The sequence below is a fragment of the Mercenaria mercenaria genome, chromosome 16 (assembly GCF_021730395.1).
Source record: "Mercenaria mercenaria strain notata chromosome 16, MADL_Memer_1, whole genome shotgun sequence".
Classification (NCBI taxonomy): Eukaryota; Metazoa; Mollusca; class Bivalvia; order Venerida; family Veneridae; genus Mercenaria; species Mercenaria mercenaria.
In genome coordinates, this window is record NC_069376.1 from 835611 (window position 1) to 907699 (window position 72089).

Genomic DNA, 72089 nt, shown 5'->3' on the forward strand with positions numbered 1-72089 from the left:
ACTTTTTGGTTGAATCATAATATAACAGTTTTTGGAAAGAACTGAATATTCTTTGGTTTTCTGTTATTCGCCGGAAATTCAAAAAGTGACATCACCTTAATGTGAATGTTACAAAATGACATAATTGTATTAGAAAATAATATTTTCTAAGTTTTAATTCAATTTAAATGTATCAGACAGTTTTGATCTGTTCTAAAAGTCTCTCAGTGGTTTCTTAAACAGTATTTTGTAACACTGATGGTAAATATTTTACTCCAAAATAGGTATGTTTAGCTAATTTGCATAAAATTAACCATTACCACAACCAACGTCTCAGGAAACAAGATACCACTAAAATTTAATAAAATGATAGAAGTAGCATTATAGAAATCTTCAGTATTTCTATGGTGCATATATCATCCGAAGGGAGCCAAGTCCTTCGTCCTTACTTTACCAATTAACGATTATCTATCCTTCCCCCGTCACTTATGGAACATTGTGGATTCAGGTACATTTTCAATTCTTAATTGTGGTACATCATTCATCAAAATTCACAAGAAAGGAAAATTTTATTTGTAAAAATTATATTGCATGAATATCTATGTCAACTTATCATTCTATTTTAATGACAGATTAGATGCAGATTTTACAATAATCTGATGGATTTTCTTGCATTCCATCCGTCGTCTTTGCATAACATAAAGAAAATGGCCGATATAATAATTTAAGTTTATCTGTAATCTTCGTTAGTATTATTGAGCTGTTAATGTATAAATATTGATATGAATCCTATTTTCAGTCGGTAAATTCAGGGGCGGCAAAATCTGATTTTGACGTGCTTGTCCGTTTTTTGTCATTTGCTATTTTTTACTTGTCCGTATGATAATTATATAGTAAATTCTGGTCAAATTTCACTTGCCCGTACAAGCTTTTGTACAACCTGGGGAATACGGACAATTGAATTTGCCGCCCCTGCTGAGTAAATGCATTTAATTCAGGTATCTAGATTCGATAAATTGATCTAATTTAGGGCATTTTGAAATCACAGTAGGCTTACACAGTCGTGTAAAGTTAACCAGTACAGTCCAGTGAATCACTTGCGCATATTGGCGTGTATGTCTACACGGCAAACATTAATCGTGTACAGCACATACGCAGGTTTAAATCAAATGAACATTCATAATTTTAGATATTATTTGATATTATTACATAAATGAGTGAGGCATTGAATCCCCTTTCAATACATGTAAGTTTTATCTGAATTTATAGCCAATACATGACTGAGACATAATCGACATTTAATTAAACTTGCAGCATGTTAAGCGTCGGCAGGGATAAAATTACATTGGAAATTGTCACCTCTGTTTTAGTTTTTCGTGTATTTGGTGTTTGTCTCGAGTGGAGATATTGCCGAAAATATTTCCAAAGATGGCGTCATACTTTTTGTACTACATTTTAGGTGAATCATGAATGTCATGTACAGTAGGCCTATAATAGATAGATTGACCATATCGATATTAAAGATAAATCCCGTTTTCCGGTATTTCCGTAAATAGGGTCAGTGGAGCTGGCGTGATTAACCGATATAAAGACCGTGTACAATATCAGCGATTATTTTTGCCAGAAGATAAGGATTTAGGAAAGTTCTTACTTTCTCACAATGCAAATACTATTCTACGACCTCGGCAACATCTTTTTGCAACAATAATCTGTTTACCTTGAAAAATGCGAATAATTTCACGCCTTCAGTATCGAGCCACGGAAGCGGCAGTGTCGAATAAAAGATAAAATTTCAAAAATAAAGTAAACTTTGATGAAATTTTATGTTTTGCTACATCTTTACAACAATGTTTAATGATATTCTGCAATACCTTTTTATTCATTTTCTTTGTTTAAAACTTGAAAAAAAAGGATAATCTAAACACTACCGCCATGTAGCGTAATGACCGATACACCCCTCACCGTAAAACTGGGAACGGGCGTTTATTGGTGGTTAATACCGGGAAACGGGATTTTATCCATAATGTCGATATCGGGTGTATTGATGTATATTGATGTTTAACATATCTCGGCATAGTTTGGAGCATTATGAATCCTAATGAGCCAATGGACACTTGTTGTTGTCGAGTCATTAATATTATCTAGAGATGCTTTGCTTGTAAAAGTGATAAATGATAGCAATAATAATTAAAAAATAGATACATTGATAAATAAATTATTGATAAATAGATCTAGATAAACATCAGTAGGCTGAAAGTATGGTAGATCTATATATGATAGAATCTGGATAAATAGATCTACATATATTTAAAAAAAAACATTTTAATGTATAATGTATTTTTATTATATATATAAAAATAATGCACAGTACTAAAATAGGCTTTTATCTGGCTATTGGTCAAAATAATTCATCGTTCGGATTGTTTTATATCTGTGACGGGCAATCTAATTATAAACTTCAATACTTTTAAGGACCAAAATAATGGAGGATAAATCATAGTACAGAGTCATGTTAGTTATCAGGTTTTATTGACTGCGCATGCCAATTGTAAATGTTAATCTTATGCAGTACATAGAACTACATACATAGGTTTAAATCAATAGAAAATCCGTGAACTGTATTATTTGATATTTTACATAAATTAATGATGAATTCCTCTTTCGGTGCATGAAAGCTTTGTGTCCAGTTTGAGTTTGTGGCCAGTTCGTGAATAACCTATAGCATGTAAAGAGTCGGCAGCAAAGAAGAAAAAGAGAAGAAGAGAAAAAGCGTTGGAAATTTGGTGTTTAACAGTGGTGATATAAAAAAAAATCTCAGTATTGTTGGGATCATTGCCGCGTCAAATTTGTTGGGCTAATCTGGCCGTTGAACCTAATTTGTTTATATCTGATATACATCTAAATGACATACTTCTGATTATTACATTGGTCATTATTGTTCGATCATCTGTTTTGGCGCCCATATACCTAATGTTAAACATTAATTTATTTTTGACAGTCTGAGCCCCTAATAAAAATAGCTAGACTGTATCCCTGCTTTGTAATCGCTTATTGTCCTCGGAATACCAAAACCTATGTTTAGAACGTGATATTGAAAGTACACTAATTTTTCCGGAATTTCCATTACGTCAAAAATGTTAACAATCGACAATTTCGAGCAGTAGTTCGGAGATTTCGGTAAGATAAATATACCGTAACATGTATGGTTTGTTTTAAGTAGCATAATTTATATTTCCATAGTGTGTGCAAAGTCTGTAATATGATACTGACACTGCCGAATGGTGAATTATGTAAGTGCATCCGCCGAGGTCAACAGTGCTATTTTTTATAATTGCATTACCATTTTTATCATTCCTAAGTGTCGTTGCCGACAGATAGTAGTATACCATTTAAATCTTTGGAAGTACGGCAATTTTAACAATTATCAGTGTTTCACTATTGAAACCAATATTATTTGACAACGTACAAGTAGAATTATTTCTTTATTTATTTAAGACTATGGAAAGTAGCTTTAAAAACATGATTCTGATTGTTATCAATAAAAAACAATTATGTGAGCTATATTCTTTGGAAATGTAGTTTAAACACCTTTTCGAAGGAGGAATCAGTATATAACATACTTTACACATGTTACGTTACCATTTCAATAACCTTGTTTCATTACATCAATTATTTAGAAAATATAGATCAGACAGTTTTAATCTGGTCTTTATGTCTCTCAGTGTTTTCTAGAATAGTATTTTGTTACTCTGAAGGTAAATAATTTTTATACATTAGATAATTTAGCTAATTTGCATAAATTAATCTATGCTTAAACAGACATCTCTGGAATCTAGATATAACTAAAACTGAACAACATGATGAAATAAACTGTAATCAATAAACTTATGCTATATGAGCTATATCATATGAAAATATAGAGTAAATACTTATTTGAAGGAGGAATCCGTTTGTTATATACTTTACACTTGTTACGTTACCACTCCAGTGATCTTGCTGTATTGTATCGTTATTTTCTCAGAAAAATAGTAGAGGAATATTTAGTTATCAAGTTATTAAATTCTCTTACAAAATAGTATAGTTCCATACTTCTCATGCAATGAGATGTTTTTCCGTAACGGCGCTTTAAAATACGTTACCATTGTATTTTGCTGCATTTAGAAATACGTAGGAAAAAATTGAATCATTGTTATCAATATTATGATATCATTGATTTGTTAAAACTTTAAAGTATTAATTCTCACATTTTTTCTTTGCTTTTGTTAACCAAGAAATCATCTGAAACATTCATTACACATTCAATGTTCCTTTTTTATTTTGAATTAATGTATCTATCAGATAAATTATACTTATACCAGTTTCCTAACTACGATGTTTTTCATTTGATGGTTTCAACATTTTTGTCAATAATTACATTTTACATTGATAATGTATTTTTATGTATATATTCTGTATACAAATGTATATGAATTATGTATAAATCCCTGCTAACATCCATACACTGATAATATGGTTACAATTTGGGGCTGCCTTTCATGGAAACTGTTTTTATAATGGAATATTTATCTTGTTTTGTGTGATTGTGAAGTGTATCTATGCAGTTATTTACGTGAGAAATAAAGCATTTTGTTTTTGAGTTTGAGAAAAACATGCATTGTATTGAGATATTTATGAGCTTATTAATAAATTTTTCACTGTTGAAAAGCAGCACTGAACAAAAACTAAAAAACAAAATGAAATATTCAGGTACTTTAAGTAGTCTTTAGATTTAAACTTATGAAACTGCAAAAAGCTGTCAAGAATGTGAACAATATTAAGTGTTTGAAAACCAAAATTGTTAAGAAAACCATTACATAATGTTATTCAAAACTTCTGGGAAGATACTGACTGCCTTCTGAACGACACTTCAGAGTTGCTGAAAACATGTTTCAATTGACTTTACGAAGATCCTTTAGAAGCAAAGAACGCAATCAAGCAAATAAATAGCAAACTCAGTTGAATCAATGAGAAGTAATGAAGTGTGAAACACACCTTACGCCCCCTAGCACTGGCTTAAGAGGAGTTATGTTCTATTAGTAAACATGGTCCAAAATTTTAAAGGGCCAGAAAATCTAACAACACTGAAACCGAGTACGAGGAGAATTTTTATAAACATCACATGGCACTTAAAGACTTTTTTGTGATGGCAAATATTTTTTAAAATGATCCTTTGGAAGCATAACACAACCAAGCAAAATAACAGCTGAGTTGATTTGATTGTGTCTGTTCGTTAGATGTAATGAAATGTGAAATTGCCCTCACACCCCTAGCTCTAGCTTAAACAGTGTTCTGTAATAGTAAAAGTGTATGGATTAGTGAAAATCTTAATTTGAAATTAAACGAAATGTCCGAAAAATATGAACTGCACACAATTTGAGGCAGCAGTGTTACAAGAAAATCACATTCTGCACGTCTTGATTAAGATGTGACTTACAATATTTTCACTTTAATGTTACCTAATATAGCATTTTTGCTCTCTTGTTGGTTAGCTGTTATGAATAATATGTTGCTTTTATAACATATTGTTTATAAAATAGAAAGCAAAAGAAGATCATAGGCTCTCAAACATCACTTTATTTATAAGAATGACATTTGATTACACTTTGATTCTGAAGCAATTTTTATCATGCTGTCGAGTTACTTGCTGTAGTTTTGATAAAGACAGGTCATGCCTTTGTCATAACCTTTGGTACGTAACTTAATTGATAATCAAACTTTATTTGTTATAATTGATGCATAGCTTCTCTTAGTGGTCTTTCTCTTAATGTTCCGGTATATCCAGGAATATTCCATCACATAATACAATTTAGTCCTTGTATGTACAATTTAAAATATCAAAAAAAAAAAAAAAAATATTTTATACATTTTGTCATTCTTGTATATGTTTCAAAATGACAACAATAGTTTTCTTTATTTCATATCTATGAAGTTTTATACATTTCTTATATCTTGATTTGGTATCACTAAAACAGTTTGCCAACCTGGTTAAAGTTTTAAATCTGAAGTGTTTACTTAAATACCTGTATATGTTCTTTTGTTTGTTAGTTTTGGTTTAGCACCGCTTTGCAACAGAAATTCAATCATGTAATGTTAAGCAGTTAACCTAACAAGTGTCCCTGGATTCTGTACCTGAACTGCTCAGTTCTCAACAGGCAAGTGCTAAGTTCTCCGTATTATACAGGTGTAAGTCTATTGACTTCAGACACAATATCTTTATTGAATCGTCAAGGAGAGCAAAGGCCTCATCCAGATATCTGAATCAAGACCATATGATTCGTCCTATCGAGTTTGGGTTGGTTTTGGATTTGTTCTTATAATGCTACAATTTCTAAAATTAAAAAAAAAAACAAAAACAAAAATCCTTTTTATAAAACTTGATTTTTACTCACAGGACGACTGCACATATCAGCTGTATGATCATAATATAATGAACACATAGATGGATATTATTGTATATTTTATTGAAATTCCATCTAAAATTATAGTTACATGGATATTGCAATATATATTTTAGGCAATTTCTGAAATAACAGAAGAAAACCTTCTTAAAACTTACCACTAACAGTTTAAATAAATCAGTATGTGACCATTTGGGCTTCAGTTTCTTCTTAAATATCTTTTTAAAAAGCAATGGTAGTTGTAACATATTTTAAAGTGTGTTACGGGAGAAAATCACACTGTTTGACAAATAAAAAAGCATATTGTATTATTATAGTACAAAATAAGCAATATTAATTACGTTTCTGGAATATTTTTTAAATAATTGGTGCAATACAAATGGTAATGTAACCTGTGTAATGTATGTTACATTTGTATTCTTCCATCAATAATGAGTTAACGCGACGTCTGCGAACATTATAGACCATATAGAAAATGTTATTTCATTGATAACAATTAATCATATCATTTTTATCAATTTTAGTGGTCTCAGAATTTTATTCGTTGTTTGTGACACTGGTTCATTTTATGCAAACTAGCTGAGCACATCCAGTTTTGAGTGAAAAAATAGTACCATATGAGTAACAGAATATATTAAAACACACCGAGATACTTTAAGACCAGATCAAAGCTGTTTGGTTTATTTAAATTGATTTGAAACTTAGAAAATGTTATTTTTAACAAAATTTTGTCATTTTATAACATTCTCATTAATATTCATGAGTATGCAAATTAGTTAATTAACATAAAAAATAATGCAATTTTAAGACCAATGTCTTAGTTCAATTTTGACACCAATTTTATTGTTTTATCACCTAAACTGATCAAAATATTCCTGTTTATCATCTTTATGGTTGTCATTTTCAAAAATGAATGGTTGCCATGGAAACAGTGAAATCATATATAGTTCAAAGGAGTTTTTTCATGGGAACATTATTTTATTTTGAAAGAGTTGGTCCTGAGGAACAATTTGGTACCTATGAAAAAAAGTCTAGGGGGGGGGGGGGAGAGGGGTGCATGGTAGACCTTATTGGCCTCCGTACTAACTTTAATGCAACTAAATCGAAGTGTCCTCCTATATTATAGACGCATGTATTATTTGTGATTAAATTACCTTATAGAACAATCTGGGACTGGAATTAGAAGCATTAGTGCACTGTTACGTCCATAAAAAGTTAGCGCACCAAAAACTTTTGCCTTGATTTTTTTCAATGGGGCGAGCGCAGGGCAAAAAAAAAAATGTGTTTCTGAAAATATACAAGCGGCAAATCCGACGAACAACTTTTTAATCTGGTGTGGCCTAAGGCTGAACTTTAATAATCAAGGCATGAAATATCATCATTTTTAAACTCTGAAATGAGATTTAATCTTTTGGAACTAGAATCATTTTGGTCCAAATGTTACAAAACATACATGGATAAACAAAGTTATAAACTGTATCTTTTTTTTCTGATTTTAAAGCATGTCTTTTTCCAGGCCTATGTAGGTCTGTTCAACAATACATAAAACATTTCACACCCACATTGTCAACATGGTCTAAGTAATAATGTGAGAATGTTCATTTCTACAATGATTTTAAGGGTTTTGATTTTTCGTTTACAGTTTAACTTGTATATCAATGACATGCATAATAACACTTCCACATGTGAAAGGGCGATTTCAACTTTTGAGAGGAAGTCAGCCAGCAAACACATATTCATATTTAAAGCTCGACAACTTTCGTGAGATGATGTATTCTCTTAAGGTTATATTGAAGTAATTCGGTCAAAATATTGCTTCCGTGGTGTAAAGTAGTCCATATCAAATAGATCATATTTTTTCCATTTCCACGTAAACCGCCAGCGAAATGTGCATTATTTCACTGTATGGTAACTACACCGGTAGCCGTGTGTTTGGATCTGTCAAATATGGCCGCTCAAATAAAAAAAACAATGGAACTTCATGTAAGTTCTTGAAGATATTTACTATGCCTTGCTATGTTTCGTTACCAAACTTTGTACAGTAATCGCGGTAATGTCTAAAGAAGTAATCGCCGGACTGATATGGCGGTCGGAATCATATTTAGCATAGATACATCTTATTAACTCATGGAAATTGTCCAGTTTTCGGTCAGATGTTCCAAAATTTCATTCTTATTACCTGTTAAATTGAAATATTTGAACTAAACGGATGTAAATATACTTTAGGATAATCTGTAGTATAAGTATGCATAAACTGTGATATGTACAAAACACCTAACTATTTAAAGATTCAAAAGGACACAAAACGTATTTTGTACTAAAAACATGAATGTTACGGTTTGGATAACAAGTGTACACCGGTTTGGATGACTTAATCTCCTTGGATTTTTGCGGTTTGGACTAACTGCTAATTTTGAATTTTAGATTATTTTAAACATATATTCTTATAAAATAGGGATGCATACTTTAAAGAAATACACTCATATGTTGATCAATATGAAGGCTGTTACTGTTAACAATTTTAAAACCAATAATTTTTGACATATCCTTGCAGATGACCATGAAAAAAATGTGTTAAAATTGAGTAAATGATCAATGCATGCTGAAGACTGCTTCAGTTCAGTGATATATGCGTTAGCACTTGCCCAAATGAACATCCTCGTGGAAGCCGTACTCCATGATCTGCCGGAAATACGTTAAGTGACAGGTTTAATATATAGTGTTTATATAACACACGACTTGTACATCTTATCACATTCCTGTATGTACTAACAAGTTTATACCCTAGTGGTGATTTTGTCAATGACAGTTCCAAGGTGACGCCCAGATGATTGTTTGTTTCTTTCTTCTATTTACAAATCTTATACATAATAGTATGTCTTTATATTTTGAAAATAGTTTAAATAATGCACACATCCATACATACACTGCCGTATGGTTCAGTTTCAAGAGGTTTTGATCTTACGAGCACATCGTGGTATTTCCTATTAAAAATGTTTCCCATTGTAAAATTTCTTTTCTCAAGCGTAGCAGTGAAATTTTCAAGTCTTAAACACCAGTGGGAGAGGAATGGCCACAAAAAGCAATGGTCAACACCAATCTTCGTTGGAAATTCAAACGCACATGCCTAGTTCTACATAAGATAGGCTGCAAGTGCATGCATACATAATATTAATAATTAAGCAAGATAGTTAGTTAAATAGTTAGGTCCCATTAAAAATTTGTTTTTTTCCTGTCTTCTGATCTTACATTTCAAAACAGAGCTTTTAAAAGGAATGATTCATTTATTTGGTTACTAATATACTGACTTCTGTTCTAATTTCACGACTGTTTATATGCAACTCGATGAGAAAAGGCAAATATCAAGTTTGCTAGTGCAAACAAAGATCAGCTATTCAAATGCTATGTCACTAAACAAAGCTAACTGAATGAATAAATGACATAAACAGGTACAAAAGGACCAACAATTTTGGTAAGACGTATGATTTAATTATAGAATTTTCCCATCTTCTGATGCTAAATAAGATACCTGCTTACATACATGAACTTAACCATAAGTTCTAATGAATATAGCGGCACAATGAATTAGCAGGAAATTCTTGGAGCCTGTGCGATGCATGTCAGATCATTAGAGTAAATAAGTGTTTGAAGTTTCATTTCATTCTTAAAAGTGATAAATGAAGTTCTTGCTTACATACCAAATAGTACTCGAGTACCAAAGCTAAACCAATATTTCTTAGCTAAAGGAAGAATGAATTTAATGTGTGAAGTTTTGATTCACTGTAACTTTTGATTATTGAGATACCTGCGTATGTACAAAAAAGTTACAAAACTCAATTTTGTAAATCGGGAAAAGGGTCATACCTTTGTACAAAGCAAACTAGAATAATGGAACATATATATTGCATATCAGATCGTCACATTGAACAACTTAGTTTCAATAAACTCCCAGTAGTCAGTACTGATATAACATCTTAGAAATAATTAACAAAGAGCATTCCGAAGCTGATGAACGGATGTGAACATAGCCTTTCGTATTCTTCAAGTAGTCGAGATAAATAATCTTTTGGAATGATGAAACAAAACTAATGTTTTATGGGGTTGCTTGTTAGTTGGTAGAGGAAATGGCAAACAAACGTTATGTTTAGTATTATTATTATTTTGAGCCTTTTTTCTAAGCATTTACTAATTTCTATTCTTAACAAGCAGTTGACAAATAAGATAAACAAATGAGTATATTTTGCTCGGAAGAGGCCATATTGGACAGATCCAAACACACGGCTACCGGTGTAGTTACCATACAGTGTATTCACTCGTGGAATAAATTTTACATAAAATAAGACACTATTCATGCTGATATTCGCATGTTTTCGTGTTGTTTACGTAAAAACGAAAGTAGGGTGTTTATTCTTCGGACCGCTTTCTGAAATGCGGCAAAATGAGGGTATCTAACTTCAGTTGACTTGCACTTCACTGCAAACTTCAACACCCCTTTCCTTTCCGTTTTCTTGAAGCAAATGTAAGGACATCTTGTGGAAAATAGGTCTACGACGGATTGAAAATCTAGAAACTGTACCAAAATTGATCTGAAGTATCTGAATTTTCAATAAAAAAGAACAATTTATCTTATTGGTATACAGCCTTTAGGCCAATCGGCATTCTTTGAACATATCTAGGTCAACGCATAAATAGCTTTCCGTGGCAACCCGTAAACGTCGACATCACAAACAGAGAAAATGAAAACATACGGAAACTGTCGATTGTAATACTGTCATACAGAAAAAATTAAAGAAAAAACAAGTTCGTATAAAAGAATCTAGGAATCTTGCTGTGGCTGAAGAGCTGATAGTGACATTTTTCTCGAGGGTAACTTTTAAGGCGGTAAAAAGTCTTTGCCGAGTAAACGAAAATAGTTACCCCGTGAGTCAGATATTCTCGTCCGCACCTTCAACTGCCGACAGATACTTTATCTTGCATATCGCATGCTTCAATTAATAGAAAACGAAATTCTTGATGATTTTTCTTTTAATCACTATTTTATTACAGTATTGAACGAATTTACGCATTCATTCATACATTACTGCACGAGAGAAATCTTACACCCAGATATCATATAATAATACAGGATGCAATTGAAGGTCAAAGCTTAACTCACAGTCAAGTAGAATGCTTCTGGAATTGTTTTAATGAACCGCCGACCTCAAAGCACTTGTTACTTGCCACTGTGTATTAGAGATTCGTTTATTACGAAAAGTTTTAACTTTTTTGCAATGTGGCACAAAATTGTCAACTCGACATATACTATCAAACAAGGAGATGTAATATCGTTTTCATCATTGTTTATTGAATGCTTTTGTTACTTAAATATTAGATAACAACCGAAACCACAATTATGGTGAAAAGTCGAAAAAACAAAACTACGAAGTTGCAAAGTCGAAACAACGAAATTGCGATGATGAAGAGTCATCCGCGGAGATTTAAAAAAAATATAATACATAGTTTCGTTGTTTCGAGTTCTCACTACCGCAGTTTCGACTTTTCGCCATCGTTGTTTTGATTTTTCAGCATCGTGTTTCGTTGTATCGACTTTTCATCATCGTAGTATCGTGCTTTGTGTGTAATTTTACGCGTTGATGACCCTAATGGGAAACCGTAGAAGACGAATATGAAGCGGATTTGCTTACAAAAAGCATACAAAATTGTAGATATGTATGCTCCTGATTACAATGAAATATTAGTTCAAGCACGCGATGAAAATAGTCCTATAATCAAAAGGAGATAATCCTGTTATAACTTAGAAGAGATAGCATCATCGCTACCTCCCTTTAAACACCTAAACATGTTTGTCACCGAGTAATGATAAAACCTTGATATGTTTATTGTTTTTAACTACTTTTTTTTTGCAAATAGAGGAAGATTTGTCTGTATGTTACAGGTGTTATGGGATTTCGAATCCTGAAAGTATTAAAAAGGTAGAATATTTCATTTGATTTCAATATAATTTCGAGTTTTACATTTGCATTTGACAGATACATGTACTGAGGTATCTCAATGGTCTTGATCAAAATGTAAGTTTTAAAATAACGTGTAACTTACTAAGTCTTTTATTCATTTAAACTGTATCCGATTGGCGCATCAAATATAAGTAGAGGAAAGTTTACAAACTTTCATCTAAAACTAGTTTAGGCTAAATATATATTCCTAAAGGCCTCAACAGACGGTAGATTCTAGTTGTACAACACTAATTATCTCAAACATGTACAATTTTAAAATTGTACATTGTTCACATTCAGACAGTATTCAACTCCCATATAAATCACAGAGATTTACACAGTAAACATAGTACATCAGGTATTGAAAAGAATGCAACCATTAATAATAAAAATAATATTCACCTTTTTATGTCTCATGAATTTGATTATGCATGACAAAAATGAGCCACACCATGAGTAACCAACATAGTGGCTTTGCGGCCAGCATGGATCCTGACTAGCCTGTGCATCCGCGCAGTCAGGATCCATGATGTTTTCTTTCAAAGCCTATTGCAATTAGAGAAAACGTTAACGAACAGTATGGACCGGACAGCGCGGTTGCTGGTCCGAAACGCATTTTGTTGGCTTTCTCATAGCGCGGCTCAAATCATTTAATTTTTCAGTGTCATCCTTTTTCCATTATTTATTTAGATTTGCGTTTATTTTTTGGGCAGTAATTTCTGGAATTTCATTTCCTTGCCTCTTATCAACTAATTATTACCGATTTGTTGCTTGTCAACGTTGGTGGTACGTAAGGCAAAACTTACGAAATAGAACATGTCCTAAGCTGTATGTCAAGACTTAAGATTTACGAAATCAGGAAATAGCATCGTACACATGATAATATTTGGCTGTACATCTTACATTTAATTGGTGTTGTTCAACAAAAACTTACCGTCTGTTGAGGGCTTAATGTAAATTTTTGACAGAAATGATACAAATGTTCTATTTTCAAATAATTCCTTAGTCTAAGTATGTTTATTCATCTACACATATGCTTAAAGAACTTAATGTCTGCCGGGTTGATTTAGTGTATGCTGTTTTACAATCTGGTTCATCATTTGACAATTTGAAATGTAATTAAGATGACATTGCTAAGATTTGGAAGAATGAATAAATATACAACTTAATTATCTAAACAAACGAAAAAAACTGTTGATAAACATCTTTTTTTTCTCATAACTTTAAGTTTGACATTTTATTTGAACACGAAGGTATATAGGCATTACACATTTAAACATTGAAAAAAGTAAAAAGTATACTACATATGCTCCTTCCTTTACAGTCACCGATATTATTTGCCATCTGCTTATTTCGGTCTTAACGCCGTTTTTATTTTTTTAAATATTTAAGTTATGTTACAGAGGGCAGCTAACCTAACCGGTTTTCCTGTATTCTGTACCAGTAAAAACCTGTTATCCGCAAGAAAGTGTCAACTTCCCCACATGAATCAGAGGCTGAGGACGAATGATGTCAGACACAATGTCTGTTATCAGATCAAAATGGAAAACATAAGCCCCGCCCGGGGATCGAACTCGCAACACCGCATCACCGAGTTCCGTAGATCTCTGTGCTCTTCATATTGAGCTAAGCGGGCGGGTCTTTAGTTCTTATTTCAACATGTATTTTGTTTGAAGAAAGGTCAGTTTCTGACTATATGTTATCATTTAAATCAACTTTCTCAACCATATCCCGATTTTTGTTTATCTTGCATAACACTAAAATGCACTTGACTTTTAACCCTTATCATGCTGAACACGGCTGATTATGTCTTTGAGAAGAGTGTAGATTATGATCAGACTGCCCGGAACTACACTGTTGCCATTCAATCAGTATCTTTTTTTTGTATGCACCCCTTTTAACTGTATATGGGTGTACCCAAACTGAAAGACGGACAAGTTCATAATAGAAATTTAACACGTGCAAGGGATAATTCTCGACGCAGCCCACGACTAAAGTTGATTCTTGTTACTTTACAATTTATGGCCATGACTGTGTTTGTTGTGCGCTGCCCTTACCTTGTAATTGTAAAATAATCACCTGCCTGAAGCAGTCTTATTTTATTGCCTGCTATACAGGTTTAACTGTATGTTATTTCAATACACATTATGATCCGTCTCTAACGACATATACAGGTTTGACTGTATGTTTACAATTAGTCTCTAACAACATATGCAAGTTTGTCTGTATGTTATGTCAATACACATGTGGTCCGTCTGTAACTACTTTTATTATATACCTATATAAATTCTGTAAAAATCTGCTTGTATTTCACAATTAGATATGAACAAACCGACAAAATTCCGTATTGTAACTTATAAATTCCGTATTGTACCTTCCGTATTGTATGCTGCCGGACTATTTTCATTAATATGCATGATCCGACACATTTCTTTAAAAATCGCACATAAAAACTTAACTATTTAATTCCATTTAATATCGATAAACATTGAAGATTTCGTTCAAGAACAAAACAAGAATCAAAGTGGTAAAGGTATATAATAAAAGGGTCATTATAACAGTAGCTAGATCTGGGACTTTGTATTCGGCTCTTGTGCGCCTCGTGAGATCCAATCTTGCAAAATCCACTCGAGCCGAATACTGCATCCCAGATCAAGCTACTGCTATAAAAACCCTGTTACACAGGTCTGACCGTACGTTATTTCAATATTTGGTAGCCCCACTTTAATTATTTATTTATCTATCAAAATTTGAGTTGGTCCTACTTGAAATACAAAAATGCACAAAATGTATGAGCGGTTTAAAATGCAACAGACATCTTAAATTCTACTTAAAAGGTGACCAGTGCAGCGATTGGTTGTTAGTGATCGCGTGCGTACGTTGTATATAGGTTCACTTATAGGATTCATATTGGAAGATTATTGACTTATTTCTCTTAGATTGAAAAAGAAAGCTTTGGAACTATGGAACACCATAATTGTCATACGTTTGACAAAGAACAATTAAAAACAACGGAGTATTATTGGCATATCATTTTATTTCACTCTATGGCAAATACACATTTGATCCGTCTCTAACTACTTAATATATACGTTTGACTGTATGTTATTTCAATACACATAAAACCGATCTATAGCGACTTGTACGTGTATGTTTTCTTTTTCAATACACATGCTAAGTGGCTTATACAGGTTTCACTGTATGCTATTTTTAAAACACATAAATTATGATCCGTCTGTAGCTGCTTATACAGGTCTGACTGTATGTTATTTCAATACACATGTGGTCCTCTATAACGACTTATACATGTTTGTCTGTATATTTTTTCAATACACATTATCATTGGCTTATACAGTTTGACTGTATGCTATTTCATTACATATATGATCCGTCTATTACGGCATATACAGGTTAGAATGTATGCTTTAAATGTACATGATCATTTTATTTTGATAGTATTATAATGGCATAGTTATAATTCAGCTGATATAAACAAAGAGATTATTTAGGCAGTCAACTGCAAGATATATTTCTTATATTTCTTTTTAAAAGGTGTTAGAGAACATGCGGAGCAAATTTCATTTGGTATTGTATTCCAAACATTTGCGCCATTGTAACGAAAGGGAGTTTCCCCCATAATTTGTATATGTACATGTATTTATATTTGCCATAATATGAATCGGGTCGTGTAATTCATGTAAAGTGTTTGAGACTGCCCCTCGAGTGAATTTTTGTTTCTTGTTTTGAGACCTCATAGGCCTTTGTTTTTCATACATTTTATACCAAACTGTTCAGAAAGAGTAGATGTGTCATTCAAGAGAGGTTGTTTTGTTTAGTACAATAATATTTCTCTTATATGACATGTACTTTGCTTGTCTACATTCTGTTTTGTAAAAAAATATCAAACTTCTTTTTCAAAAATATTTTGACATTAGGTTTGTACTTATTGTGTGCCTAACATATTTCTCCAGGTACTCCTAGTTTTAAAATTGCTACAATACATTCTACATTTCAAAAAGTTACCAAAATTGCAAAACGAAAGTGAAAGTAAAGCTGTCAAAATGACAAAATACTCCTATTTTTCAGAAAATATGTATGTTTACTGTATTTCAAAACTAAGAGTACCTAGATAAATATGTTACAGACACAAACAAAACGTATTTAAAGAAAAAATACTTTTGAAAAAAAAGTCTGATATTTTCTACAAAATAGAACCGTGACGTTTGAAGTACGTGTAATTTTAGACAAAATACTTATTCTCAAAGAAGCTTACCTTTGTATAATGTATTCCCTACTTCCTCTAAACAATTTAGAATATTTATAATAAATAGAAACGGTCTTCGAAGAATAAATTTCCAAAATCAAAATTCACCTGAGGGGTGGTCTCCAAACACTTTACATGAACCTTAAGGTACTTCCGCCATCTTGAATTTAGAGTGACCTTCATTTGAAGTGTGAAAATATAGTGAACAAAAGCCTTCAAATGCAGCTGTTCCAGAATACAAAAATAGCTCAGTTTGCAAGACCTGAACTTAAAGTAGCTGTATAGAAAGTAAAACTAAAATTTGGAAATAAACAAAAAAGATATTTTACCTGTATTTTTCCAAATTTTTGGTTAGATTTATAAATCCTTTCAAAATACTTTATTAAAAAATTCATGAATGGCAAAAGTTAGTTCAAAGTTTCAATTAGTGCATAGGAGAATTTTCTTACTGAATAGAACTAAACTTATTACAAAATCTGTTTTCAAATCTGACCACCTCATGTATTAAAACGAAAAACCAAAATCTGTACATATTGCTATTTTCAGCATATATAAAAGTAGTGCAATGTGCGGACAATGATTTTTGTACGTATGGTGTACCAAACTGCCTAAAATTGTAAGACTAGTCTCAGACTTAATGTGAACAAGATTTAGCAACGATCCATAATTCTTTTCAAGGATTGTGCAAGTATAAGAAAGGTTTAATTTATTATAGTGGAATTTATGTACTTACGCGCTGCTTATCTAACGGAAAATTTGGTGAAAATGGAATTTTCGGCACTTCCTGCGGTAACTTTCTCACTCATACGTGATTGCATATTTATAAATCATAAAAACAATCGAAATATTTGCTTTATCACGATATATGCAAATATTTTTAGACAATCTTGAAATATTAGGCCACAGTATTTCCGCATACTGGTCCGGGACAAGTTCGATGTGTATAATGATTCCTTATTAGATGTTTCATGCGTCGTAAACTAACCAGTTTTGATCTATCGACTTTTTAAACAATATGAGAATAATGCAGCATGTTTTTGAAAACACAGTGAGAATAAATCGCAGAAAAAAACGACAGCCAAATATGGTAGGAGGTAATACAATTTGTATACAGTTGTAGATAACTACGAAACATTTTACAAAATGCAGTCAGTTGAACTTCTCACGTGTAAACCTGATGATTAAAATCAGCAATATCTCAAAAGTAACTTTTCTGCATCTTGGTTCTTCGTTAAACAATGATATTTTTTCACACTTTCATAGATTTAAACTGATAATAAATGTGCATTGAAATTCCGGCATAGAAATGGACATTGACTTTACATAACTGCGGTGTTGACAGCGGAAACAGCGGTCCAGTACTAAGACTGTCTACGAAACCAAGGATATCGAGTTCTTTATCTGAAAATTACGAACATTGGGATCAGTGTTCAGTATACACCTGAAAATGATAGACTTGCTATTTGCCGAGTGCACACTTGTTTTCTATCGTCGTTAATATAAAGTAGACTAGTAAATATTCGTACACATGCATAATCTCATAAACACTTCTTTAATGTATGTTCTCTGAAATGAACAAATAACTGGCTCAACTGAGACACCATACTTTAAAGTAAATTCAGTTTATTCACCACGAGGTTCAAAATGCACGAGAGTCTCGTGATAATACATGCCTTTAATTTCACATGGTTGAAGTGTAAACAAATAGATAAATTTGCTTCGTTTTATTTCTCACGGAAAAGATCGGACGGTTTTTTATATTGGAAAAATTATAGAACATCTATACATTTAAAGTTGAAAGTTGATTGTTTTCTACAGGACGTAAAACTGAAACAAGTAAGCACTTTTACTTTTTCAGCAATGTTCCTCAGGTGAACTTTGACATTGTTTACGAAGAGAAATCAGTTTTGTGTCATCTTGAAATGCGTTGTTCGGCTGAAACGTATAGTTCCCGGAAAAGATCTAAAATGGTTTATTTTGGGGATTTTTTTGTTTGTTTTATTTATATATTCAACACAATGTGCAATATTTCCAGTTTTTGAAAATGATTGAAATTCAACTTTATTTAAGAAAAAGTTTCGATCTTTCATAATATTTTGTCAGCGGATGCTTACAGTTTTTACGTGAAACGGCTTTCTTGTCCAAGGGAGGTGTGTAAAGCGAAAAACTATCATTACACATTGCGTTTATTTTTTAAATGTGAAGGATCGGTAACAGATTAAGGAGATCGGACAGTGAAAAGCTATACTAAATGGATATCTGTAACCATGAATAAGGAGACATACATATTTCAGTAAGGAAATCTCAGGTAAAAGAACAATCATATATTTTATTCCTTGAAATAAACATGGCGGCGAATTATTCTAGAAAAACTGTACACGTGTTTTACGCATTAGAATGTTTAACGACATTTTCTTGAAAAAGTAACGCTCGTGTGCACTATTTTGGCATTTCTTTGACTTGAAAATAAATATTTTATAGCAATTCGGGTTGCATACGATACCAAAATTTTGCACCAAAAATGTTCACTCATTTTCTTCCAAAGCACCGTGGAGATAGGGTTCAGCGTAGCTTTTATGCTCGCAAATTTACCTACAGATATATCTTTTCAACTTTTATCATATATTTTTTGTGTCCTTGCATTTCGAAAGCTGTTTCGAGGGTTCTGATTTTTCAAACGAATTTCTAATTTCAATTTGCGGAAATACCTTAAGGCATCGCCTACAGTGGCGGCTATTTGACTCAAAATTTTACATGCAAATTTTCATAAAAATAAAAGATGACTACTTGGTTACAATAAAGTCAGTAAATTTGTCATAATTGTGTTTTAAATATCTATGTGAACATATGCAAGTAGAAGGATGTGCATTTCACTACCTGTATTATGCCTTTATTCGATATTTTTCTATGACAAAATTCTGCAATTTTACGTGCAGTCAAACTCAATATATATTCAACACATTTCAAAGATAATTACAGCCAATTGTAAAGCAGACCGTGAAGAATAAAGTCTTCAGAAATTATTTTTGAAATTTTACCTGATTACTGAATTATACAAAAAAATCCCAACACCATTAATTTATCCAATTTGTGTTATCTGTTCACACATAATTTACATGTATATAAACAGGTGATATTATAGGATTATGTATAGGTTTACCTGGCTACCTGTGGTCAGTAATGCATGTACAAACAACATTTTAAATTAAATTTACATGGGGTTGTCTTTTTGTGTCTTAAATGCAATAACCAGGAACAATTTCGACAAAAATCTATAAGTTTGCAGTATACATATTGAACTATGAAATTAACTAAATTTTGTCTTTGTAATATTTTTTATTTAGTAATATTGGAGTTTGATTGCACATAAAATTTCAATATTCTGGGGTAAACTTTCGGTCTAAACGAGACTCAAACATTTTACAAGCAGCATATGTACTATAAATCATCATATGCTTCTTATGTTGTTGATAATTTGACCAGCTGTTAAGGCTTTAGTGCAATTTTCAAGAGAAAAATACTCCGCCTGAAAATATGAACTGATACTGAGCTGTGACTGTGGCGATGCCTTAATAAAGTTTACTTGTATTCTCTATAGAAAGCTTCATTTATAACTTATACAAATATTATGGTCGTATATATCATATGTCATTTTATAGTCTCTTTCCAAATCTTAAGTCTGTATATTTATCGAAAGTATGAAAAATATGTTTAATCTAATTGTCTTTGCCACGTACCTTGGGTACTTACAATAAATGTATCATCTGTAAAAGATAATTTCAAATCAAATTCACAGACACCCCAGGAGGAAAGGCAAGTGATTCGAAGACAGTGGACACGCTGGCCTCTTGATATTTCTTCACTTTTAAGTCAAAGAGAAAACAACAAAGTCATCTTATTTATGTAACTTGGTGAAATACTGATAATTATCACTTGGTTATTTCTCTAAATCACTCACAGTCTTGGACTTTTTATTGCAAGAAAAAATATTCTGCTTGAAATTATATTCTCTAATTAGCTTCCTTTTTGCCTTTATAGTTACTGGTACCCTATGGTTATCTTTATTTTCAGGCCATACATCATTCGTGTACAGCAGACATTCCTCCTCTGTAGAACAAACTAGCTATACAGTTTTCAAAATAGAAACTTATTCTATTGATATGCTTTTGTAACACGTCAGTTGTTGATGTGAAAAGTACTTTTTAAAAACCTCGATAAAGAAATGTCTTTCGTCTTATATTTTTAGCTGAGTTATCGTGATCGCTCCATATCCGGCGCCCATCGTCTGTCTGTGGTCTGTTGTCTGTCAATATTTAGCTTGAGGCTGTATCTATAAATTGATCTTCATGAAATTCGGTCAAAATAATTGCATTTATGAAATCTAGGACAAGTTTGAATATGGGTCATCTGGTGTTAAAATAAGCCACTAGGTCAAATCAAAGAAAAACCTTGTGTATGCGATAAAGGCTATATTTTTCAAATAATCTTCATGCGGTTTGGTCAGAATGATTGCCTTGATAAAATCTAGGCCAAGTCTGAACATGGGTTATCTGAGGTTTAAACGTAGGTCACTAGATCAATTAAAAAATCTTGGGTATGCATAGAGGCTGTATTTTTCAATTGATCATCAAGAAATTTAGACAGAATAGTTGCCTTGATTTAATCTAGGCCAGGTTCAAATATTGGTTATCTAAGGTCAAACACTAGGTCACCCGGTCAAAATAAAAAAAAAACATTGTGTACGCGACTGAGGCTGTATTTTTCTATTGATCTTCATGAAATTTAGTCAGAATGATTGCCTTGATCAAATCTATGTCATGTTTGAATATTGGTTATCACTGGATATACACAATTTGGTCAGAAAGATTGCTTTTATCAAATCTAGTTCAAGCTGAATATGGGTCATCTTGGGTCTAAAACTAGGTCACTAGGTAAAATCAAAGAGGAACCTTATGTATGCGATAGAGTCTGTATTTTTCGATTGATCTTCACAGAATTTAGACAGAATGATTGTTTAAATCAAATCTAGGTAAAGTTTGAATATTGGTCATCTGTGGCAAAAAAACTAGATCATTAGGTCAAATCAAAGAAGAAATACTGTAAGTATGCATTAGGGACTGCATTTTACACCAACCAGAACTTCAAGAAATTTAAACAGAATGTTTGCCTGGATATAATCTAGGTCAAGTTTGAACATGGGTCATCTAGGGTCAAAAACTAGGTTACCCGATCAAATTACATATAAACATTGTGTACGCAATAAGGGCTGCATTTTACACTAGATATTCCTAAAATTTAGTCAGAATGATTGCTTTGATAAATTATGGGCCGAATTAGAATATGGGTCATCTGGGGTTTAAAATAAGGTCACTAGGTCAAATCAAAGAAAAACCTTGAATTTGCGATTGAGGCTGTTTTTTCAATTGATCTTCATGAAATTTAGCCAGAATGATTGTCTTGGTCAAATCTAGGTCATCCTTGAATATTGGTTATCTGGAGTCAAAAACTAGGTCACTTGGTTAAATCAAATAAGAAATATGTGTATGCAACAGGGAGTGCATTTTACACTTGATCATTATGAAACTTGATCAGAATATTTGTCTGGATATAATCTAGGTTAAGTTAAAATATGGGTTATCTGGATTCAAAAACTAGGCCACCTGGTCAAATAAAAGAAAATCATTTTATATTCAATAGGGGCTGCATTTTAAACTGGATATTCATAAAATTTAGTCAGAATTGCTGCCTTTATGAAATCTAGAACAAGTTAGAATATGGGTAATCTGGGGTCAAAATCTAGGTCGCAAGACAAATCAAAGAAAAACATTGTGTATGCAATAGGGACAGCATTTACACTTGATCTTCATGAAATTTTATCACAATGTTTGTATTGATGATCTCTAGGTAAAGTTTGAATCTTCGTCATGTTGGGTCTAAAACTAGTTCATCCAGTCAAAGCAAAGGAAAAGCTTGATAATTAGAAGCCGCGTTTATGACCATATCTTCATGACATTAGGTCAAAATGTTTATCTTGATCATCTCTGGCCAAATTTTCAATCTGAGTCATTCGGGGTAAAAAATAAGGTAACCTGTTAAAATAACAAAAAAAACAACAACATTGTTTATGCAATAGGGGTGGCATTTTTCATTTCAAGTGCATAAAACTTTTTAAAATGTTTGTCTGCATGTAATCTCGGATTAATTTTCATCTGAATCACATGGGGTTAAAAACAAGGTAACCCGGCAAATCAAAGAATAAGCATTTTTTATTCTATCTTCATAAAACTTGGCCAGAATGGGGTTTTTTTTTCATAAAGTCTTGAATGATTTCGAATCTTGGTCACATTGGGCAAAAAACTAGGTCACTAGTTCAAATAAAAAAAAAAATACTTGTTTATTGTTATTATTAGTATTATTATTATTATTATGCCAGATTTATATAGCGCCCTTTTCATGATAAACACGTTCAAAAGCGCTTTACATATAGCAGACTCAGCCACAAAGGGAGCGAAATTCATCCTCTACTAGTACAGACACAGAGCGATCTGACCAGAGGGACAGAGTGAGACAAACAGACAGAGAGAACGTTCTTTTAGATACAGACGAGTCCGGCTAACTTAGCCTAACTCTTTGCGAATAGACAGACTGGTTCTTTAACATGCCCGGTGTATAGCACCGATACACGCGAAGCCGTCTTTCTTCAGAAGAACCAGTACAGGCCTCTAATTAGGTGGGAGACACTCAAGAGCATCTCAGATATTTCCAGTTCCTGGACCGGTATTTGAACCCCGGACCTCTGGATTGACAGTCAAGCGTGTTACCACTAGACCATCGGCCCAAATTGTTTACACTCAAGAGACCACATTTTTGGTCCAATCTTCATGAAAATTGGTCAGAATACTCATTTTTATAAAATCACTAGGTCAAACATGTTAACACTGATATGTTGTGTTTCTCAGGTGAGCGACGTAGTGCCATCTTGGTACTCTTGTTGTTACTTTTGTCTGATTTCTGATGTTTCACAAGGCATATGTGTACAATTGTTCATTCTGTCTAAGTCATTTGAAAACTTTTGTCATTCATTTATGCTGTCTTAATCGAGATATATTGCATTTTGTCTGATTAAATATCTGACTTGTAAATGATTATATTTGTCACCCGATTTGGAAAACAAATATTTTATGATACTATATTTATATATTACATATTATGTACATTTATATACGTGTATATCGGTTTTCCGTTCGTTAACAGTTGATAATTATTGCGAGCATAAAAACCCTTCTGATTAGATGAGTATGGTCCCAAAAGATCTTCTTAGAGATTTTAGTTACTACCAAATAGAATATACAAGTCTTTAAGCACCATGTTTAACAGTAAGAGTTTCCCCGTATAAGGAATGGGTGATATTATATTGAAGGTTCTATTCAATGCATATTGATAATGTTCCTCTGAAGTCGGTATTATGTCTTGGAATGTGTTTTCATCAAACTCATTCAAAATAACTTTTCATCAGATTCATTCAAACTATCTTTTCATCAGACTCACTTAAACTTACTTTTCATAAGACTCATTTAAACAAACTTTTCATCAGATTTACTAAAACTTTCTTTTCATCAGACTCATTCAGAAAAGCTTTTCTTTAGACTCATTCAAACTTACGTTTCACCAGACTCATTCAAACTTTCTTTACTTTAGACTCATTCAAACTTTCTTTTTATCAGATTCATTCAAAACAACTTTTCATCAGACTCATTCAAACTTTTTATTCATCAGACTCATTAAAAAAACTTCACTTCAGACTCACTCAAACTTACTTTTCATCAGACTCATTCAAAAAAACACTTTTCGTCAGACTCATTTTTTAGCTCATATGAGCACGAAGTGCTCAAGGGTGAGCTTTTGTGGTAAGTGATTGTCCGGCGTCCGTCGTCGTCCATCCCCCGTCAACAACTCCCATCCTTAATCACAAGTTTAATTTTGATGAAACTTCCTTGCATGATCCTCATTGAAAAAAGTCAATGAAATGAATTCAAAACAGAACTCTGGTTGACATGGCAATCGAAAGGAGACACTTTAAAAATCTCCCCGTCCAAATCCACAGGGCTTTGATATTTAGTATGTGGAATCATCTAATGGTTCTCTGCCAAGTTTTTTCAAATTATCCGCCTAGGTCAAATATGGCCCAGCCTTTAAAGCGTCACTTGGTTTACATAGATTTATATAGTGAAAAACTTTGAAAGTCTTCTTGTCCAAAACTACTTGGTCTAGGGCTTTGCTATTTGATATGTAACATTATCTAGAAGTCCTCTAATAAGATTTTCCAAATTATCCTCATAGGGTCAAATATGGCCCCGCCCATGGGTCACTTGTTTTATATCGATTAATAAAGGGAAAAAACTTTGAAAATCTTCTTGTCAAAAGCCACAGGACATAGGTCTTTGATATTAGTTATGTGACATCATCTGGCAGTCCTCTACCAAGATTGTTCAAAATATGCCTTTGGGTGAAAAGAGGCCCCGACCCGGGGATCTCAATTTTAACATAGACTTGTGTAGGAAAAAATCTTCTTGTCTTAAACCACAGAACCTAGGCCTTTGATATTTGGTAAGTAGCATTGCCTGGTAGCCCTACCAAGATTGCTCAAAATTTTACCCTGGGTCCAAATTATATATAAATTAATATACATTTTTTAAAAAAAAATTCTTCTTGTCTGAAACCACAAGACATAGGTTTTTGATATCTGGTGTGAAGCATTGCCTTATAGTCATCTACAAAAATTGTTCAATTTAAATGAATGTGGTAAAAAGAGGTCCAACCCCAGGGACACCAAGTTTTACATAGACTTATATAGGAAAAAGCTTAAAAACTCTTCTTGTCTGAAACCACAAGACCTAGGCCTTTGATATTGGTATGCAGCATTACCTTGTGATCCTCTGCTAAGTTTGTTCAAATTATGTCTCTTGGGTGAAAAGAGGCCTCGCACCGGGGGTCCAAAATTTTACATAGACTTATATCAGAAAACAACTTTAAAAAATATTTTGTTCTGATACTCCAAGGCCTAGGCTTTTAATATTAGGTATGCTGCATAGTGGTCCTTTACCAAGACTATTCAAATTATGCCCCTGAGGTGAAAAGAGGTCCCGCCCCGGGGGTCACTTGTATATGAATTTTATAGGAGAAAATACTTAAAAATTTATCTGATCATATTTCCTGGATTGTTTAATTATAACTTCCTGATGACCCCAAATAACTGGGGGTCACTTGACTGTGACATTGACCTTCTGACCTACTTTCTTGTTCCATTTTTTAGATACAACCTTTTTGATCACATGTACAGTTTTTACACCGATCATAACTGCATAGAAATTTGGACCACGCCAGTAACTTTCGATAAAGATTTCAATACTCAAATGTTCTTAGCCCAGACCTACTCATCTACTTTCATGTTTTTTAAGTAACAGCAAAGAGATTTGTATAATTTTTAACAGATTTCATTACTTATCTGGAAGAATAATTACCATGACCTTCTCACCTCTTTTTTAAGCTTTAACAAACAAAATGTTCAAGCAAGCATTTAAACTCAGGTGAGCGATGTAGTGCCTGCATGGCCGTTATGTCTTCAGACTCATTCAAAAATTCAAAATAACTTTTCATCAGACTCATTCAAACTTACTTTTCATCAGCCCCATTCAAACTTACTTTTCATCAGGCTCATTCAAACCAACTTTTCACCAGACTCATTCAAACATGCTTCTCATCAGACATCATTTGAACTAAGTCGGCTATCATTTTGATGCTTAATGGGGATTTTATACATTTTATTAGAGACAATATAAAGCATTTAGAATATTTTCAGTTGTAAAGATCCCAAAATGCTGTACCCTACTAGTCAATTCATCTGATTTTTGTAAAAAAAAACATAATTGGCTAAAAGACAAAAGCGCCATGACAAATATTGCATAACAGAATAATGAATTAAACCGTGCAATGACAAATATAGATTGAACAATGTAATGGCAAAAACAAAACAAAAATGATTCGACCAATGCTACAATAATTGTTTCATTTCAACAGATTTGAACCAACAATTGATTTATGAGATGAAATAGAGATTGGAGACTAGTAAACATGGCTACAGCAGCGCCAACAGACAACCGAGTTTACCTTTACCGCTTACTAACACTTAATATAGATTACGGCACTGCAATCGTTAGAAATGTAATTGACGATAAATGCTCAAATACTGCACTTACGACCGTTTTGACTCGAGAGAGAAGAGCAATAAACAACCTAAGGGCAAACAAAGCGATAACGAAGGTCCAGTTTGATTTGTTGTATCCACAGAGTGGCATCCCTCCTACAACGTCAGACTTCGATCTTACTCTTGCTCTGTGCCTGTTAAGGAATCTTAAACATTTTGGTTTAAATCCAAAGTATACATGGAATATTACCCCTCAGCCAGGAGATACTTCACTTGAAGCAGATCTATGCCGCTTGCGGATGTATCGCAATGAAGTAAGTAAAGTTTCTTTCATTTCATCAAGAACTAGTCTTGCATGTTCTGGTAAGAACACGAGAAATGTTGCTGATAAAAATCTGACAATTTTGCTACATGCTGTTCAACGTAGTACAAAAGGAGTATTTTTATTCTTAAATGAGCCTTCATGTAAAGCAAACAGTTTTGCCCAAGTTGATGAAATATGCTTGTCTTATCTCAGTGCTTGTGTTATTCGAATTATTCACATTTACAAAAGCAAACTCATGTAGTTTGTACAAAATAAAAGGTACCGTGTCGGTTACGCAGTAAATGATTGCTGTAAAATAGTAGATGTCAAGCTATACATTAATGGCCACACTTGAAACAATTGTTTTGTATTGTTAATATTTTTTAGACGTTAGTCGTTGATACACATCAAGAGTACGATAGGAGATATTTAGTTTCACTTTACTGGCCTCATTCTAAACACTGCAAATGTATTTTAATATAGCTTTACATTCGTTGCATATTTACTTAACGGGTTTTACATTTTATGTCTGCTTTAATGAATATTGATATTACTGTACTTACACATTCTTTTATTTCTTTCAGTTGGCGCATATATCCTCGACAAAAGGAATTCAAGAGACAGATTTCATAGCTAAATGGGCTGATATCGAAGGGGTATGTTCTTCTTAACATAAATTATACTGTTAATGTAAATTATACTGTTAGATACTTTAAACATTCCCATTTTATAGCTAACTGACAGTTTGCCAGCCGACCACATTAGAACGGATCACTGTTGGGGGCTTTAACATTAAACAATCATATATTGTGCTAAAACATTATCGAGAAAAGTTAACTTCATTTTCGAAAACCACTAAGAAGTGAAACAAATTTGAAAACCCGTTAGTTAGAGAATTTTGAAGATTTAAGTTAATTAAAGTTAAGAAAGAAATTACCTATATCGCCCACTACAACCAACATTTATGACAAGATTTAAAATACGAGAAACAGAATGTTACGATAATAAAAGCTAGATACGTTACTGAATGATTGCAGTACAATTACATAATCAATAAGCCGAAGTGTTTTTCTCCTCTCACAAAACTGGGCATTTATCACAATGCTTTTTACTAGCATTTAAGGTTATTTTGTTAAGAACAGATACTGAAATTTCAGTTGTGACTTCAGATTCGAGATAACTAGATACGTTATCAATAATTTTTAAATGAAGAGCATATTGTGTTTGGTAAATGCATATGTGATATGTATGTCATAAGATATTCATTGAAGAGCCTGAGAGGTGCAATAAATGTGTTAGAGAAGTGTGTGTAGATACTCTGTACCTCTTGATTTTACAGACTCTACTTCCACAGAGTAACAACTACCGATTTTATAGCCATTCAATATGATATCTCTTAACTGTAAACTCTACATTACGCCAATAAACAAAACAAAAGTGCAAAATGAACATACTTTTAAACTTATATGATGATGCAGACATGCAGAATGGACGTTGAATAAACTGACTTTTTCACTGAATTATTTAGATATTTGAGTGCAACACGCCTGAGAATTCACTGGTAAGAAATCATGAAATGGGTAAATTTAGTCGAAGCATTAAATGAATATAATTCTTTTTGTTGTATATGCAAGGTCATATTTCACTCGTGAACACCATAGGTATCTTACACTTTTACTCGTAGCTATACCACTCGTGAAAGTATCGCCGTTTACTCATGAAAGATCTTACATTGAAACAAACAAATGTCTTTGAAACTCAGAAGAGTGTTCCAACGATGTACTAGAAGAAGGTACATAGAAAATTTCAGGACAAGCCTTTCGTACCATAATTCGTTCGTATTTATACGAAATACATATTTATCAATCAAGGATATGTCTGTGTAAATTAACTCAGCGTTCTTTTCCGACGAAACCGTCGTTAAATTGCCTAACACATATTACACGTGCACCATTATTTTATAAAAAAATCCAAACATGTTTCCTTCAGTCAACGAAATAAAAGTAATATTTAATCTTAATTTCCTTATTCATTTTTATTTTTTTTATAATTTTTCACTGACCGATCTTTCTGATCTATTAACGATCTCTCACAATTACAAAATAAAACCAGAGTGTAATCACAATCATCACTTTACACAGCTTCATGGACATCACGGCTCTCTAACATCAAAACTGTAAATATGCGCTGACCAAACAAGTGATGAAAGATCGGGACTTCTTCAAAGGTATTTTTCATTTCTTTAATTTTTTGATACTGTGAACGTTAAACAACCCAAAGAAGAAACAAAGGATTTATGCAATACAACTGTTAATAGAACTTTTGGACCTATTTTTATCCAGCCCTACAGCATACATCCATGTGTCACAATTCCTACTTGTCCTCGAAATCATTGTCAAAGTTTACGTCTAGAACTTTGGCCTATAAAACTGATTTTGAACATGTCTGAATTATATTGAATCAGCTCGTTACTTGTTACTTATTCAGCCGCGAATAAGTAACAGATTAGTTGAAGTCGCAAGTCGACCAAAATTATGTTCATTATGCATAAGCAAGCTATGAAACGTCGTATAAATCTGATCTTGACAAGGCAGTCTGAAAGACAGCTAAATCCCCCGCCACTGCTATGGATAGTGAAAGGGTAAACCTTTGATTTTAGCTGTGACATTGACCTTAAACTGACATGGCTGACTCATAAATTCTGCACAACGTCTTGATGAGGTGATCATTTGACCCAAGTTTCATGAAAATCCTTCAAGGGGTTTAGGAGATACAGAGCAGAAACCTTTGACCTTCAGTTGTGACCTTGACCTTGAGTTGACATGGCTGACTCATGAGTTCTTGATGAGGTGATCATTTGACCCAAGTTTGATGAAAATCCTTCAAGGGGTTTAGGAGATACAGAGTGGACACCAAATGGAAGGCTCAAACCTTTGACCTTTAGTTGTGACCTTGACCTTGAGCTGGCATGGTTGACTCATAATTTCTGCATATCGTTCTGATGAGGTAATTATTTGACCCAAGTTTTATAAAATTCCTACAAGGGATTTAGGAGATATAGAGCGGACACGAAATGGAAGGCTCAAACCTTTGACCTTCACTTGTGACCTTGACATTGAGCCGACATGACTGACTCATAAGTTCTGCACATCGCCTTGATGAGGTGATCGTTTGACCCAAGTTTGATGAAACTCCTTCAAGGGGTTTAGGAGATATAGAGCGGACACAAAATGGAAGGCTCAAACCTTTGACCCTAAGTTATGACCTTGACCTAGAGCCGGCATAACTGACTCATGGTTCTGCACATTGTCTTGATGAGGTGATCAAGTAAATTTGTATATTTTTTTTTTGACATCACAATTATTACATCACAGCGTCAAACAGCATAGGGGTTTTGCACTTGAAAATAAACTCATCAAAACGGACAAATATTTAATGAATGTCATCAAGGATGTACATTAAAATCCTACATTAAACCAACATAGTGTGCCCGCGACCAGCATGGATCCAGACCGGCCTGCGCATCCACGCGGTCTGATCAGGATCCATGCTGTTCACTTTCAAAGCCTATTGCAATTAGAGAAACTGTTAGCAAACAGCATGCACCCTGCGCAGGCTGGACTGGATTTATGCTGCTAACAAAGCCATTATGTTGGTTTTCCCATGGTCCGCTCATTATGGCATTACTGGAATATGAATGTCTTGATACAACATGTGAAATAAAATACTACTGAACATTTACTTCCCAAACCCTGCATTCTCAGTTGACAGAACCTAACAAATAGAAAACAAATTTCATTAAATTTATGTTATCTTTGAAAAATAAAACAACACATTAATCATTTCATTCCAAACATAAACATTACAGTGATATCATACAAAACTTAAACAGAAATATCCACAATTGACTTTATAAGTTCTATTTGTTAAACTGAAGGTGGTCAATCACATAAAAAGTTTTGATGCAATTTTCACTTTTCACATAGTCTGTCAGACACTTTTCAAGGATCAAACAGATTCATAACTTAAGAAAAGAAATTCCCATAAGTCTACCTTGGTTAGGCAAGCAGAATAGGAAAATCACATTCTAAAGGTTAAAGAGCCATAAGCATCAAATAGAAATATAACTTTAAACAGGAATGTTAAACTTCCTTAAATCTTACTTTAACAATTACCTGGAGCAGCTCTTCCTTTTCAAACCCAACAGTTCTTCAAGAACACAGGCCTGAAACTGAAGAAGATATAGGTAATATATCAATCTCATGCCAATACATATAAATATATAATATGTAATATTGTACTGTTAAGTCTTTATCCATTAGTGGAGTTTTTACAGTAACATCCAGTATATATGTGGGAGACATTGGTGTGGTGCCTTGCAAGTTATTGCCAGTCTACAAGCAGTTCAAATGCAACAGATCAAACAGCATTTTCATGTTGTCACTTTGTGGGTATGTTTCAAGGATGATAACAAATACTGTAAACAACATTGGTATATATATTTCACCTTACTTATATTATAATCAATTGTGAATTGTTTCAAAAACTCAGTAACATCACTTGAGCCTGAAATTCTATTCAAAAGCCATTATATAAAAGTCTGTATATGAAAATAGACCTCCCCTTTCTATAGAAGAGGGAGGGGTGTGTGTCTTTTTTCATATACAAACTTCCATGGCTTTTACATAGAATTTCAGGCTCCTCTGGTAATATAATCATTGATTAATAAGTAATTATCAATGTTTTCAATTTAGTACCAGTTACAGATCAGATAACTGGATTACTTTCGAGATGTATCACTTCATCAGGCAAATGGCACACTAAGGATACAAAATATATAATTATCTACTGGCTCAATTTCTTACCAATTCTCACCATGTCCTTGCGTTGTATTTTATTTATAACATAACGTAAAGATACATGTATATGTATACTTTTGAAACTTTGAACTTAGTTCTTCTGTGATTATTAACTAGTGTACTACATACCAGTATGTAGCATTATACATATTTTGAAAACTCACAGGAAAAGCTATCTCCTTCACACAACCAACCAAACAAATCTGAAACAAGACAATAACTCAATAAGACTCAAATTTTTTACTCTCTATACACCTGTCAAATTCTGTTAGATGACATATTAATTAAACATCTGAGTGTGAATCTACTGTTTTTTTACTTTCTTTGGAAAGTGTAAAGAAATGTATACTAACAGCCTTAACTTTCTTACATCCACCTGCAAATTAACAATTGACACAAAGGGAAGTAAATTGCACTGTCAGGACCCATAGTGTATGCATTTCGGACAAACATAATTAAATTTTCCTAAATATTTGGTGGAAAAAATTTACCCTACTTTTGAAACACATCATGTTCACCTTAGATATCATTCCAGTTCTCACATTTAGAAGGTTAAATTATGTCACAAAATTACAGGTGTTAATTAACATTTAAATTATATGGGTTCAAAGACCAATTAATCAGGTCATCACTATAAATACATCAAGTAATCAATTGCAATACCAAGTTTTTCTTACAAAAATTACCTAACTGTTTGAATTTTTCCCCCAGTTATTGTAATACAGTAGATGGTAGAGTTCATTTGTATTGTGAGATGCATGCCTTGCTGACACAAATTATAGGTAATATGTCTACTTTCCATCTCTGATGGTGGAGGAAAAGAGGCAATTAAGGAGCCCTTCAGAGCATATTCTTTCGTCATAAGCATGCAAATGTTTAGAACTAACCCATCCCTCAATTGCTTATTTGTAGTTGCTAAGTTGCTAGCATGAGGGGGGTGGGGGGGGGGGGGGGGGGGGGGGCTAGGGTTTTATACTTGGTTGCGTCGTACCAGTGGTGAAAAATGGTACTGGTAGTTCTAGTCTTCCTGACAGGCCTTAATCAGTAAGGTCAGTGATGGTTGTACCAAAGATGTACATTAAGGCCAGGGGGGTGGGGGGGGGGGGAGCGCAGGGGGGAATTTGGCAGGGGGGAATTAGGCAGGGAGGGGGGGGGGGGTAAATTAAGCATGGAAGAGGGGAGTAAATAAAGCCAGGAGGGGGTAAAATTAAGCACAGGAGGAGGGGGTGGGGATTAAGCACGGGGGGGGGGGTAAATTAATCCCAAATACAGCAACATTTCATTTCTTATGAATGTTTTGACAGATACTTGAAAGAATGCAACATCAATTTACACAGAAGACTACGTCTATATTTTACATACAATTGCGTTAGTATACTTATAAGATCAAATCAAACATATAAACATATATACACAAAATTAATCATTAAAACTATCACCAGAAAACAGAAAAATACGTTTCCGCACAAAGAATACATTTTTGCGCCCTTTGCAGCCGCCATTTTGATCAGCTACTGGTCATGTGACCACAGCGCGTGCAATCTCCCGCAATGAACATTACGGCTACAAACTGCAACTCCCTTGTTATACAACAGTTCACTGTTCTGACGTCACAATTATTACGTCATAGCGTCACACGGCATGGCGGCACGCTGGAAAAGAAACCGATTGAAAAGGGGCAAATATTTAATGAATGCCGTCAAGAATGTACTTTCATTTCTTTAGTTACATGTTAGAATCGAAATAATATATTTCATTTAGTGATTTGCTCTTGAATAAAATCATTGTCGTTCAGATGCGTATTATTATACACTCGGGCTGCGAGCTCGTGATATAAGTCCTCGCGATATAAATGCCGTCATACCGTCGTACTGTCAATCTCGTCACCACAACAACCTAAATTCTTTAGTGCGGCACTGCCTGCCAATTTCGATTTTTGCGTTGTTTTGTTGTTACATCCTGTTGTCTTGCTATCACATCGTGTTATAGTGCTATAACATACCGCTATCGCACTGTAACATCGTGCTATCGCGCTGTAACATCATCTTATCGCGTTGTAAAATCCTTCTATTGCGCTGTTACATCGTACTATCGCGCTGTAACATCGTGCTATCGCGCTGTAACATCGTTCTGTTGCTCTGTAACATCGTGTTATCGTGCTGTAACATCGTTCTGTCGCGCTGTAACATCGTGTTATCGTGCTGTAACATCGTTCTGTCGCGCTGTAACCATATGGGAAAATTAGACCCATCGATTTTTCACACGAGTGAAAATATTTTATATAGCGCAAAGAAGGAGCCCTTTACTTTATTTAAATTCATGGAAAAAGTATTATAGGTATTTTAGCTTTGCAAACGATGTGATAATATTCAATGCATTGTCTTTCTTATGAATATTTTATTTTAAAAATGAATTTTAAAGAAAATGGTCTTTTTTGCGTATACTTTATGTCTGTCTATCTGCAGTTAGAAATATAGTAAAATATGGATAATTTGCTGAAATTTCTTCTGTTTAACAAAGAAAAATAGATTCTTATGTGTGCTTAAGACCTTTGCAAACGACTTAGTAATCTATGTTCATTTAGCTATTGTTTCATACTAATTTCAGTTTTCTAGGTGAAGAAGAAATGGTCTTTTTTTAAGCATTTTGCAGATGAGTAAAGGTTTTTTTTTCCTTATCGGAAAGACTCGAACATTCCCGTATGTTTCCGTCAATTCTTACGGAATTTAAGCTCCTTAACGGTAAAGACTGATATCATCTCACCCGCTAAACAGCACACACGTACGGATTTATAAATTAGTGGACGCTCCATAATATGATTTGTTTACAGCCAATAGTCAATTTTAAACAGCTTGAGGATCGAAGTTCAAAATTTTAAACAGAAACGTTTGAAAATTTAAAGCGGCATATTTTGGGCCAAGTTAGAAGCAGAAAATAAAAATTCAAATTTTGAAAAGGATGATGTGAATTTCGCTTATATTGAATTTCGCACTCGGAAATCGAAATAAAATAAAAAGAATTCGTCGAATTGCGAGGCAGAATTGAAATTAGATCCAGCAGGATGACCGAAATTCAAATATTTTGAGGGAGCGGTCGTCCAGTGAATAATGTGTCGGCCCGCTCAACCCAGGGGTCGTGGGTTCGAGCATCTGTGAAAGGGGTCACGACCATGACTTCTCATATGACACCAGTACTGAGTTTTCCCGGAAGCTGGATGTTTAAAAGATAGTTTCATATTCAATACAGTTTTAAATTCGATTGCTTTGAAAATTCGAGCATGCTTGAATATAATACCGAGAATAATCTATTTAGATTTTTAACAAGGAGCTGTGTTCAATAAACGCTTGATGCCCCCCCCCCCCCCCCCCCCCCCCCCCCCCCCCCCCCCCCCCCCCCCCCCCCCCCCCCCCCCCCCCCCCCCCCCCCCCCCCCCCCCCCCCCCCCCCCCCCCCCCCCCCCCCCCCCCCCCCCCCCCCCCCCCCAAGTGGCATCCTTGTCGATACAAAGCAACCTAAGTCCAAAACGAGGTCAAGTTCAAGGTCAATGTCAAACTGAGGTCAGGTGATGTCTGAAGATGAGAATTGTCACGGTATAGGACTTAATATTAAAACGGGAGAAAATGTGTAGGTGGCCGGGTAGCTCAGTCGGTAGAGCATCGGAACGGTATTCTGAGGCCCCGGGTTCTAGTCCGGTCTGGCTGCACATTTTTCTCACCCTGTGACATTTGGCGTGCGCCAACATGGGACCGTGACAGCATTACACTGGTTAGTCTCCGACGCCTGTAATTGCTTATATATAAAGTACTCGCTGAAATTCGAGGACGAATTTCAAAATGGTGGGGAAATATGTCACGGTATAGGACTTGAATATTAAAACGGGGAGAGAATGTGTAGGCGGCCGGGTAGCTGAGTCGGTAGAGCATCGGAACGGTATTCTGAGGCCCCGGGTTCGAGTCCCGGTCTGGCTGCACATTTTTCTCACCCTGTGACAGAATGGTCACAGGTTACATCAGCATTAGTATCAAGTCATTCTAGTAAGGGGTATTGATGCTGGACGAAAGGGTCCCATTTGGTTAACCTCGTACGGATGGACGGACGGACGAACGAACGGACGGATGAACAATCACTATATGCTCCCGCATCAGTAGATGCCGGGGGCATAAAAACATTGAATTTCGATATATCCGATCTTGCACGATTTTTAATCTTTTAATCTTGAGCAGATCGCAGTTTCAGTATTACTGAAATTCAGCTTTTCAAAATTTGAAGTACGATTTTCGAGATGGCTCGACACTAATTGCTTGCTCGATATTGACTTTTTCATTTCAATATCAATCTTGGAACAGGCTGTTCATTCAATACGAGATCGAAATTTGGCTTTTGGAATATTATAAATTTCGATCATTGAGCTGGCCCGAAATTAAAAGCTATTTTGCAATTGACGTTTTTCGATCTTCAGGTGTAGCTTAGGATCAAAATCGATAAGTTATGAAGTTGAATTTCGATCTTCGAGCTGGCATAAGATTCTAAGCTAGTTGGACACCGCTCACGACATATAATAAATGTGCAGTTATATTTGATTACATAAAAAACTACTTAAATCTTTATTCATAATCATGAACATCAAAGAAAGTATTATAAAAGCGAGTTTCCATCTGATTGTAAGAAAGAAGAAATTACTTTTGAAAAGATCATTTTTGGTTTTATAATAATGTGTTTGTTGAGAAACCGTTATAAATGTTATTATGATAAACCACCAACAGCCATTTAGGTTTCTATTTTCTAATCTATCTTTGCAATCACTGTAAATTAGACTTAACAATATCCCTAAATCCATATGATCAAAAGTATTAATGTAACGGTACATTGGCGAAGAAGGGTTAGACATCGGCCTGAAATACGGAGTAGGCCGAAAACTAGCGAACGGTCTCGACAGCCGATTTACCTGGCCAAACGTATTATCGGCTTTTGTGGTGATTTTCACGATGGGTCTAATTTTCCCATATGATCGTGTTATCGTGCTGTAACATCGTCCTGTCGTGCTGTAACATCGTTCTGTCGCGCTGTAACATCGTGTTATCGTGCTATAACATCGTCCTATCGCGCTTTTACATCGTTTTGTCGCGCTATAACATCGTGTTATCGTGCTGTAACATCGTCCTATCGCGCTGTAACATCGTCCTATCGCGCTGTAACATCGTGTTATCGTGCTGTAACATCGTCCTATCGCGCTGTAACATCGTCCTATCGTGCTGTAACATCGTTCTGTCGCTCTGTAACATCGTATCTAGTCTGGCTACCGACTAGATAATCTTTTTTTTCAGAAAAAAATAATTCTTTTATATATTTTGACTTCATCTCTTGGCTCTGATTATCTATGTTTTGAGAATAAAAGGGACATAATGATACAAAATTTGTATTGCCTCAGGAGTTATCTCCTGTGAACAAAACATAAGGTCTGAACACAGACTACATCGTATCGTGTTATCGCGCAATTGCATCGTCTTGTTGTGATGTCGCATCCCGTTGTCGTGGATCCGGAAAACGAATATCACCCGGCATGATGTATCCTGGCTCCCTGACTTCGTGGTTATTTATCATAAATAATGCAAACATTTAATGAGAAAGTTCAAGCCTCTAAAATAACACATTTTATCTGATGGCTTTGTTCGGAGCCAGGGGCAATATTACTGTCGGTATAGTAAGAACCTACTCTGTAATAAAACATTATTGCGTATGACAGTTATATAAGGACGGGAGCCGGTCTAGGCCGGGTGATATTCATGTCAATTATCTCACCTTGATGGTATTCGAAATGCAGTGTGCAAAATAATTCCCTGCTTGGTCTATGGAAATCTTACATCGGGTATTAACTTGAGACATAATAAATATAAATTTAAAACACGATTGTTTATATTCAAGTTCATCAGACGCTAAATACTTAGCTAGATGTACCTTTACCCCGGCAGGCGTTACGTTAGACCAACATATTACGTTTCCCGCTATTTCGTACATGGTACACACTACAGCTTGTGTATGCCGGGATCCAGTTAAATATTTTCAAAATATCCACTCGAGTTTGTTGTTTTGAGCGCCTTTCCAGTCTAAGTCTTAGTAATTTGGCTGATGCTAAACGCACCAGGCCACAGCCACATTTGCTTCTCAATAACTCAGAAACAAGACAAAAGAGATCATGTTACGTAAACTGCCGTCTGCAACACCCAAGAAATGGCGGGAAGCGTAACAAACAGGTCAAACGTAACGGTATTATACTAACATCTGCTACAGTAATTGTGTACGAATTGTAGCTCCTGGGAAAATATTTGATATCATTATAGCCGTTAAAATGGTCATTAAGTTTGCCGTTGACGGACCAATAATGGTGTAGTGTGCATCAATCACCGTTATCATAATGGTTCCGGATGTTCGGAGCGTTCCGAAGTTGATGTCTTGTAGTAACCTCATTATGGCTGGTGAAAGGTTTATAATTATTTTTTTTTTCCAGATCAATTCTAAAATAATGACAGCATTGTTCATGAAAAGGCGATACAAATGATAACATTTTTTGGAAAGTATGAAAACAACAAGAAAAATATTAGGAGAAGGTATATAAGAAAAAGGTCAATAAACGCACTAGCCGCGATGACACATCTACTTTTATAATGACCCTATAGGGCAATTATTACTCTTGGTGTTTCATTATGGTATAAAAATTATCAAGACATCTATAAACCCCTTATTATGCGAGAGTCTTTTCATCTTGCATTTTTTAGATGATTTGAATTTGTAATATAATCCGAGGTTCTGTCCATCATAATATATGAATTCAATAAACAAAGACACGAATATACTATTAGGTTATTTAACATTGTTCTGTACAATACGGAGATATATTTGGACGAGTACCCAGCTGAGAAAACCATATTGGACGAGCCGCTAGGCGAGTTCAATATGGTTTTCTCAGCTGAGTACGAGTCCAAATATATCTCGTATTGTACAGTACAATGTTAAATAACCTTTTTATTCTATATCTATTTTATCTTACTATAATAATAGTTTAAATTAAAATTGTCTCACTGAATATTGTATTCCTGCCTTTTCTAGTTTTTCCCAGCTTGGTATGAGTGCAAAAATATATTATACAGAACAATGTTAGACCTTAAATAACCTTTTTATTCTATATTTATTTCACTTCATACGTAATATACGTAATTCATTGAATGTTGTTTTTTCTGCGTATCATTAAAAAAGTATATGGTGCAATCTCCCTACAACAGCCATTTGGCGATTTGGGTGGTAATAATACTTGGCTTAGATATTATTCCTATAAACATTGTCAGCAAGTTTGGTGAAGATCGGATGAAAACTGTTCGACTTAAAAGAGCGGACAAAGCTAAATTCCCCGTTTTTCGAGTAATTCAAGGACTATAATCAAAGAGTGCCTGGTACAATTTGGCTGGTTATCGAAATTGGCCGAGATGTAATGCCCACAAACAATGTTAGCAAGTTTGGTGAAGATCCGACGAAAACTGAATTATAGAGCAGACATGTTTTGGATGCTGACCGCCCGTCCGCTGCCATTCATAATCTTCTCCATTTTGTTTCTTAACCGTTAATATAAAAACTGCTGAGGTAGCTATTCAGACAGTCAGGGCTGATACCAATTTTCTAGGTTTCGTCCGGAACGGCTTCTTTTAGCGACTTTTCAAATATTTCCAACATCTGATGATCCTTTTTACTGTACTTTAAAGTTTTTGATTATTAACGAACGTTTTAATATCTAAATCAGATAGCATTGTTATCCCATGAATCGTTTTTGTGTTTTGTAAACAAAAAAATCTCAAATTAAATCCAGATTTCAAGACGCATAATCAAACTCTGTACATAGAGCGCCTACTTCATCCAATTTACATTCGGAACATTTTCACGCGTTTCGGGCTTTATCGTATGTTTAACATGGGACTGTTGAACTGTCCAAATACAGAAAATACAGGATTTTTTGTACGCGCGTGCGTCCAAATACAGAAAATACAGGATTTTTGTACGCACGTGCATCCAAATACCGTAATATATTGTACGGTCACGTGTTGCAAATGAACGTTCGCGATTGGATAGATATAATAGGTATAGAATAACATTTTTTATCACACGTGAACTTTTCTGCTGACACATCAAATTTGTGTTTCTTTGTTATAGACACATCACGTCGACCAACGTTTTCTATACCCGAAATGAGGCCGGCTTAAAAAGTTCCCGTGCCGCAGAAGTCAAAATAGATCCCGCCTATGGACTGGTTTGTTTTATATCAATTTGTATAGTAAAATCGTTTTTTCCTAACACCTGAGGAGCAAGAGCTCAGCGATGTGACATATACAATCCTGTAAGATTCCTCTATCTGTTTCTGACTGTTTTGGGTTCAAGGCCGTTTTTAACAGTATTTCGGTCATGTTACGGCTGGCAGTTAACCTAACCAGTGTTCCCAGATTCTGTACCACTCCACGCCGTACACCACAAGTAACTGCCAACTTCCCCACATGAAAAAGAGGTGGAGGATAAATGATTTCAGAGACATTGTCTTTTATCAAATCGTCACGGAGAACATACTCCCCGCCCAGGAACTCTCGACTCTGCGATTTGAAGACCAACGCTCTCTCTATTGAGCGAACCCGGGGGTGGGGGTCTTCTGTTTCTGAGGATAAGATGTATGAGTCAAATGTTTAAAGTTGCATGAATGACGACAGACGTAAGTCGATAGACGCCGAACAATCCACATAATATACAAAGTTTAGGTGAGATTAAAATGATGCGGATTGTCACGAAATAATTCTCTATTTATCTGTAGTTACACAATGACGAACGTTTATGCATTGGTATTGTCACAACACCACATGTGTTCTCAAGAGAAACTTAGTACGTGAAAGACTTACTGCCATGATAAAAATCACCTTATTTGCCGGATCTCAATTTTTACATCTGACGGATTCTGGACAAACAAGTGTCCTCTGGTGAAACATTAAAATGGTGTCCTCGCTGGATATATACAGATACAATAAAGTAATAACACAAGTCAAAACTCAATGACATCTATTTATTTTTTTTTCTATATATAAGTCCATGGATTTCTAATAAAGAACTTAGACACTTTTGATATATAATTTGGCAAAATATTAAATTTTGTCTGACATAGAACCTTTACAAGGTCATGTATCAAAATGGCCATAACAATGAAACAAAATATGTTAGCACATCACAATGTGACAAAAATCAAAACTGTGATTGTGTAAAATCATTATACATTTCATGAAATATTATCACAACACTGATACAGCACAGCCGTGCATATATCATGCTTATGATCTGAAACATTGAAATTGTGTTCATACACGGTCGGCAAAAAAGGAATAGAAATGATTTGTCATGATAAAGATAATGTATATTCATTAAGTGTATAAAAATGTGCATTATCTATTAGCTGAGAATTCAACTCGTTCAAAAACTCCAGTATTGAACCCGCGCTGATTTGATATCCTCTATTTGAATATGTTCATCATAAATGTAGACATCAGATAAATGTTGTGATAACATTTTGCATGGAAATAGTGTAATAGGCATAAGACACCAATTCAACATAAATTCCTTTACATATATATAGAACAAAACTATTTACAAGTACTTATATAACATACACATGCATGGATCATATAACTTAGTACTCAATAATCAGAAGAATGTATCTGCTATGGAAGGTAGTATCCGCCATAATATAAATTGCTAAAATACACAGTCATTGGAGACTGGTGATTACAATTTCCTGACCCTGAATAGAAACTTCTAACTTCTATCTGGTTAAATTGAATGTTGCAATATCTGACATCTACAATGAAGAGATATTACCTAAATTTTCAAATAGGTATTAAGTTCAAACGCTTTGGAATGAAGGTAAATGTATTTATTTCTCAAGAAAAAAATAGATGTATTGACAATATTTTATGCAGTAGCGTTAAGTTGTGTCCATTTAACATTTTTAATAAAGGAATATTTTGTGATGAAGGAAAAGTAAATCTATTTGAACATGGAAAACATAAACATCGAAGGTACATAATATTTATAGGTTATCAACTTTGTACTGGATATATGCACAAGTTCTGCAGCGGTAATATTGCGCGACTTTAGGAGCGCAATATCTTCCGCGAAAGAACGTGAAAATACACCTTATTTTTAATTACTCTCACCTGACTGAGTCCGTCTGTGAATATTATTAGCAATTATCATAAACGGGAATAATAAACAGGCATTTGAAAATATGCAAACTTTTTTTTTCAAGTTGCAACATTCAAGTTAACAAGAGGGTCAAGATGGCTCTAGGTCGCTCACCTGAGAAACACACCATAATACACCATAACAGTGAAAACATGTTTGATCTAGTGATTTCATGGAAAAAAATGTTCTGACCAATTATCATTAAAATTGGCGCAAAAAAAAAACAAGTATTTTCCTTGATTTGACCTAGTGACCTTGTTTTTGATCCCAGATGACTCATATTCGAACTTGACCTAGATTTTATCAAGGCTATCATTCTGACAAAATTTCATGAAGATCAGTTGAAAAATACAGCCTCTATCATTTACACGAGGTTTTTCTTTGATTTAACCTAGTGACCTACTTTTTAACTACAGATGACCCAAATTCAAATTCAACCTAGATTTCATCAAGGCAATCATTCTGACTTACTTTCAGGAAGATCAATTGAAAAAAAAACAACCTCTGTCGCATACACAAGGTTTTCCTTTGATTTGACATAATGACCTATTTTTTGACCCCAGATAGCCCATATTTGAACATGACCTAGAATTCATCAAGGCAATCATTCTGACCAAATTTCATAAAGATCAATTGAAAATTCAGCCTCTATTGCATACACAATGTTTTTCTTTGATTTGACCTAGTGACCTACTTTTTGAACCCAGATGACCAATAATCAAAACTCAGCCTAGTTTTTATCAAGAAATTATTTGACCAAAATTTCATAAATAAATCAATTGAAAATACAGCCTCTATCGCAATACACAAGGTTTTTCTTTGATTGTGACCTAGTGACTAGTTTTTTAACCCCAGATGACCCATTTTCGAACTCGGCCCAGATTTCATCATGGTTATTATTTCTGACCAAAATTCATGAAGATTAATTGAAAAATAAGCCTCTATCGCTTACTCAAGGTTTTTCTTTGATTTAATCTAGTGACCTAGTTTTTAACCCCAGATAACCCATTTTCGAACTCAGCCTAGATTTCATCAGGATAGACATTCTGACCATAATTCATGACGATTAATTGAAAAATACAGCCTCTATTGCATACACAAGGGTTTTTTTTATTTGACCTAGTGACCTAATTTTTTACCCCAGATGACCCATTTTCAAACTCGGCCTAGATTTAATCAAAGTTATCATTCTGACTAAATTTCATGAAGATCAGTTGAAAAATACAGCCTCTATTGCATACACAAGCTAAATGTTGACAGACAGACGACGGACGACGGACATCGAGTGATCAGAAAAACTCACCTGAGCATTGCTCAGGTGAACTAACAACATGGAAAGTCGAGGTTGTCATTCGTGTGCATTCGATTTGTTTTTAACAATATTATATAGCAATTTGTATCATAGCAGATAAAACCCACCATAATCATCTATAGTCACAGCATAAGTGTACAATATGGCATTTAAGGTAGTTGTGCACCTTTGGAAATCCAGACCGCTGCCTGAGTCAAGCCACATAGATTCAGGTATCGAACATTATCATGAGATTCATGCTGAATTACAACGTTTTGAGCAGATGACGTACGACCATTAGTAAAGATCACAATTCCTCTCCCCGAACACTTAGTACTTAAATAAACAAGGCAATCTGAAAGACAGCTAAATCCCCCGCCACTGCAATGGATAGTGAAAAGGTAAACCTTTGATTTTAGCTGTGACCTTGACCTTGAACTGACATGGCTGACTCATGAAATCTGCACAACGTCTTAATGAGGTGATCATTTGACCCAAGTTTCATGAAAATCCTTCAAGGGGTTTAAGAGATACAGAGCTGAAACCTTTGACCTAGTTGTGAAATTGACATTGAGTTGACATGGCTGACTCATGAGTTCTTGATGAGGTGATCATTTGACCAAAGTTTCATGAAAATCCTTCAAGGGGTTTAGGTGATACAGAGTGGACATCAAATGGAAGGCTCAAACCTTCGACCCTTAGTTGTGACCTTGACCTTGAGCTGGCATGGTTGACTCATAATTTCTGCTTATCGTTCTGATGAGATAATCATTTGACCCAAGTTTTATAAAATTCCTTCAAGGGGTTTAGGAGATATAGAGCGGACATGAAATGGAAGGATCAAACATTTGACCTTCAGTTGTGACCTTGACCTTCAGCCGACATGACTGACTCATAAGTTCTGCACATCGCCTTGATGAGGTGATCGTTTGACCCAAGTTTGATGAAAATCCTTCATGGGGTTTAGGAGATATAGAGCGGATACAAAATGGAAGGCTCAAACCTTTGACCCTAAGTTGTGACGTTGACCTTGAGCCGGCATGACTGACTCATGGGTTCTGCACATCGTCTTGATGAGGTGATGATTTGACCCAAGTTTTATAAAATTCCTTCAAGGGGTTTAAGAGATATAGAGCGGACACAAAATGAAAGGCTCAAACCTTTGACCTTGAGTTATCACCTTGACCTTGAGCCGGCATGGTTCTGCACATCCTCTTGATGAGGTGATCCTTTGAGCCAAGTTTTATAAAATTCCTTCAAAGGGTTTAGAAGATATAGAGTGGACACAAAATGGCAGGCTCAAACCTTTGACCTTGAGTTGTGACCTTGACCTTGAACCGACAAGGCTGACTTATTGGTTCTGCATATCGTCTTGATGAGGTGATCATTTGACCCAAGTTTCATGAAAATCCTTCAAGGGGTTTAGGAGATATGGATCGGATACGATTTTGTTACGGACGGAAGGACGGACGGACGCAGACCATTCCTATAATCCCTCCGCCACGGCGGGGGATTAAATACATGACCCAAAGTTTTCTATTTGCCGAAATTCAATGCTTTTTGTATGTATCTACAAATAAGTTTTTAATCAAAATGAATATACCCAAACGCACACAACTACCTTAAAACAAAAATGCATTCCATCAGAAGTTAACCTATATTTAACGTATATTTATATATGATTACATATTTCATCATCATCAACAACAACAACAACAACAACAACAACTACTACATTTTCAATGGAATCCATTTTTAAAAAAGCGTGTGGCATTCAATTATTGAACAAACAAAATTTCATCTATATACAGTAATAAAATAAAAATGAAATTTACATTTTTTTATGTAAAGTAACTTAAGTATCTTTCATTGAAAGCTTATACTTCTTCATTTCCCTAACACTCCCATCATTCAATTCAACTCGCCCAATAATCTTAACTACTGATGCTGCAACTGACATGATATCCTCTCCATAAACATGCTCATCATATATTATATAGACATAAAATACTGTATAAACAGTTACAACGTAAATAAAGCAATTAACATATGTCATACATCAACTCATTATATACATATTATATAACAAAACTATGTACAAGACATCAAAACATTGCAAATCCGCATATTTCACTACTTAATATATGGTTTCACGTAACTTTGAACTCCACTCACAGTAGCAAATAGTAATAGTCACTACATAAAATATTGTATGAACTGTATTTAATATGACATTTTATGCAGTTCTGCGCCTATGATAACCAGACAACTGCCCGACGTCATCAAATTATTGTATGAACTGTATTGAATATGACATATGTCATCATAAATTATTGTATGAACTGTATTTAATTAATACGGCATTTCATGCAGTAGTGCACCTATGATATTCAAGAGTACTGCCCGGCATATGACATCATAAATTATTGTATGGACTGTATTTAATATGGCATTTCCTGTAATTCTGTTGCTATGATGACACAGACCACTACCCGGTCCCGGTATACGTCATCAGAAATATACATAATAAAGCCAATACGCGGGTAAACAGACAACTTTACTTTTTTACTTGACATAAGTATAACAAAAATGCTAACACTGCCTTACAAAGTGTATTTATTAAGTTTTAGATAAACGGTTGTTAAGTATGAATTCCTCTGTGATTTAGATAAACGGTTGTTAAGTATGAATTGCTCTGTGATTTAGATAAACGGTTGTTAAGTATGAATTGCTCTGTGATTTAGATAAACGGTTGTTAAGTATGAATTCCTCTGTGAAGAATTAACCCTTAGCCTGCTAAATTTCTAAAATGGACTGTTCCATCATTCACTGGGCAATACCATTTAGTATTCGAAGGGGTGTTCACTGAAAATTTACTAACTGAATAGCGAACAGTGCAGACCATGATCAGCCTGCACGGATGTGCAGGCTGATCTTGGTCTGCACTGGTCGCAAAGGCAAAACCAATCGCCGCCAGCAGGCTAAGGGTTAATGAAAACGGAAGGCAAGTTTGTTGTTTTTATGACAAGACAACTCGGGCTAAATTCCGACACATGCAAGGTTACATTCTACCAATTCATTTCATTCTTTATTTTCATATAAACCATAAAATATTCAGACCTCATTTTGAGCTCTTTAGAGCATTTCAGTGATATAAAAACCATATATTGTCATTTAGTATGACATGTCTTCTTATCAAAAATAGAAAATATTGATATGTTATGTTACATAAAAGAAAAATAATCAGTTCTGAGAAATATCACCCTTTAAAATGGCCCAATGAAAATAGCCGTATAGCTATTGCACACGTATAAACATTTTTCTCAAAGAGTAAAACATATTCCAGGAAATTCATAGTGAAATTGCTAAAGATATTTTCTCAATACAACAAAAGCAATAAAGTATCCAAAAATAAAAATTGTCACATCCTCTATACCTTAAAACCAGTTTTCATAAACAGCAATAACATTTTTTGGACATGAAAGATAGTAGACATTTCCCGGTTTGGTGTAATCAGCCCTTAAAAGGAAAAATTTTCTATCGGGTCCTTGGGGGAAAACTTTCTACACGAAAAAAAAGTGTTATTTTAAACTAACATTGTCCAGTAACCAAAATGCATGAAGCAAAATTACCATTTCAGTTTGATACAATCAATTTTCCTTTGTTTTTACGCCTTTTCGTAACGTATGAAAATTTTTCCCAAATTTTCCCTTTAAAAAAAACCTTTTGGGCAAAATGATTTTTTGCCCACTTTTCCCTTGCCATAATCTATCATTTTTTTAGAGTACACTGCACTAAAAACCAAAAAACAATTTTACTGTAAAAAATACCTGAACTTGGGCCCTGACACCAAAAATTTTAGCTTTTATTTAGCTAAACTTTGAATTTCAGAACAAAATACATCATAACAGTAAAATTTAAAAGAAAAGGGAAAAGCAGATAAAAAACAGCTCTAAAAACCTTTGAACGCAATCCCGGTAGACGTTAAGCTAAGGTTTTGTTTAAATGACCCGGGGAAAAAGTCATATCTTTAAAGGTAGCTTTTTAACCCTAATAAAAAATTTTTTAGTAAATTTCTAAAATGCTTGTTTTTTTTGTCATTAAAAAATTTAATTTAAAATCGGCGTCTCTTTTTTAAATTTCCTTTTAAATCCCTAAACAGTTTTAAAACAATATAATACAGCATCGTGCTACATGTACAAAAATTTTGGGGCCACTATATGGAATACAATATTTAAAAAAATTATCAATAGGGGGGGACTAGGTACCCGGTTTTCCGGGGCCACCATGACCCTATCTGAAACCTACTAAACCCTTAAAAAAAATAAAAAATTTGTTTTTTCAAGGGGTTTTCCTCGTGATAAAGGGAAAAGTGAGAAAACTAAACCCGTTATATTTTCCCTGTTAAAAAAAGTAATGATTTCCAAAAAAATTAGGAAAAAGGGCCCCGAAAAACCTTGCCCTTTTGAGCACTGACCCTTTAAAACCAACGCCCAATTTCCTCAGTTACAATATCCGTATGTAATTAGGAAAAGCCAGACTGCTAAAATTTTAAAACTTCCCAAAAATTTTTTTTCATTCTCTGATAAATGTGACCTTTCCCTTTGAAAATTTAAACAAAAAAAATTTTTCCTAATCACGCACAATGAAAACAAAAGGGGTTTTTAAAAACCCCCCCTAAGGCAGCGCCCAATTTCCTTCCCGGAAAAACATGAACCCAAAAATATTAGGAAATTTTTTCCCCCTTTTTTACTGTGTGTCTTTGGGGCCCAAACTACGGAATATAACAAGGTTCGAAAATATGGGTAAAATTGACCCTGGGAATTTTTGCAACAAAAAAGTAGTACAGAGCGCGGGGAAGATTTGATTTCCCAATTTAAAAGAAAAAACCGTTTAAAAAATTTTGCATAAAGATCTAAAACCTGGAAAGGGGACAATTTTCAACGAGAAGGGCGGGTTTTAAAAAGGGCCCCTTTTTACACTTTTGCACAAGGAACCCTTGGGGTGGTCCCGTTGAGTTTTAAAGGGAAAAAAACCCTAAAGGTGAGCAAGGAAAAAGTAGGGTTTTTAAATTTTCTTAAATTTTCAATTCAATTAAAATGTTTTTAGGCAATGAACATATTACATTTTCCCCTATGCATTCTTTCATAAGCTTTTGAAAAAAGAAACATGAAAAGATATGGACAAAAAAAAAATGAATGAAAAAACATAATAATTTTCAACACGGGTTCAATGATAAACTTTAAACGAAAACATGAATTCTTTACCACACAACCTTATCTGCATAGGGAAAAATTTTAGATGGATCATGAATGACGGATTATAGTAATTGAAAAGGGGTAAAATATATATGGGCCCAAAAATTTTAAATTAGCAAAACGTAATCCAAAAAATTGGTTAAGGCCAAGAAAAAATAAAGTTGTAGGGTTGCTTTTTAAAAAAAAAGAACAGTATATGTAAAATCGCAGGGGAACGGTACAATTAATGGGTAAAAAGCTGCAGGGTTTTATTTTTGCTAATATAAAAAATTTGGAAATTTATTTAAAACACTTGTTTGTTAGTAGTTAATAGTGTTTTAAATTTCTTTTTGTAGGCCAAGGGCATAAAAGTAAATGGGGAAGACATGCATTTTTTTATTTGGGCTGAACACCACAAACCCAGTTTTGTTTTTTATTTCATATAAAATCCACCCCCTTCAAAAAGGGGGTTTTTTCGACATTTTCTGCATATCGATTTTCAAGACTTATTTTCCCATAAAAACCAAAACGCTACTTTAAAAAAACCCAAAAAAAAAAAAAGGGGGGTTTGGTTTAACCCTTTTATATAAAGAAAACTACAGTCTTTAAAATAAAAACCCGCTAAAATTTCCTACTTTTCGTTTTCTTTCAATTTCTCTTTCGTGACTTTAAATTCTTCCCCGGGCCAAATTTTATCTAGCAGCGATGGGAAAAAATGCCGTTTTCATTAGAAGAAAATAGGATTACTTTCTGAAACCCCCTTTTGGGGAAAAAATAAGCACGTTGTTTGGCCGGGGAAAAGGGCCACTGGGAAAAGGGAAAAAAAAGTTTGTACTATTTTTTTGGACTACTTGGGACTAACCTGCGGGCTTTTACATTCTTTTTGGTAAGTAAATCACCCCTAAAAAAAAATTTTTTGGGTTTTGTTTTTTTTCCATGAATTTGCTTTCATTCTAAAAAGTACACCTTTTTTCACAATTTTCCCTGCTTTGTTTTGGTGCAAAATATTGGGGAAAAATAAAAGAAATGAAAATTTTCATTCCCAGGTCCCCCCCACCCCCAAAAATATGAAAAATTTAGCCCTGTGCAAGCAAAAATTAAATTTAAATTTTAACCTTATTCGGGGGAATTTAATTTAACATCCATTTAATCTTACAAATGTTTTTTTCATTTTCATTCAAAAAAAATCAAATTTTTCAAATTATTTAACAACTAAAGGGCTAAAATGCGAAAGAAAAGCCCATTTCCCTAATTTTTTTAAAACGAACCAAAATATTTGGCCCACCTGGTGGAAAATTCGATCAAAAATTTCCAAAAAAAACACAAAAAATTTAAGCTTTTTCCCCACCTTTTTGTTCCCTTTTTTAATAAAAGAATAGTTTAATGGTTTTCCATTCATTTTCGAGTGATTTAAAAAAATAACATGTATTGCCCCTTTTAATAGGCTGAACCCCAAAAATCCAAAGCTTTTCTTTATTTCATATAAAACCACTCACTTCATAAGGGTTTTTTTTTTTCGAATTTTTTAGCATACCCGTTTTTTCAGAGACTTATTTCCCAAAAAGGGAACTAGACCCTATTTTTAAAAAAACAAAAAGAAAAGGGGGGGGGTTTAATTTTTTATAAAAGGGAAAACTACATTTCGTTAAATACAACCGCTAAATTTTACTATTTTTCGCTTTTTTTAAATTTTCTCTTTTCGTGACTTTAAAATTTTCTTACCCCCGCCATTTTTATCACATGCAAAAGGGAAAAACCCGATTTCAATACTCTACATTTCCCCTCTAGAGCGTGCTTTTAAAAAATTTTTTTTTCTTTTTAAAAATTTTGCCCATAAAGTCCATTTTTGACCTTCGGCCGGGTATAAGACCTTAAGAAACCCAAATTTTCTGAAATCGCCCAATTTTTTTCAAAACCAGAAACTGAAAAAAAAAAAAAATTGCTTGATCTTTTAAAAAAACATTTTTTTCCCCCGGTTCAAAATTTTTAAAAGGTCAAATATGTTTTATTGCCGCATTTTTCTTTTTGGACCACCTATTAGTCATTTCTTTTTAAAATCCTGTTTAATAATTGTGTTTTTATATTTTGGAAAAGGGTTTTAATAACATCTTTAGAAAAGGTTATTTAATCCATCTTTTAAGATTGACACCGCCCCAACCCCCCCTTTTATTGTCCAAACTGTGTAAATTAATGGGCAATATTGAAAAGAAGCCATTCAAAAAAAAATATCAAAAATTAAACAGCTGCTTTATTAAAAATTTTAACAAGGGGGGCCCAAGATGGTCCGGGGTCGCTGCCCCTGAAAAACATTTCATAACAGTGTTAAACCATTTTTTCCCCCATTATTTCAGGGAAACCCAAATATTCGGGCCCAAATTTTTCATAAGGACTGGCCCAAAAAAAATGTGGTCTCTTGATTTTCCAAAAAAATAGTTCATTGTACGCCCTTTAGTGCCCTTTACTTTTTGACCCACATGACCAATATTAAAACCTTCCCCCAAATTTCAGGGATTTTCATTGAAAAATTAGCCTCATTGCATACCCCAAAGGTTTTTCCCTTTGTTTTGGACCCGGGGGACCTACTTTTAATTTCCAGATGCCCCATATTCGAACTCAACCTAGTTTTCATGAAGGCAATAGGGCCCCAAAATTTTTTATGAAACAATTTGAAAAATATAGCTTCTATGGGAATTCACGAATTTTTTCTTTGTTTTGACTTAGGACCTTTTATTGACCATAAAAGGCCCTTTTTTAAAACTGGGCATCTAAAACTTCACCCGAGGAAAATCTTTGGGAAAAATTTTCAGAAGTTTCTTTTTAAAAAATTTACAGCCTCTATGCATACAAAATTTTTTTGTTTAAATTTAACCCTAGTGAAAAGTTTTTTAACCCCAGTTTGATCCATATTCGAGTCGGCCTAGATTTTATAAAGGAAATTTAAATTCTAAATTAAAATTTTCAAAAAGATAAAATAAAAAAAATTAAAGCCCCCTTCGCATCACAAGCTAAGTGTTGACAGACAGGCAGACGACGGGAAAGCCCCCCGGAAAAAAAGGCGATCAAAAAAAGCTCACCTGAGCTTTGTTCAGGTGGGGCAAAAACCCTTTAAATGGAACTTAAGGACTTTAAGGGGGAACCCCCAATTTGAAGAAACCCTTACTTTAAAATAGAAAAATTTTCCTCGCAAAGTGTTTATGAAAATCCGGTAAAAAAACCGTATTTTTTTGGGGTATATTAGGTTTTTTGGACCTAGTGACAAAGTTTTTGGGTTGATAAATAAAAAGGTTTTTAAAGACCTAAATTGGTAATGTAAACTTTTCTGGAAACGTAAATAAAAAAAGAATGGGAAAATGGAGCATCTGGAAATTAATTATGTTTTAAAATTAATTCAACAAAATTTTATGGTTTTTTTAAAATAGGGAACTTTTGTCTGAGTTTTCATAAAGGTCAACATTTTGACGTTTCATTAAAAAATTTCCCTTAAAGGGTTTTTGACCCGACGAGAAGGGAAAATTGGACGCGCAAGCTCTTTTTAAAAATTTTTGCTCTCAATGTGAAAAACCAATAAATCCCAAATTTTTAGATCAAAACCACAGTTACTACTATTAATATGTATCTTTTTTAAAATAAAAAAAAAAATAGTAAAATTTTAAAACAATTTTATATACAAAAGGCCTGCCATGAAAAAAACCAACACATGGGCTGCTTAAAAGGCATAAGTATAGAAAAAAACCTTTACGAACAGATAGATAAAAACCAGACTGCGGGGAAATGCTCATACATACACAAAAACAAGTAAAACTCAAAAAAAGTTCAAAATATAAAACAAAAAGCAAAAACTTCAGAAAAAATACCAAACCATATCTATAAATGTATAACACAAGCCCCAACGCTATAATTCAGATAGAAAACACAACTTCCTTAAAAATAGCCCTAATACAATATTAAATTTAATAATGTAAGCGGGTTTTAAATCCCCAAAATTTCCCGTTTATCATATATTTCCGAAGTCCCCCTTTCTATAAATAAATTTTTTGTTGGTGAAAATATTTTTTTTTTTTGGTAACATTTATTCTTTTAAATGTGGGAAATACATGTACTAAGTGAAACTTTAAAAATTTTTAATAATAATATAAAAAAAAATTTCCATTCAGAATAATTTCCAACTTTTTAAAACCATACAAGTTTTCTCCACGTAGAAAGTTTTCAGTTGTTGTTTTAATCAAAAAATTTTTTTTTCCCCAATAAAATTTTAAAAAAACAAAAATTCGTTTAAATAAAGTTGATGCCCCCCGGGGTGGAACTTTTCGATACAAACCAACCTAACCCAAAAAACGGGGTCGAGGTCACATGGGGTTTCGGGAATGTTTGAAGATGAGGAATGGCCCCAACAGGTTTCATATTTTACTAGTTTTAAAATTCCTTTTTGGGTAAGCGGTTTAATTTAAGCTAGATGAAACGGTCCCATTTGGTTAACCAAGAGAGGGGCCCATAAAAAAGCAATCAAGCCCAAAAGAGGTCAAGGTCAATGAGGTCAGGTAGGTTTGAAGTGAAAAATGGCACAGGGGTAATCTGTTTTAGTAAATAAAATTCTTTTGGAAAGGGGAATTGAATCCCAAGCAAAAACGGCCCTTTTTGGGTTAAACCCAAAGAGATGGCCCAAAAAAAAGAAAACCTAAGCCCAAAAAGAGGCAAGGTAAAGGTCAAACTGAGGTAATGTGATGCGGAAAAAGGAGGAGTGTCCACTTTTTTACATCGCATTGTACAAGCCCCATTTCTAAAGGGGGTTATTCATGCTAGACAAAAACGGTTCCCAAATTTGGGTTTAACCTCGAACGGACGGAAAAAAGGGACGAACGGGCCCGGGGACGACATTTTTATGCTTCCCGCATCATTAGTTTGGGGGGGGGGCAAAAAAAAATTTTCCCATTTTTAAATTTTTAAAAAAAATTTATAAAAAAACCGCTACTTTTACTCTACAAGGTTTGTTTATAAAAATGATTTTGGTTGAACGGTCATATGTTTTTTTAAATTTGAAATTAAAAAATGTCGCCCTGCCAGAAAAAAATTAATTTTTTTACAGAATTTTACAAAAATCCCTTTTTTTTAGAGGACTCCAACGGAAATATTAGATTTTTTTTATATGGCAAAGGGACTATCCCAAAAAAAAATACTGTTTTTTGGGAAAAACGACATAAAAAAAATGCCTTTCCCCAATATATTTTTTTCTTAAAACCAAATACATTTAATTTTTCCCAATTAAAACAAAATCTTTTTTTCCCTCCCCCGTGGAAAGTCAAACATAGCAAATTTCATTGTACTTGTGTATTCCAAAAAAACGGCCATTTCCAGCCCTTTTAAAAAAAATGTCCTAAAATAAAAATTTAAAATTAGTAGCAATTATAAAGGGTTTTTTTAAAAAAAAATGCGGGACTTTGAGGGGGGGGCGGGGGACTATTTGAAACTCTTTCACAAAAGATAATAAAAAAAATACAAAAACGGTACAAAATTTTAAATCCAAAAGCGTTTTGCGCCCCGGGTGAAAAAAGACATTTCTTGCCCAACAAAATTTAAGGGAAAACAAATGTTTTGTTTTGTTAATGAAAAGTAATTTTAAAGCAGTTTTTTTCACGGGTTTTCTCTCGGTTTAAAAATACGGTTATACTCCTGCGTTTTTGTTGCCCAAAAGGCCGGAAACAAGGGTCAGGGAAAAAGGGAAATGTTATGGTGTGGGGTGGGCGAGCCACCGGAAGTTCAAAGAAGAATTGCGGAAATTTTGTAAATTCACGTAAAAATAGGGCGATGAATAGGAGCCTTGTTTAACGGGAAGGACGTCTAGGTTTTTTGAGGTGTTGGCGTCGATTTTTTAAAACTAAAGTATAGGGGAAAAAACTAAACCCTAAAAAAGACTTGAAAATTATATAATTAACTTTTTTACTCCAATTACTATCGTTTTGCTGCGTAATGAAACCCATTTTAAAGATAAAAAAAACCCAATTTTCCCCAAAAATATAGATTGCATTGTTTCAAAAAGCATTAGACAAGTTAAGCATAGCTCGCAAAAAAGACTTTCCCAAAACCCTACCCAAAATTTGAACTTTTGGACATTCGACTTTTAAAATTCGGGGTATCGAGCTACCCAGACTTTTAAATTTTCAACTTTAAATTTTTTACTTTTTTAAAACCGGCTCAAAAAGTTTTTTTTTTTTTTAAAAGATGCGGCTCCCCAAAATTTTTCATTTTTTGGACAAAAAATATTTTAAAACTTTTGTTTTAAATCCTATTTCCCCTTTAAATTGCTTTCTCCAATACTTGTAAAAGGGGCCCTAAATATTATGCAAAAACAAAATGTTTTTCAGTCCATTCTTTTTTTTTAAACCCTCCCTTTATAGTTTTATTTTGGGCCCAAACCGGACTAGGGGGAACGCTCAAATGAATCACGAGAACAAGCTCCCGGGAAATATATTCTTTGGAAAACAAACCCCCCAACCCCGGATGTGGGCCTACACGAGATTCCCGGACCTCCCAAGACGAGACTAAGTTGAAACAAGGATCTAAAAGACAGCTAAATCCCCCGCCATGCAATTGATAGTGAAAGTATAAACCTTTGACCTTTGGGCCTGTGATCTTCCCCTTTTAAAATTTACCTGGCGGGACCCCTATATTCTGCAAAAACGTCTTGATGAGGTGATCATTTAAACCCCAATTTTCCCATAAAAAACCTTAAAGGGGGGAAATTAGGGGGTTTACAAGCTAAAAACCTTTGCCCCCTTTAAAGTTTGTGACCTTGGGACCTTAAAATTAAATGGCGGGATTTTGGGTTCTTGAAAAGGGTTTGTCATTTAACCCAATTTTTTGTTTGAAAACCCTTTAAGGGTTTAGAAATACAGAGGGAAAACAAAAAGGAAGGCAAAACCCTTTTCACCCTAAGGTGACCTTGACCTTGACCCGGGCCTGGTAAATCATAAGTTCAACATCGCTTTAAAGAGGTGATCATTGCCCAAAAATTTTTAAAAATTTTTTCCCTTAAAGGGGTTTTTAAGGGGTTATTGAGGGGACAAAAAATGAAAGTTTAAAACTTCTGACCTTGATTTTTGGCCCTTTAACCTTGACCCCTTTAGGGGTTGATTGATGATTTTCGCACATTCCCTTTGATGGGGAAAAGGGATCATTTAAACCCAATTTTTCATATGAACCCTTTAAAGGGAAATTAGGAGCGGGGACGCCCCAAAAAGGAAGGCAAAATTTTTCACCCTAAGTTTTAAAACTTGTCCTTGATTTGCCCAGGGCCCTGACTCATGGGTTTCTGAAACAATTCTTGATGATGGGATCATTTGACCCAAAGGGTTTTTTAAAATTTCCCTTTTAAAGGGGGTTTGGGAGATATAGGGGGAAACACAAAAGGGGAAGGCCCCAAACCCTTTTTGGACCTTGAATTTGTGACCCTTGATTTGAGCTGACAATTTTTAAATCATTGGTTCTGCATTGTTTGATGATGTGATCTTTTGGGACCCAATTTTTCAAAAATATCCTTAAAGGGGGTTTAGGAGATAGGGCGGCCCACGAGTGTTAGGGGAAAAAAAAGGAGGGACGGAGGGGAAAGGACAGAAGGACAAAATGGAAGGCCCGGACGGAGACCTTCCTATAACCCCCACCCCCTTGGGCGGTGGATTAAAAAAAAACCTATAACAATGAAAAAACTTTACAAACTTTTTAAAATAGTTTTTAAAAACGCCCTTCGGGTTAAACGAAACAGGAAATTATTTTTTCATAGGTTTTAAAATTATTTTTAAATAATTTTGAAATTACTTTAAGAGAAAAAATAAACGACTTTTTAAATACAGTCCCTTTTAAAAAGGGGAAAGCTGGTAATTTTTAATGTTGATACAGATTGTTAGTTTTAGATCCCCTTAAAATAAAAGAAAACGCTCCCCCCAGTATAAAAATGTAAAAAAAAATTGTGGAACATTAAAAGAAAAATTTAACTCCTTTAAAATCATACCTACGTAGACATTCTTAATGAAGCATTTTTCGGGTTTAATGTGCGTTTGAGGAAATGGGGAAATTTTTGCCGATTTTAATTCCCCCGGATATGCCTCCTTGGCCCAAAATTCGCCGGATAGTCTCTTCGGCCCGGGTTTGGTTTGGTGGGAAAATTCAATATAGGGGCCATTTTTTTCCGCCTTGAAAAGGGTTAATTTCTTATGGCAGAATATCCCTTTGTTGGTGTTAAAAAATTGAAAAAAAAGAAATGTCTCGAGGATTTTAAGTTTTGATTATTTTCTTTTAAAGTACCCTGTTTGGAAAAAGGGGAGGACTTTTAGTCTTTTAAGGAAATTTTTAAATTTTATCACTAAAAAGAAACTCAAAAAAGGGAATAAAAAAATAGTATGATGGGGGGGAAATATATCCCAAAAGCAATCTAATTTTTTTACTGGTATATGTATTATTTTTAAGGGTTAAAAGGGACCAGTTTGATGAAAAAAATTTCAAATTTAAAATCCCCAAAGCCTATTTAGGTCAATTAATTGGGGCCCAAAAAGGGTTTTAAAATTTAAATTTTTAAACACGGTTTTTTCCCAAAAAAACGGAGAAAAAGAGCATAAATGTCATTCTTTTAAATTTAAACGAAAAATTTTTAGTTTAAAAAAGGGGATAACTTTTAAAAAAAATACAAGTACCCGTGATGTTTTCAGACAAAATATCGACAAAAAAAGCTGACTTTTTAAATGCAACTTGTTCCCGTGAGGGCGTGTTGATCCCAAAAAGTGTGTTTGCAGGTTTTAAAAACATTTGTTTTAAATCTTAAGAGAAACCGCAAAATATGCAGAACTTTAAAATGGTGCATGGTATTGGAAACCCACGCCGACGGAAACAAGCTTAGGTAACTAAAATACTGTAAAGCGGGGGTTTTTTTATTCGCGGGGGATTTTAAAAATTTTGCATATTCGCGGGCAAAATTGATAGCGCAAAAAACTAAAAATCCGGATTTTTTTTACCCCCAAAAATACAATTCCCCCACCCGAAACCGCCTTTACCCCCCTTACTCATCAGCCAAATTTTTGACTTGTTTTTTTTGTTACTTTAAAATTTGGGGGTCCCAAATTTCAAAGTACGGTTCAGTGCGTGGGAGGGGATACATTCACCCCCTTCCGTAATATTTTATTTTTTATATTTAAAAAGACCCTATTTTTTTAAGAAATAAATATGATAAAAGATCGACTTAAACTTTTTAAAAAAAGATAAAAATTTTAAACCCCAAAATGGGCACCCTTGTCGATAATTTGGTAATTCCTGTTCTCCCCCCGGGGGGATGCCCCCCTTGTTTTTAAGTTTTTGTCCTTTTGAAAAAATTTGGGAAAATTAAAATTTTTTTATCCCTTTTAAAGTTTAAATTTTTGGGAAACCCCTCCCTTTTCTTTCTGTAAACCCCCCCCCTGAAAAAATGCCGTCTTCCTCATTTCCTTTAAATTTAAATTTTTAAAAGCTTTTCCCCCTTAAGACCCCTATTAGTCCCTGCGGGCTAAGACCTGGACCCCCTTTCCCAAAAAATAAATATTTCGTTTTTTTGACCCACAGCAATTTTTAAAAATTTAAAAATTTGGGCCCAGTGGGCCAAAAAATCAAATTTTCTATTAACGATGTTAAAACAATTTCAATCTCAAGGTCATGCAAAAGGCACCAGAAAAAGAAAGAAAAAGCTCGTCCCTGTTTTTCCCCACCCCAAGGTAAACAAAGTGGGAAACCCTTTTAAGGTCTCAAGGGGGACTGCAATTAGGGTCCCAGATCTATTTAAACCCCCTTTTCAACCGGGGGTCCCCCTTCTGAAACCCCAGGGGAAAACATCCTTAAAGTTTCTTTATCCCAAAAAGTATTTTCAAATCCCCAAGAAAATTTCGAAAACTGACCTTTTACCTATTGAACCCTTTAAATGTTAAAAAAAACGTTTTTCATCTTCGGCCCCCAGGGAATTTTCCTTTTAAATTTGGCCCCCTATTGGGTTTTAAATGTTTAAGACTCAGCCTTTTTTGAAATGAAGGGTTTTTAAAAAACCGGTCTTACAATGGGGAAAAACCTTTTTTTAGTGTCAAGGGTCACTGCGACCTTGAATTTTGATTTAATTTATATTTAAAAAGACTGGGTCAAATTTCGGGCCACAAAGGGAAACATCCTATGAAGTCTGAATTCGTAAGCCAAAATTATTTTTTTTAGTTACCCATGTTAAAATTTTTTTCAGTCCCCTGTGACATTGGGCCCTTTGGAAAACCCTTTTTACCCTTTACTTTAACAGGGCCCTTTTAAAGTATACAATTTTCATCAAACCTATGAAGTTGACTCTGTAGGTCAGTCTTTCAAACCCGTTTTCCCAAAAGTGAAACCCCTTTTCAGTTTTAAGGTCACTGCTACCCTTTTCCTTTGACCCAAATGGACTTTTAAAAAAAAGGGGTCTTTTTAAGTCCAATGCCAAAACTCCCGTCAAATTTTTACGCCTGTAGGCCAAAGAAAATTTTTTAAATAACTAACTTTAAAACCCTTTTCAGTCTCAAAGGGCATTTTTCGATTATGATTTTTACCCCTTTTAAACCCTTTTTACACAGGGGTCCCTTTCTGACCACTGGCAACGATCCTATAAAAAGGGGTCCCCATATAGGTTAAATCTTTTTCAGTTATTGCCCGGGAAAATTTGCAGTCCGGGAAAATGCCCGCGGGCCCATACTTTGAAACCAAATGACCCTTAAAAACCCCAGGGTCATCTACTGACCAGAGACCCCTCCTCCTTTAAGTTTGGCGGGGTTTAGGTTAAAATTTTTTAGTTATTTTTAGGGTCCCTTTTTAGTTTCAAAATGTTGCCGGGCCTTTACCTTTTTCCCCTTTTACCCGGTTTTAAAAAAAAAAGGGTCATTTCTGACCAAAGGCAATTATCCTATAATTTTTTTGTCGCATGAAGGGTTTAAATTTTTTTTTTTATTAATCAGGTCCCTTTTCAGTATTAAGGGACTGCGACTTTGACCTTTTACCTATTGTCCCATAAAAATACAGGGGTCATCATTTTGACCACACCACTCTTCCTTTTGGGGAATGTGGTAAAACAACTTTTTGTATTAAAACAGGATACCCTTTTTAGTTTTAAAAATGCTGGGGACCCCTTTACCTTTGACCTATCAACCCTTTAAATTTTACGGAGTCCCTCTTTGACCTTAGGCAAAAACCCTTCTATAAAGTTTTGGGCAATTATTAAAAGGTTGAATTCTTTTTTTAAATTTTTAGGGCAGGTACGTTCTTAGTTCAAAAAGACTGTGAACCCTTTAAACCCTTTTACCTTGAACCTTAAACTACAGGGGGCCTTCCGACCCCATGCAATAAACCTATAAAGTTTGGTTTCCTGTTTGGTTAAAATCTTTTTTGGCTGTTAATCATGAACTTTTTCAGTCTTAAAGGGCACTGTGGGCCTTGACCTTTGACCTGTTGCCGGTAAAACAACAAAAGGGGTTTATCTTTTGAACTCAAACAATTATCCTTAGAAGTTTTTACCCTTTTAGTTTAAAAAAAAATTTTTTCAGGGCCAAATTTTAAATGAGACTAAGAAATTTTGTAAGCAACGGGGCAGTTTTTCCCAAAGAGAAAAAATGTTTTTCTCAAGGTCACTGTGACCCTTGGGCCTTTGACCAAATTTACCTTTAATAAAATAGGGGTTTTTTTACTGACCACAAACAATCATCCATTAAGTCTAACTTTTGTTTTTGGCCCAAAAATTTTTTTTATTATCGACTTTAAAACCCTCCCTTTAGTCTCCAGGTAAATTTTGACCTTGCCTTTGGGCCTTTTTGGCCCTTTTAAATGAGGGGTCATAACGACCCCAAAAACAAACTTCCAAAGGGCCCTCTTACTAAGTTTACCAAAGTGTTTTTTGTTATCTATTGGGAAAGAAAACATGTAGTTTTCTTTTATTCTTAATCGGAAAAGAGAAAGGAAAACAGACGGCATGAATATTTATTTGGCTATCCTTTTTTTCTCCCCTATTTTTTTTTTGCCATGTAAGAGAAAAATAGCCCAAAAATAAAAGCCTTACCGAAAAAGAATGACAAATTTAAAAAAAAAAGTACAGTTACCTACTGTTTCCAAAACCGCCCTAAATTGCAAAGTGAGTCGGACAGACGACAGACGGACCCGGGCCGTCCCTTCCCTCTCAAGGGCATTGTGACCTTTACCTTTTACCTTTGACCCTTTAAATTATAGGGGTCAAATTTTACCCCAAAACAATCATCCTTTTACTTTTGACGTATGTTGACCCAAAAGGGTTTTTTTATCCATGTAAAGGGGTTTTCCCTTTTTCTTTAAACAAAAAGGGTTTGGGCAGACAGACAGAAAGGGGCAGACGGACAGAAGGAAAGGCCCACTAGTAGATGCAAGGCCCCGGGGTGGTTTCGGGAGTGGAGGGGTTGGGGGCTTATTTAAAAATTTAAAATACTCCATTTCCCAAGATGGGAAAATAATAACTATGGGCAATTTGGGAACAGAGATTAATGAACGATTTCGTTTCCCAAGGGAAAAATTTTTTCACAAAGATGGCCCTTTTTAAATGGGCGGGGCTCAATTCTTAAAACTGTTAAAAATATATATTAAGTTTAGAATATAAAAAATAAAACAAAAAAAAGAAAAATTAATTTTAATTTTAAACCATGTTAAGAAAAGTCCAAACCTTTCCCCGAATTTGGTCCAACCCTTAAAATTTTTCACACGCGACTTTACACGGGGGTTTTAATTTTCTACACATATGTATGTCACCAAAAAAGTTAATGGGCTGTGTGTAAAATTTTTGTGACAGGGGGTTTAAGAATAATGTTTTTTTAAAATTGGGCATATCCCGGCGAAATTTATTTAGTAAAATTAACTTTCAAATTTTGTTTTTTAAAAAACCAACCACCTGCATCAACCCCTTTGTAAAATTTGGAAAATTCCCGAGGGTGAGGTATTTTTGTTTAAAAGTGTTTTTAAACTCTGTTTCCGGTTTTTATCTTTCACTTCTTTATTGTTTGTTACTTTGTGTGAAAGTTTTTCCCCTACCTTAACGAGATCACGCAATGTTTTTAAGGGAACATGTTTTCACCCCAAATAAACACTTTCAAAATTCGCCTTTTTGGAAAGGGAGCGACATTTTACCTAATTGAATACCACCCCCCTCCCGTTTTCACTTACTAAATTTTAAATTCAATTGGGACACTTCAGGGGGAAACTCGCCCAAAATTTTAAACTTCCTAGATCTGAAATGCTGGGCTAAAATCAAACTGAAAGTACACGAACGCCAGTGCTCGGTACATTTTAAGTCCCCGCAAAACTAATCCCTCCCTTGTTTTTTTGTTTAAAATATAATTCAGAAAGGGCATTTAGTTTTCATCGTGGCTCCCCCCCCGAAACCGGGGGATATAAATTGCTTTTAAAAGAAAAATTATTCTGTAATGTTTCCAACATTTCACGGGGGTCCCAAAAACCAGGTTGGAAAAAAACAGACGATAAACCGTGACACCTTTTGAGAATTGTCCAACAGTACAGGGAAACTCTAAAGTTTTCTTCTTCACCCGGGAGTTATTTTATTGAAACTGGAACAGGGTTTGTGAAATTTAAAACAATCAAAAATTTTAGTAAACTAAAACCACTGTGTCCCGTGTTTTATTTATTGACGCCAGTTTTTTTTATTTGGGGGGGGGGGGGGCCGGGGACCGTGTTTTAAAATTTAAAGTATTTTTCTTCTTTACAAACTTCACTAAAAAAAAAATCTTGGGAGAAAAGTTTTAGTTCCCTTTTCGCTCGTGTTTTTTTTTCATACAAGAAAGTACAGTCTTGATGTCTTCAGAGGTTTTACATCCCCAACAGGGAAAAAATCAAACCCGTCGTGGGTCTGTTTTTTCGCTGTATCCCTTTTCTTTGCTTTATAAAAAAAGAAAAATTCCCCGTGATACTGAAAAAAATGATTTCTGCCTTTAAACTTCCGCTGATGAAAAAAAGCACGTTTTTAAGTCAAAATTTCTTTGCAAAAATTTTGCATTTTTTAGAACAATGTTTTTTGGGGCATCACTTTTTTTTGAAAAACTAAGTCCCGTGCACAAAAAAAAATCATGAATGGTTTTTTTGCGAAAAAGAAAAAATTTTGAAATTTTTTTGTTTGTTTTTTTTCTGTACTTTTTGTTTTAAAATTCCCGAGTTAAGACTTAATTTTTTAAATACTCTGAGGTTAAAATTTTTTCTCTTTTTCATGACTGGGTAAACACAAAGGGGGGGTTTTTTTGTCCTTTATTGAAAACCTTTCAAAGCTAATTGTCCTAAAGGGTTTTCCCGAAATGTGTTTGTTTCCCTTTCAAGTTTAAAGTTCACTTTAAACACTGTGGGATTAAACACCTGGGACTGTTCGCGCGACGTTGATGTCGGGATATTTTTTAAAAAGTTGTTTTTAAAAAGCAGTTCAACGTTGGGCAATATAATCAGTTTCTAGATGCTCCCAGCTCTATTCCATCACACCATAAACACCCAAAATACATCAAAATAAGAGCGGAATAGTTCCAAAACCGAAATACCTCTATCACTGATAGCGCATCAAAATCAAAAAATGTTTTTTTTATATCATTTTGCCACATAAAAGTGAGATCACAGTCCCTTTTTAAAATTTCAGGGAGACGTTTTTTTCTAAGTCCAATAAAATTCCCAAAAACGTTCTATTTTACTTTCAAGTATTTAAATAACGCCCAACTTCCCCGGGCCCACTTTTTGTTTGGAAATTTTACTTTCCTTCCAGCTTTTCCCGTGTGGAATGTCAAATTTTTTCGTGTGGAATTTGTCCAACCCAAACCAAATTAAACAGGGAAACCCTTTCCCTTTAAAAAAATGTTTTCAAAAAACACTATTGAAATAGTGTGTTTCTTTTAAACCCTTAAATTTTTTTGTTTTTTGATCATTCATCAATGTCCCCTTCTTCGGAAAAAACACGTAAAGACAAACAAAAAAAAAAAGTCAAAAAATTTGACATTGACAAGCTTTTCCCTTATTTAAAAAATTATCTTCGTTTTTGGATTAACCCTTTTTTTTTGGGAACACCACGGGAAAAAAAAGCCGTTTACTTAAGGCGTTTTCCCAAACCCAGCATCCGCAAAGGAAATTTTGCGACATGGTTTTATTTTTTGTAGAAAACACAGCAAAAGACGTAACCTTTTATCTAATTTTTTTGCCACCTCCACGGGGGGCCCCCCCCTGAAATTTTCCCCTGACTCTAAAGCTGGATTTACGAAAAAATTAAAAAAAAGCGTGTCATTTTCTTCCAATTTAAAAGGGGGACATCGGTAGGGTTGGTGCCTTTCCCCCGTAGAGATCTATCAAATCGTCCTTTAGTTCTGAAAAAATAAAGAAAAATCGTTTGTTTTCTCAAAATACTTTTTTTAACCCAAATTTCCCTTTTTTAGAAGAGCACATTTTTCAGCCACTGTGATAAATATTTTGTGTAAATTTTGGGGAAAATTTGAAATTAATTTTTTTTGTTTGGGTGGGTTTTTTTGGGTTGCCCGTTTTATTTAATCCTTGTCAAAAAGAAGCCAAAATTTCCCCCCCAAAAGACCAAAAGGGTTTTCACGGGTCGTTTTTTTTCCGGGGGGGAAATTTTTTTCTTAATAAATAAAAGTGCGCCCTGCATTAAGTCTTTTTTTGGGGGGGGAAATAACCCCTTTAAACCCCCGCGCATGCGCCAAAAATTTGGGTAAATTCCCCTCAGGGTTTTTTTTATGTTGATGGGCGCCCATTTTAAATTTATCGGGGCTTCTCGGGATTGTACGTAATATAAAGGATATTAACGGAAGTTCCCCAGGCAATTAAACCGGTGGTTTTTCCCGGGGTTTTTTTGAACACTTTTCATGGGTTTTTCCTCGGGCTTTTTTTGAAAGAAATAAAATGAAGAAAGAATTTCGTTGGGGCTGTTCTTTTTTCCCTTTGCACTTTTTACCGCCCAAAATCCTTTGGCCCTCAGTGCGGGCCTTTTTTTCTCTTAAAGAGTAAAAATGGGAAACCCTTAAATCGAATTCAAATCATTTTTAATTTATTTAACAATCCCTTTAGTTTTAAATTTACCAACGTTTTGGGAAAAAATATTTTTAAACTTTTCATTAAAATTGGTTTTTTTGTATTTTTCCCCCACGCGTGGAATTTAAAATTTTTTGCAATTTGTATTTTTTTATCACTATTTTATCGATTGTTAATGTTTTGGTTTTTAATTTTTTAGGGTTTTTTAAAAAAAAAATAAAGAGAGTAAACCTTCCCCCGGGACTGGGTTTAAAATATTTAGTCCTGGGAAAAATTTTTTGGGGCACCAAAAAATACATTTCCTTTCCCCAAAGGTTTAAAAAAAAGCAGCCGAAAATGATGTTAGCGCTAAAAGGGTGAAAATTTATATAAAAATTTAAAAACCCGTAAACCAACAAAAAAAAAGACCTGAAAATGAAAAATTTTTGGCCACCGCAAGGGCCCAAAATAGGTTTTATCTGTTGGGGGCACTAAACCCTTTATTCAAATGAAAAAAGAATGAAATCTTTACTAAAATGTTTCTGACCCCAGAGAAAAAAAGTTAAAAAAACTAAAAAATTGAAAATTCCCAAATTCATTTTCACTTCAAATACTTACTCTAGGCCACATTTCCAGGGGGGCTCTAATAAAAATAAAATGGGTTTTAAATAGAAGGGGAAAATTTTGAAACAAATTTTTATTATTCTGAAACTTTTTTAATCCAACGTCTTGGCGGCCTATAGGACCCAGCCCGACAGTTTATTTAGGGTTTATTTATTTTTTGGGTTTAACGTTTGCACCGACACAATTTTAGGTCTTTTGGCAAAATTTTCCCGCTTTAAAAGGGAGGGGGAAGAGGTCATAGGGCAAATTTTCCCCGCTTTTAAAGGGGGGAGGAAAAAACCCCAGGGGTCCCCCCGGCACTATTTCATCACGAGCGGGCCCTTGGGCCAAACCCCCCCGGGCCTTCCGTTAAACCAAACGGAATGGTTTTCCCACGTGAAAATTTTTACGCCCCAAATGAGGTTTTGAACCTACATTCTAAACCCCCCCAAAAGAAAGGGTTTTAACCACATCGATGAGGAAACAAAAAGGTTTTAAGGGGCAACGACCCTAACCAATCGGCCACGGAGGCCCCCGGTTAGGGTTTAAAATTTTTTAGTGAACTTATTTAACCCTTCTTTTTATTGGGTTTTATGTTTTATAACCTGCATGGGGCCCGTCCCCACCGCCGATTTTAAATTTTTAGAGTTATAAAATTTTGGGTTTTTTTTGGGGTTTCCCTTTTAAAATTTAAAAAAACCCTGAAATAAAGTTTAAAAAGTGTTTGTATTTTTTTAAAAGGCTAAAATACCCGGTAATTTTCTTACCCAAACGGGCTCTAATTTGTTGAAAATGAATTGTTTTTTAGTTCTGAATTTGCCTTGGTTTGGGCCTATGTAATATTAAGTCAGCCAGTTTTTTTAGCAAATTTTCAGCTAGATTAACAAAAAAAAAACTAAAACTTATTGATGTTTTAGACCGAAATTTAAAAATTTAAAGTCAAAACCCCTTTAATTAATTCCCTTTTTTTTTGTTTAAGTAAACATTAATAATCCCGGGGAGCCTGGAAATATTTTTTTTTTGCAAAATCTTTTTGAAATTTGTTCTGACATTGGGGTTTTTTCATATCATTTGTTTTTTTTGTTTGTATTCCTCATGCCCTTTTTTGGGGGGGGGCCATGAGAACAAATAAAAATTTGAAACTTTTTGTTTATATATATCTAACAAGTTGATATGCGCATGTCCATTTCATGTCGATGATGTGTACCAAGTTGCGTTTTAAACTGACTGAAAGTGTAGAAATCAAGTACACAACTGTAATATTCCAAAGTTAAAAAAAGCCATAACTCTAAAACACATTGGTCATGAATGTCTCGAAAATATGCACATGTCTATTTGATGTTGCTGTTTTATCGATATACCAATTTTCAGTCCAGTTGTACGAAAAATGTACGAAAGTACATATTATTTTGTTGAACTGCAAAATTTCATAACGCTATAAGTAAATAACTCTTGGAAAAAATAATCAGACATAACAATATAAAAAGTGTGTGCATTTCCGCTTGCAGCTGATGATGTTTACCAAGTTGCATTTAAATTGGATGGAAACTGTAATTGTTGTTGAATTTAACGTCGCACCGACACATGATAGGTCATATGGCAACTTTCCAGCTTTTAATGGTGGAGGAAGACCCCAGGTGCCCCTTCTTGCACCTTTTCATCTCGAGCGGGCACCTGGGTAGAACCACCGACCTTCCGTAAGCCAGCTGGATGGCTTCCTCACATGAAGAATTCAACGCCCCGAGTGAGCCTCGAACCCACATCGATGAGGGGCAAGTGATTTGAAGTCAGCGACCTTAACCACTCGGCCACAGAGTCCCCGAAACTGTAATTGAGTTGATTACGTCGGAAAGAAAATGTAACCGGCGGACTGAGGGACGAACAGATCAAACAACCGCTGTTTCCCCGTGTCTTCGATAAATTGGCAGGACCAAGAAGCGTAAAACAAATATCCAACTGTTTTCTCAGTTTTTATCTATTCAGTCTGCAGCAGCCGACAGTCTATTTACACGCCTTTATTCCAAGAAAAACCTGAATTTTTCATACTGACACAAAGCGAAGAATAAGATAGCTAAAGAAGAAATGTACAAACCTTTTCTTTTATTTATATAAATCAAAATTTAGTATTTTATTGATATTTCTCTCGACTACGGCTAACAAGACACGCCAGCCTTCGCTGTAACCAGCGTCCAATGAAAAATACAGCAGTTCTATTAATAGCGTGGAGTTCAAAGTGTCAAAAAGTTATTGACACGATACATGTATAAATCAAAGTACTGAGAGGACTGATGGGGGCAATGCTTTGCAGTTTCAAGACTTGATATAGCCCATTCAAGTCAGGGAAGTACAAGCAGGCATTATGTAATGTACTTGTGTGGGGCAAGAAATGGAGTGGTCACAACTTTAACAGTGCACAACTATAAAATTTATTAACTTTGTTTTCAATACACTTCTATATTTTGATAAAAAAATCTATCTTGTTCAATAGCAGTTGTTCATCGACAAACAAAAAACTTTCATTGTCAGATTTGATAAAATGAAAAAGATAAAGCTATACACTGTATTTCAATTTCTTCAATACTTCTATGTCCTGACATCATGTGTTCTTGACAGTGTAACAGAAACAGGAAAACTTTGTAACACTTTATGAAATTTTGGAAAAAAAGTCAAAATATTCCAATATGTGAAAGTTTATAGGAACAGGATTTCCTTGAACTGACATTGAAAACATCTAGGCTATGTTTTCTATTCTGTACAATACTTATTTTTTTTTTAAAAAATCAGGAATGTTATTTTGTTACAAATAAGCATCATTTTAATAAGGAGTCGTCATTAGTTCAGGCCCGTAGCTACACTGAGGCACAGGGAGGCCGGTGCCTCCCTGTTTTAACGCTTATTTAAATATCTGCTTACATATATTTGTAAAAAAAAATAAAGATCTGATTACGCCATGTCCTTCTACACTTACTAATGTTTGCAATATGTACAAGTACGATTTTATTCGAACATATATTAAAAAGTAACATAGTTAATAAAGTTCCGTCATAAAAGAATAAATATAAGTCGACATTGATAATATCAAAGTCTGAGATTTCATTTAGAAAAAATAGCAGGTATATTTGAAAAAAAATGGCTATATCAAAAAATAGATTTAAAAGAAACTAACACGTATATATTTTAAATCAAGAAAGGAAAATGGATAAATTATTTCTTCGCTTCAAATAGATGAAAGCATCTGAAATCAAAAGTTTTCTTTTCAAATATTTAAATGTTCCCATTCTTTAGAAGAACATATTTCTTGGCATAGATTTATGATAATCAATTGTAAAGAAGCGTTTACATACCTAAACAATATATATTATATGCACAGAACAATATTCCTAGTGATGTGTTCGCAAGCTAAGTTACATCCTAATTTGAATTTTTTTTTACGTATATTGTAAATTTAAAAGCGTAGTTTTGCTGTTTAAGGCAGTAATAATAATTATTCGTTTAATTTTTAATTATCATTGTTGTATGTTATAAGAGGAGACGATTGAAATTTTAGCATTCAGAAAAAAATGCTATTTTGATTTCAGTCTAGGACCCAAAGTATACGGGTTATAAAACGTTTGACTTTCTGTACAAAAGTGTACTTCAGTCAAGACAAAGATTAACATAAACAACATCAACAACATGACAGTATTGTCCAATTTATTTGACCTGTCAAAAAATGGACCCGGCTTTTATTATATTCTGTTCGAGCCTATATAAGATTAGCATGAAAGCCGGGAACATGTTTTGACAAGTCAATTAAATAGCACAGTAGTCAACTATCGTATCAAAATGTATAAGATTTTTGTAAATCATAATGAATATTTAAGTTCGCAAAGTAGTCGTGCGGGAAATTGTGCTTTCATGTGGTGTTGCGCAGGTAAAATGGGTAAAAGCTTGATGAAACATGAAATGAAAAGGAATATGTGTTTTGTTTTACATGTTAGATTAAGATAATAATTATATTCCATTCATAATCATCAGATCGTTCGACACTAGTGCAATTATTGCACATGGTTATTTCTCGATGCAATATATTTCGATCTTAACTCAAAACAATATCATTATTTAATAAATACAATTGTTACTAAGTAATATTTGCTGCAAAGCTATGATACTTGTCGTAGTTATACGAGTATAAAGTGGGAACTATTTTGCTTCTTCTCTGTCAATACAGAGCTATTCAATCTTTCCGAAGTCATACAAATTATGTTTGGTGCAGCTGACTCGGTAAATGCCAGGAATCGCTATTGTAAGAGAAAAAGGTGTCATCCTGGTGCTTTTTTTTTTTTTTTTTTTATTTTGTCAACACTTTCTGATATAATTCGATTACGAATACAGATGATAAATAATCTATACCCTGCAATAACTTGCAATTATCTAAAGATGTTAATATAAACAGAAGTGTACATTGCGTTAGTCGAATAATTTCATTGGAATAATTGGATTTATAAAGGACTGTCGGTCACATTGTCCTGACTAGCGGATTTCGCAAATGGCCATTCTGTGACTCTGTTCAGACATTACGTTTAGCTGAACAATAGTGCCCGATTGCAATTTCAAATTGTTTCTTTATGCCCCAAAAAGCAATTTGAAAATAAAAAAGGTAAAGTTCGTAAATAAATATTACGAACCTAATTATTAAAATACCCGGTAGTCATTAATTAAACGAGTCTATCATCTATTAAATGACATTATATTTCATCTCGGCTGCCTATAGTTTGTATGAATAAGATTTCTTCCAATTTCTAACTACTAGAAGTAAATTAAAGTAACCTCTACGACAGATGGACATATACACATTCTGACCGAATGAGAGATGGACTAGCAGACATAACCATGAACTTGTCAGAACCAAACAACTTTTTAAATCGTTTTGAATGTTATGAAATTCTTCAATATTCCCCTTGTTGGTGACAGCAAACAACCACATGCCCTCCACATATTTTCTGATTCAACTGGTTTATCTACATTATCAATTCTAATTGTTCTATGTTGTAGATCTATTGTCAGATACCGTATTTACTCGAGATGCTTCTTTGCAAAACTTGCGATAAAATAGTTTTGATCCCGTAAACGAAACAACGCAAATACATTACCTTCCATAAAAAATCGGTTTGAAGTCTAAATAACTGCGCAGTATGGACTTCATGAAACAAGAGAATACAAAATAATACTTAAAAGGACCTAACCTACAGTCTACATAATGATAAATTGCACAAAGAAATTAGTATCAGTAGTAAAGTCGGACGGCTTAAATTGCGTACTGTAATTTCATAAAAAGAATTAACCTTTATGCAAACAATAATTTATGGTACAATTCTATCAACGGCAACATCGCTTCTATTGCATTCTGAAACACAGATAACATAAGATAAAAGGAACTCATCTGCCTGATATCTTTACTTTAGTTAAGGTGAAAATTTAAGTAAGTTATTTAAAAAAGTATCTGATACCAAGCGCGTAGCTACCTTTACGCAAATACTCAGCTGCGTAGTGAAAATCTGACAACCATACACAATTAATTGGCTAGGGTCAAGCAACGGAGATGGCTTCATACACTATCATTGCTTACTTCATATTATGTTTGAAGTACAGTAAACTCCGGTTTTAGCGAACTCATCGGGACAAGCAAGTGCGTTTTCGTTATAATCTGAGTTTGTAATAAAAATAAAGCGAACCTGTTTCTTATAGACATTATTTGTATAGCAAACTGATTTATATGATTAGTTGATTTAACGTGCATTGAAATTCACCAAAAATTTGTATTTGTAGTTTTATAACAATTTAGGTACAGTTTTGCAATTTATCTCATAATCCTACTATCTGACTGCTTATTTTGTAATAATCCTGACCATGTGAAATATTACAATCATACGCTGTCTAGGAGGAAATTTCTATAACAAAATTATAATACAGTGTAAACAATTAATAAAATGTTGGTTGAGAAATCGGAAAAAAAATACATTTTTAAGGCTAAAAGCTTTTGAATATGACTTTTTGTGTAACACTGCAGACGTTTGTCTCGCATAATATTTACTTTATCTTGAGCTGAGCGCGAAACTATTGTAACGGTATATCAAAAAAAAAAAAAAAAAAAAAGATATAATAGCTTCGCGCTCAGCCTTTGATATCATAGAAATATGTTATAATTGTACTTAAGAGTATGAAATTATCAACTATTATCCCATAGAAAATAAAATTCAATAGAAATTCATTCATTACACCTAGTTAAATATTACGCTATTGACACCGGTACAAGTCATACGATATTACAGTATTTGACAATCAATTCACAGTGAGATAAATATTCGAAAGACCTTAAACAACATTTTTAAAAATCATCAAAACAAGATTTCAGTGTAATACTTGGTTTTAGATGTCGTTTAGATAATATTATATCAACAATCCCGCTACGTGTATATACTTGTTTTATGATTCAGTATTGTTGGTACGAAATCTGCCCAATGCTAATGTTGAAGCCTGAAATTTTCATAGTTTCGCACTTCGCCGTTGTGATCTCGTGCTTCGTCCTTTCACGCTTCTTTGTCATGGGAAGGCGATACCCGAAGCGCGAGATCACAATGA

General features: G+C 34.2%; 1 protein-coding gene across 1 annotated transcript; it reads left to right on the forward strand.

Moving 5' to 3' along the window:
- The first annotated feature begins 23126 nt into the window (after nucleotides 1–23126).
- On the forward strand, nucleotides 23127–32972 carry LOC128549806 (uncharacterized). Its single transcript, XM_053527453.1, has 5 exons — nucleotides 23127–23235; nucleotides 26751–27191; nucleotides 27766–27837; nucleotides 31504–31632; nucleotides 32823–32972. The coding sequence occupies exons 2-5, from the start codon at nucleotides 26805–26807 to the stop codon at nucleotides 32970–32972; spliced, it is 738 nt and encodes a 245-aa protein (XP_053383428.1). The 5' UTR covers nucleotides 23127–23235; nucleotides 26751–26804.
- The last annotated feature ends 39117 nt before the right edge of the window (nucleotides 32973–72089 follow it).

What these genes read in the sequence shown, in the direction of transcription:
- LOC128549806 (XM_053527453.1), top strand. Translation starts at nt 26,805, where the DNA reads ATGGCTACAGCAGCGCCAACAGACAACCGAGTTTACCTTTACCGCTTA. An exon ending in TGCGGATGTATCGCAATGAA is followed by an intron (nt 27,192 to 27,765) that starts GTAAGTAAAGTT and finishes TATTTCTTTCAG; the next exon opens with TTGGCGCATATATCCTCGAC. An exon ending in AATGGGCTGATATCGAAGGG is followed by an intron (nt 27,838 to 31,503) that starts GTATGTTCTTCT and finishes TTTATCCATTAG; the next exon opens with TGGAGTTTTTACAGTAACAT.